This window comes from Lycium ferocissimum, chromosome 8 (assembly GCF_029784015.1).
Source record: "Lycium ferocissimum isolate CSIRO_LF1 chromosome 8, AGI_CSIRO_Lferr_CH_V1, whole genome shotgun sequence".
Taxonomy (NCBI): domain Eukaryota; kingdom Viridiplantae; phylum Streptophyta; class Magnoliopsida; order Solanales; family Solanaceae; genus Lycium; species Lycium ferocissimum.
This window is the reverse complement of record NC_081349.1, coordinates 37,719,623-37,779,080: the sequence shown is the minus strand read 5'-3', so window position 1 is coordinate 37,779,080 and position 59,458 is coordinate 37,719,623. Positions and strand designations below refer to the sequence as shown.

The 59,458-nt window shown below is 34.1% G+C and overlaps 4 protein-coding genes and 1 non-coding gene across 5 annotated transcripts; 4 read left to right on the top strand and 1 right to left on the bottom strand.

Annotated features, from left to right (window-relative positions):
* The first annotated feature begins 5,990 nt into the window (after window positions 1-5,990).
* Window positions 5,991-10,127, top strand: LOC132068331 (uncharacterized). Its single transcript, XM_059461904.1, has 3 exons — window positions 5,991-6,588; window positions 7,512-7,883; window positions 9,285-10,127. Exons 1-3 carry the CDS (start codon window positions 6,298-6,300, stop codon window positions 9,921-9,923), a joined length of 1,302 nt encoding a protein of 433 aa, XP_059317887.1. The 5' UTR covers window positions 5,991-6,297; the 3' UTR covers window positions 9,924-10,127.
* Window positions 10,128-13,466: 3,339 nt separating this feature from the next.
* Window positions 13,467-17,420, top strand: LOC132068330 (7-deoxyloganetic acid glucosyl transferase-like). The gene is made up of 3 exons (XM_059461903.1): window positions 13,467-13,736; window positions 13,850-14,260; window positions 16,150-17,420. The coding sequence occupies exons 1-3, from the start codon at window positions 13,631-13,633 to the stop codon at window positions 17,073-17,075; spliced, it is 1,443 nt and encodes a 480-aa protein (XP_059317886.1). The 5' UTR covers window positions 13,467-13,630; the 3' UTR covers window positions 17,076-17,420.
* Window positions 17,421-18,205: 785 nt separating this feature from the next.
* On the top strand, window positions 18,206-18,277 carry TRNAD-GUC (transfer RNA aspartic acid (anticodon GUC)). Its single transcript has one exon. It is a non-coding gene; the product is annotated as a tRNA-Asp (tRNA).
* Window positions 18,278-30,306: 12,029 nt separating this feature from the next.
* On the top strand, window positions 30,307-34,255 carry LOC132068329 (7-deoxyloganetic acid glucosyl transferase-like). Its single transcript, XM_059461902.1, has 3 exons — window positions 30,307-30,635; window positions 30,749-31,159; window positions 32,979-34,255. Exons 1-3 carry the CDS (start codon window positions 30,530-30,532, stop codon window positions 33,902-33,904), a joined length of 1,443 nt encoding a protein of 480 aa, XP_059317885.1. The 5' UTR covers window positions 30,307-30,529; the 3' UTR covers window positions 33,905-34,255.
* A 3,224-nt stretch (window positions 34,256-37,479) lies between these two features.
* LOC132066900 (uncharacterized) lies at window positions 37,480-40,049 on the bottom strand. Its single transcript, XM_059460095.1, has 5 exons — window positions 39,608-40,049; window positions 38,677-38,764; window positions 38,213-38,367; window positions 37,855-37,930; window positions 37,480-37,751 (listed from the first exon to the last, which is right to left on the bottom strand). The coding sequence occupies exons 1-5, from the start codon at window positions 39,731-39,733 to the stop codon at window positions 37,735-37,737; spliced, it is 462 nt and encodes a 153-aa protein (XP_059316078.1). The 5' UTR covers window positions 39,734-40,049; the 3' UTR covers window positions 37,480-37,734.
* Between the last annotated feature and the right edge of the window lie 19,409 nt (window positions 40,050-59,458).

Sequence of the window (59,458 nt, the reverse complement as noted above, 5' to 3'; positions counted from 1 at the left end):
GGAACACGGGGGGCCGACATTTGAAGGGGGAGGATTTAAAATAATGTAAAGAAACGAAGGAAATGGTATTGGAGAGCAACCTGGAGCGAAAAGGTTGGCGAGAATGATTTTACGTAGAAAGGATGAAGATAGAACGCGAGAGGAGAAAAATGAAAAAGACGGATCGTAAAAGTGAAAAAATGAGGGGATAAGAGGCTTTATATAGGGCGCGAGGGGAACGGTTATCGAGGGACGCCAATCACGGATCGCCACGTGTCCCATCATTAATGCGAAGCGACCCGAAAATGACGCGTAAGGGCGGTTGGCGGGGAGCGGACCATCCCAGAAGCGGACACGGGCCGCAGAGGGGAAGACGTGACGCAACTATTCCCGCCAAAAATAAGGAGATAAGGATAGGCTATCCGGCGGTCGGTTGTATGCTTTCGTCCACTTCCCGTTACTCCGGTGATCATCGTCCCGTGAAGTTGGGGCTATCCGTATGCAAAAATCGAACAAAGTCAATTCGAGAAGGTATGGATCGGATGAAGAGAAGGGGCCGGGAATTCACACGGCTGGCGTCGCACCTTTCCGGATAAGCGCTTTAATCGAAGCCCTACAGAGGCGCCATTGGCCCGGTCTCTCGTGCCACCGATGGTTCGATAACTCTTTCCGAGGGTTCGTTTGTCCGTGTATCCGTTGGTCCGTTATGACCGTTGCTGAAGCGTGTCGGTGGTGTCACATCATGGCTTGGCTACCAACTACGCGTGTCGAGAGGCGCCGCCGTCCGGGCCTAATCCCGTCAAATCCCGTCTGTACGTCCTTTTATTGCTATTTTATTAATTCATGTTGTATGAGGCCCATGGGCCAGCTACTATAAATAGGGGTATCCTCCCCCTGCGCGGGGTTTTTTTTTCTTTTCGCTCATCTTCACTTTTCAAGAATATTTGTAACACAAAAGACACATACATACAAATCTTGTCATTTACCTTATACTTCTCCATCTACTCGTTATATGCGTGTTTATCCTGTGTATTCGCACTCCGTCATTAGTCTATAAACAAGACCATATCACCTTTCCGCGATTCATATTTAGACTCAAGTACATATCCTATACCCACATATAAATTCAATTGGTTACCAAATCCGGGGTAAACAGGTTCAAGTATATCTTCAATTTTAACTTTTTAAGTTTTCTTTTTCAAACTTCAATCAAATCATGACCGACCGCTTATAAGCTTGAATACAAAATATTCAAGGTTTATAATGGAACAATTACAACTGTATATCATAAATAATTAAGAGTACAAGAATCAATTTTCAACGAATTTTTTCTTTATTTTTTTTTTTCAATTTCAAGTATTTTGTCATAGCTTTTTCACTTCCATTATTATTTTTTCCGACCTATTTTGAAATGTTTTTGCTTGAGCCGAAGATTCATTGGAAACAAACTTTCTCCCTCTCATAATAGCGGTAAGATCTATGTATATCCTATCTCCATACTTCACTTAATTATAAGATTACACTGATTATATTGTTGTTATAAGTATCCCCGAGCAATTAATGAAGAACTTGGAACGTGGGATTACTTTTTTCACCTTAAAAATTACGTAGAAAGAAAAAAATTACAATTCATGAAAATAGGCAGATTGCCGGCCATTGATGACTCCATCAAGTCGAACCTATTTATTCTTACTTTTTTCTGACGTTAATTTAAATACTTCTTCGTTCACTTTCAATCAAGTGTACTGCCTTCTGTTCAAAATAAGTGTCCATTTAATTTTTCTTGCACTCCTTAAGAAGACACTAATTTGTATACGAAAACATTAACTTCTAGAAAAAATAAGTTTTTTAATTAAATTGCCTTAATTAATAAGACTGTTGCCAATTTATTGTCTTGAGTAAATATGAGCAAATCTGAAAAATAAAGTTAATTCTTTATTGATTATATAAGTTATACTAATTTTGAACCAAAATAAAAAGGCTAAGTGAGCACTTATTTGAACGAAAATAAAAAAACTAAATGATCACTTATTTTGAACCAAATGAAATACGATTTATCTTCTTTATCTTTATTAAAGATACACAAGTACCTAAAAAATTAAGTAACAAGAAAGTTCATTTGTCCTAGAAAATTGTACAAACTTATCCAATATGAATGGATATTCATGATAAATTAATGGATAAAGATGCTCGCTGTATTCCTAGATAATCTTCTTTTTCTTTTCCCCCCCTTCAACTCAAGTAAATTTACTAAACAATATTTGTTTTCTGTCCTTTTCCCATTGCAAGTCTCGGGGCATAGCTTCAAGGGTAGTTTCTTTGAATTCCACTCCTATGGTGGCATTGCTTTTAAGCAAACAAATTCACCTTTTCTTTTTTCTTTATCTCAAATATCCTTCTAATAGCTTGAGAATGCTAATTAAACGCTCAACTACACTTTCATTCAACATAAATATGATTTTTGTTTCTGTAATAGATTAAAGAAAAACTTTATGTATTTATTTATTTATTTGATTATTTGATTTCGGACCATTCAATTGAATTTTGTTAAACATTTCTCCTCTTGGAAAGGTCTTTTATTTTTGTTGCTTAGGTTGGAAACCAAGGAAGAGAACAAGGGGAAAGTATAAATATTCCTGTCCCTTGTAAATTTTTGAAAAAATGATCTTTTATGTTTAGGTTAAATTTAAATAGTCCCTTTAATATAACGCTGACCGAGTTTGTTATTTAAATTTTTTCAAAAGTGTTTGATCTCCATCAATTATTTAACATTTTTTGGTTGTTGAATGAGAATTGTGAAAAGTACAAAAGATTTAACAGAACTCACATTTAAAGGTACACATTTTGTGATTTCTATTTTTTTTTAATCAATTTTTGTGTCTGTGCAATTTTTTAGGTGAAGTTTCTCGTATGTTTTTGTTTATTTTTGGTGTAAGCTGTAATTTGCAATTTCTAGTTTAATTCATCGCGACATTCACCAAGTCTAAGAAAGGGCCGGTCATCCAACGAGAAGGGGTTTGTGATTTCTATTTTTTTTAATCAATTTTTGAAGAATGGGACCTCATACAATGCATTACAATGATTTTTCAACCGGTTATTAAGTTTCTTCCGCCTCGTAGTTTCCTCCGTATACCGAGTTTTTGTTTATTTTTGGTGTAAGCTGTGTGGAATCACCATCATTACACATTCATTCTTGGTCTGGCGTCGTCGGGTCTAGCGAGCATGACTTATAGAAGTCGTTTTACATTTAAAAAATTTTTTCTTGATATTTTCGGTTATATCTTTCTGTTTGAAAATTTTGATTAAATCTAACAATCATAATTTTGTTAAATATTTAACGACACAAAAAATGCTCATTTTTATAAATTTTAAAAACTAAAACTACTTAGGAGAATACTTAATGGAATATTTTAAATGCCCAAACATAAGGCACCATTTTTGTCATTTTGATTCTTAATTATTTATTTTTGTTCCCTTTGATTTTCTCCTTCCTTTCTTACCTTTTCATCCAAGCATGGGATTTACATTGTGTCTTTCATTTTAGGTAGGAAAGTGAAACTACACCCATAGTAGACGAAAAGGGACTCATGTCACTTCATGTTATGGTAAGATATCAAATAACTTTGGATATACTTAGTTTTCTTTGCAAGTGGAGTACAAAAATTGAGTACATTAAAGTGAACTTGGTAAACACTTTTTGCTAGTTAAAGAAACTACTGGAACAAGAAAATTCAGTTCATCTTAGGTTGTCCAAGATTCTGTGATACTTTTTTTTTTTTTTAATCTATTTGACTTGTTTTATTATTGCCTTATTCTGAGTCGAGAGTTTATCGGAAATAGCATTGCTACCTCCGAGATAGGAATAATATCTGCACAGACACTTTATTCTCTCCAAACCCACTCGTGAATGATACTGGGTATGTTGTTGTTGTTAGGTTGTCCAAGAATTTATTTGGATGACAAAAACTGGTCCGCCAAATAAGGATACAAATCCCCCATATGCCGATATCCAATTCTGCCTTATGATAATATTTTCTCAAAGCGATTTATTACTGTCAGAATTTGTTGACTGGGTATAGACTGGACTAAATATGGTGAGGAAAATAATTGTAATAAAATGTTACTCAAATCCTATATGGATTGGATTCATGTGTGAACGTGCATGACATGATTGAGGTCTTTTTCTAAGCCATCAATTGTGGCATAATTGCAGACACATCGCCAATTAAAGAGCACAACCAAATGCTAACTATGATCATAGACATAGTCCATTAATTAGATGATCAGTGAAGTCAAGGGTAAAGACAAATAAATAGAACAAGCCAAATCTATGCCTGCTTAACTGTAAACCATCAACATTAGTAGAAAGGAAAAACAAATACCCTTGTGTGACGACTTCATAAGTCAGTCATGTGTAAGTGTAATTAGTGATTGGAAAAACAAAAAGCGAAGACATATTTTAATTAAAAGACGACTGTTAGAAGTGTTTAACAGACAAGTTTGCTTTAAAAATTAATCTTCAATTGAATTACACATCTAATCAGATTCTGATTAATAGTCTCTGCATACCAATCAACAAACAATGATAACTTAAATTCTTGAAGTATATAGATTATTCTATAATAAAAACTATCAGTTTTTTTTTCTTTTTTCTTTTTTTCTCATAGATATTTTACACACATCATGTACTTAGCTATTTAAGATGGTCGGCCGCACGCTATGGTTGCCTCTATGAAATGAAAATAAACTAATTTATGTTCAACTCGAACTCTACTAAGATGTACAAAGTGAAATAGGAGATTGCCACTTCAATGCCTTTCACGAAACAATAGCAAGTCAAAGGATAAAGATAAAATTCACAAATAGTCACTTTTCTATCTGTAATTGAAAAATAATTATCATTATAAAATATCAAAAGTCAAAAGTTAAGTTTCAAAATATTGTCATGGAGTTTATCAATGACATTTGAAAGTCCATAACAGTAACTATTTTCTAAAGACATGGCCAAAATAATAATGAGTACATTTTTTTTCGACCAAATCAAATTAGATCATTGAGTTTCCACATCTAGTACTTCATGCCCCTTGGTAGCTAGAATTTTCACTAAGGAAGTCAAAATACAGTCAAACCTCCCTATAATGGCAGTGTTTGTCCGAAAATTTCATGGCTGCTATAGTGTGGTGCTGTTATGTATGTGTATTGACATTTGATGTTTGCATCTCATTTTAGGTGTTCTAAACAAAAGTGAGCAATTTTTTTTTTTTGTACTTTTTATGTTAAATGAAAACAAAAAACTTGTTAATTTTCAAATCTCAATTGATTTTCATATTTCATTAATTGAAAATTAAAGTGACTAATAAATTCATAACTAGTTGTATCATATTGATAAGAATTAAAATCTAAGGAGCATATTAAATATTTCAAGTCTGACATAAGAATTTTACAATTGTAAATTGTTTTGTAAATTCCAGTCTCTTAATGAATAATATAGCGTTTGAATTGATGAAGACTTTTGTCCAAACTATAACCATAACTATTTTAATATTTTATTTTTATACATAATATATTTCTTACAAAATATTATTATAGAATATTTGAGTATGACTGTTATAGAGAGGTAATTTTACAAAGAGTGCACCGTTATAATAAATATCACTGCTGTTATAGGTAGAATGTTGTTATAGAGAAGTAAAATATAACATGAAAAATCAGTTTCGGAGAAAATCAGGCCATTATAGTGAAATGCTGTTATAACGAATGACAATTATTGAAAGATTTGACTGTATAAATAATAAAACATACAACGAAATAAAAAATAATTCAACATAATTATATATACATAATTCTTTTAATATATTTATACGATATAATTAACGCCTTGATTCATGGTAGCTCCGCCATTAGTCATCACATAAGATCACAATAGTCATGAATTTTACTTTTCCTTTATCCTATGGTCTCCTAATGTATATTATTCCAACCACCTGTCAAAATATACAAAAAGAACATAACAAGGAAAAGAAGAAAAAAACCTCCAAACAGAGAAACAGAGAAATTTCGTGCTGTCACGACAACATTAGACAACGAAGTGCACGTTGTGGTTGGTTCTCTGTATATTCAGTCCCCTTAGCTTCAAATAATAGTAACAAACTCTCCCTTGGAATATAATCCAATAGAGACTTGTATTATTAATCTCCTTCTTAATACTCCACTTCTCTCCTCTTTTTTCTCTTCCATATTCCATACTAATTCTCTTTTGTTCATTGAAAACACAATCTTCTTAATCTTGTTTGCATTGTTATTATCATTATTATACAGATGAGGACGTTGTGCCCAAATTTGGATAATGAAGATGGGCTTGAAACTGTTCTTGAAGTTCCTATTCCAGAAGAAATGTTTGTGAATGCTCATAAGCATAAGTCATGGCAAAACATGAAATCTTGGATCAAAAATCATAGTCCTCATGATAAATCAATTATTCATGCTGATTCAGTTATTGGTGGAAGAAATGCTGAGATTCAACTATTGCTTGGTGTTGTTGCAACTCCTTTGATTCCTCATCCTATTCAATGCAACCACTCTGTCCAAACGATTAATGACCATCCCATTGTAAGTTTTTTTTTTTTTTTTTTTTTTTTTTTGGCCTTAGTAATCCTCAAGTATTTTAGTGTTAGTATGACATAATCAAGGGACCCTCATATATACTTTGTGTTCTTGGAAAAAATTACCATTATTCTCTTCATCCCAATTTATGTGATATAATTTGATGGACTCCGGAGTTTAAGAAAGAAATAAAAACTTTTGAAACTTATGGTATAAATCATCACCCGCAAAGGTGGCTCAGTTGGTTGAGTATGAGCTTTTATAATGGAGGTCTCAGGTTTGAAACCTACTGCCTGTGATAGCAGGGATTTACATTTTGGGTCGAGCTACTTGCACGGGTATTGCTTAGTGCGGATTATCTCTCCTATGTGGTTTATGGTATTGCGCGGGAAATAGTTTATTCCGCGCACGCAAAAGATAGCGACTCAGAATCCTTTGTCATCGGTATATTTTTGTGGTCATATTCTTCTTCGTGTGGGGCTACTAGTTCTTGACTAGCCAATTAGATAAAACTTTTTTTCAGTGTTTGGTGAGCCTGCATATGCCTGAACTAGTTTATTAAGTATTTGTTACCTTCTACCAACTCTAGCGACAATCAAGGCTGAACTTAAGTCTTAAACAAGTGGAAGTAAATTTACAATGAAATTTATGAAAATTGACCTACTACCTTATACTGGACAAAGAAATCCAGTCTAATCACTAATTCGTGTCAATATACTGGAATATTGCAAAAATATTTCCATAAGGATCCCTCAAGTAACAGCGCTTGACCAAAAAGAAAATATCATATGAATATTACGTCCAACATGAAACTTGTGATTGCTATTATATAAAACATCAATGGACTTGATGAGACCTAATTCTATCTTCACAAAGTTTACTAGATACTTTTTCTGTTCAATTAATCATGGTTAGTTCAAATTGTACAGGAGGCTTCAATGGCTAAATACATAGTGCAACAATACATAGCAGCCGCGGGAGGAGAACATGCTCTGAATTCAATTAATAGTATGTACGCGATGGGGAAGGTGAAGATGTTGGCGTCTGAATTTATTGAAGGAGATGGTCTCGGAGTGAACAATGGCAAAGTTATGAAGATCAAGAGCGCGAAAAATGGCGCTGGAGAAATGGGAGGATTCGTGTTGTGGCAGAAACGACCTGATCTTTGGAGCATAGAGATAGTGGTTTCAGGATGTAAAATCAGTGCTGGAAGTGATGGTAAGGTGTCTTGGAAGCAAACTCCGTGGCATCACTCTCATGCATCTCGTGGCCCTGCTAGGCCTCTTCGTCGTTCCTTACAGGTACTTTTTCAATTTAAAGTGACGGGGATAGTGAGAATTGAAATCACCTATATCACGACCAGTAGACTAAAAGTTATAATCCTTCTATCACTACTCATTATTCCCGCTTGTAGTGCTTTTAATCCTATAAATGATGGTTATTTTTCCATATCCTATCAAGTGCACCATTAAGTTTGTCCTTAAGTCGAGGAAAATGTAAAAGATTTTAACTTATATAAACTGATAGTGTGAAGAATTTCTAAACTATAATAATGAACTTTTACTTATTAAAGCAAGTCATTCACTTTATTTTTCTTTTAGACAGTTACCTAATGTTGTTGCCTCTAGGTAACTTTAACTGTAAAAGAAAAAATTAATATTGTCGATGCACAGGAGTTAAACTCATAGGCAAATGCCTGAATAGTGAGTAAAATTGTTGCCATTGGTGTTCATCCAGTATTGGGTGGGTAGACAAATACATTTTGGCAATTGTCACAGACAAGACAACATGAAAGTGCAAAACTATCCATCAAGCTTAACAGACCGAAATTCTTTCTAGAGGGCCTACTCACAACAAATTGTCATGTCAATTTGTGGTTATTATGTCTCTGTCTCATCTTCCCATGTGGACCTGTGATGTCATTTTACCTAATCAATAAATTAATAAAGCTAAGTGATCCAGTTGACAATTTTGTGAATGTACACACTTCTTTGCCTTCATAAAAAAACTCTATCAAGAAGTCAACATTTGATGTTGTTTGGAATCCTTCCTTTTTCTCAAGTCTTATTTATTAAGAGGCCACTCAAAATCTCATTCACTTGACCCCTTTAAGCAGAGGTGGAGCCAAGATTTAAACCTTATGGGTTTTGTATTCTAGGACACGGCCTAGAGTAATAGCTACTGGGTCCAATTGACAATTTTGTGAATGCACACACTTCTTAGCCTTAAATAAAAAATAGATCAAGAAGTCAGCATTAATGTTGCTTCCTTTTTCTCAATGTCTTATTTGTTAAGATGACAAGTTGTGTATGGCTCAAATAAAACTTGAAATCTCATTCACAACTTCACCCCTTCAAATTTTTCTATAGGGCAAGTTGAAGCGAAAACTAGCACTAACAGAAAAAGAAGTCAACACAAGTGAAAATGACACATTTCCTCGACTAAGATCCTCTAAATTGAAACAGAAAATGAAGAAAATATTTGTTGAATTAATATGGTTGTGTTTATGTGGTTACTGATTTGACATTAATCATGATAACAGAGTTCTGATTCCATGTGCACTGCTGATTTGTTCTCCAATTCTTTTTTGATTCTGTCTGCTCGGATATCATTACTAGAAAGAACACACTCTTATTACTTAATAATGTCTTCGACATCTGATTATGATGATACTAATTGGTTGATCTTGATCATATTAACAGGGTCTTGATCCAAGGTCTACTGCTGATATGTTCTCCAATTCAACTTGCATTGGCGAAAAAAATATAAATTCTGAAGACTGCTTTGTACTAAAGTTTGAAGCAGAGCCCTCAACTCTAAAGGCAAGAAGCAGTAGCAATGTTGAAATTATGAGGCATACTATTTGGGGCTATTTCAGCCAAAGAACAGGACTTTTAGTCCAACTTGAAGACACACATCTTCTAAGACTAAAATCCCCAAAAAACGACGTCTTTTGGGAAACAACAATGGAATCATCAATCCAAGATTATCGAACAATCGATGGTGTTAACATTGCACATGCTGGAAAAACATGTGTTTCTTTATTCAGATTCGGCGAAAACTCGGAAGGACACACCAGGACTAGGATGGAAGAGGTTTGGACAATTGAAGAATTTGATTTTAACATAAAGGGACTATCTATGGACTGTTTTTTACCACCTAGTGACTTGAAGAAAGAAGATGATCAAGCTTGTGGGGGTGTTATAAATCATGATATAACCAAGAATTCAAGGTTTGTTTCCAAGATTCTTGCCAATAGTCCTAAATCAATAACTGCTATGAAAGGAGCAGCCAAAATTGTGGCTATTGATGAAGATTCAGAAGACTTGTCAATTTTATAGTAATACAAATATTCTGTGATCATTTTTGTACATAGAGAATCACAGGATATATGTTGTGTATAAAGTTTTCATATATACATACATACACATCTCAGTAACTCTGTTGAAGGTTTGGTTTGACAGTGAATTACCAGGGTCGCATAATTGTTTAATATCCTTTGATAATGTAAAGAATTTTTATGCTATAATGCTATTTTACTTGCACTAGCAGGTTACTTGCTTTATTTCTTAGTTACAAATTCCACTATTATAGATCCTTGACTTTAGTATAAAAATTCGTATGCATTGTCAATATATAGAAGTTGAACTCTATTCCGTATATTTGGTAAAATTCCTTTTCTGTGCCCCCCTTTTTCATGCTGTGTTAGAGTTTTACATTTAAAAGTTTTGAGTCTCGGAATTTTTCCGTGATTTAGTTAGGGTATTTTTGTTCAGATTTTATTTTAGCACTAAAAAGTCAATTTTTGTTCAGATTTTATTTTAGCACTAAAAAGTCATCAAACTTTGAATCTTTAAAAGCTGGCTAAAACTTGATTAGTTGTCCAAAAAGTGGGTAGTTGATCATTTTGTCCAAATTTTCCACATAGGCACTCTGTCCACATTCAGATCCTGTTGGTCAATTCGCAGTAATGCCCTTATTTTGGGGGTGGTCTTTAATTTTTGCCCATCAAAATGAAAGCATTTAATTTTTGCCCTTCGCCTAAAACCTCAGGATTCCGGATTCGAACCCCTGCTCAAGCGAGAATTAAAAAAAAAAAATTGCTAGGCAGAGGTTGCCTACAAACTTTGCCCCATACTACAAAACTCCACCTTAAGGCAGAGTTTGCATGCAAATTATGCCTGATGGGGTAGAGTTGCCTGCAAAACTCTCCCTTAAGGCAGAGTTTGCAGGCAAATTAAGCCTGATGGAGCAGAGTTTGCTTGCAAATTATGCCTCAAGGTAGAGTCTTGCAGCAAACTATGCCTTAGCAAACATTGCCTTAAGGTAGAGTTTTGGGAGAATTCTGCCTTGTGAATACAAGTTCTAGCTAGCGAAATTTTTTAAAATTTTTGACTAAGCGGGGGTTCGAACCCGGAACCTAAGAGTTTTAGGTGAAGGACAAAAATTAAAGACTAGCAATTTGAGGGCCAAAAATTAAAGACCAGTGCATTTGAAGGACACTCCGCACAAAAAAATGGATCGAGTTTCCAATTGAACCCATAGACCTCCAGAACAACCTGATGAGATATTGAATCTTTTTTTTTTTGAGCGGATTGTCCTTCATTTGGGGTGGTCTTTAATTTTTGTCCTTCAAATTGGTGGTCTTTAAGTTTTGCCCTTCGCCTAATACCCCGAGGTTGTGGATTCGAACTCCAACTCAATAAAGAAAAAAAAATTGCAAGACAGAGTTTCACAAGGCAGAAGTTGCAAAATTCTGCCTTAAGGCAGAATTTGAGCTAAAGGACAAAGGTTAAAAACCACCATTTTGAGGGACAAAAATTAAAGACCACCCCAGCGAAGGGCAATCCTGCAAATTGGCCATATTGGATTGTTTTAAGTTTTGACATTTCTCTATTTTCTATTCTTAGCCCATTACCTGTAAGCGCGTTCTCATTGTTCATGAAGATTACTTTCTCCGTCCTAATTTATGTGCTACCTTTCGCTTTCCAACAGTCAAATTTATTAATCTTTGAACATAAATTGTATTAGATTAACTTAATATTTTAAAATTAAAATTTAAATATTCAAAAAATATACAAAAAGTACTATAAGTTGTAATTTTTCTCATGTCAGTATGATTAAAAATACATTATAAAATGTTGGTCCAAAATTTACATGATCTTAATCTCGAGAAACGAAAAGTGTCATATAAATTGAAAAAAACTTCACCTTCAATTCTAAGAGTAATGCATAGTGTCACAACATTTCGGCAAAGCGCAAAAAAAGAATCTATTTTTTTCTTTTTACAAATTTTACCTAGTATAATTACTATATAATCAGTGTGTCTACTACATAATCAGTGTGTATACTGATTACACATTTATACACTGAGTACACAATTACAATGATTACACTTGGCGGGTTTTTAGCCTGCAGACTAAAGATGTTAAGATCCCTGTGAATAATCTATCTCAGGTTTCAAACAATACTTGCACATTCTTCACTCATCGATAATTATAAATGTTATGTATAATTTTAAATATCGGATAACCTCAGAACACTACAAGTCAATAGTTTTTCCAGAGTAGATGTTTTCCTTTAATCAGGAATACATTAACTAAAATACTAATTATTGAGCAACTAATTAATTAGTGGACCCTATATATCATTTTGCAATAATAATTCAGGAAAATCAGATGGAGGGACGCTCAACTGTTTTAAAATCGCAGATTTATTTTCGTACCAAAGTTTAAAGAATTAAATATGTCGTCCATATTACCATATTAATCATGGTTAGAACACTACTTAACGTAAATGAAACAAGTGTCACACATCCAAATAAAAAAATTGAAGAAATAAAAAGAAAAGGAGATTTGAGAGGATCTCGATGCCAAGATTTATAGCAGCACAACTTTTTAAGTAATATTCTATTTGTGTTGCAGATTCTGCATATTCATGTCTGCATATAGACAAGACAAACATTAAAGGGAATAACATTTTTCTGTTGTTGAATAATAAATAATTTCTCAGTGAAAGCATTTAGACAACCTATTCAACCCAACCAATGTTTTGGACAAGGAATGCTTCGGCCACGGGAATAAACAACGACCAAATAAGAAGATGAGGTGTCTTCGGCCCCATTTAGAAAGAACGATCGAAGGTTTGGGCCTATAGCATTTCCCGTCCCTCCTTCATCGGGCGATGCTTGTGTGGCGAGCGCAACACTAGAAATCAGGCTTGAAACACTCACCTTACTAACAAGCCGAGAGCTAATGGTTGTTGGTCATTATTACCGTCAAAAAGCTCCTATGAAAATGCACATTTTACATGGAATAATGTGTGCATTCTTTATGTTGGGTGATCTTCTGTTGTGCGACCCGATGGCTTATGTACACCCGTGGCCCACTGTTCCTATTTATATAGAGTGGGCTCTGTGAACTCTAATTTGATCCACATATTTAATCCCACAGATAAAATGCTTAGTTGACTCTTATCCTTAATAAAAAGATGACTTATTCAATAATTCGTACTTAAGGGTAAAGCTTTTGAATGAACTAAGACCCCCTTTGGTCATAAGAATTATTCACTTTATTCCTAATTTTTTTTCACTTTTTCCGTCAGCGTGACTCTTAATACAACTTAATACCAAAAACTCAAAAAACTTGTTTTAAAAAAAAAATCACTTTTTCCACTTTTTTACAACTACATATCACCAAAAACTACAATTTCAAAAAATATGGCCAAACACAACCCCAACTCTAAAATTCTAAAAAAAATGATTTTTTTTTATATCTATAGATAAACGGGCCTAAGTCTTTGCTGCCCTTTACAAAAAAACTTCTGCCACTGCCCACTCAGCTGCCCAATGAAAAAAGAAAAGCACTAATTCATTTGTCATAGATCACAATGCAGAACAGTAACCTCATATTATTATATTCACAATACAGAGATAATGTTTCTAAATTAACTTGACAAATATATGAAAGACTCACAAAACTCTATGCAGTCAATAAGAAAAGCATCAATATTCTAAGGTCCAAAAATTCCACAAACCAAACAGACCACCATGGATGAACAACAACCATTTCCTCCTCATGTACTCATCTTCCCCTTACCTTTACAAGGCCCGGTAAACTCCATGGTCAAACTTGCTCAACTCATATGTTTTTCAGGTTAAGCTTCCAAAATTTGTTTATTCTAAAAAGTATTTTTTATCCGAAGTAATTTTTGAAACAATATCTTAGAGAATAGCAGTTTGTGTTTGACTGATCAATCTGTTTTTCAGGCCTGCACGTCACTCTGCTCCTCACTGAAAACATCCACAGTCGACTCGTTCTTCACACAAATATAAGTTCAAGATTTGATCAATTTCCTGGTTTTCAAATCAAGACGATTTCGGATGGACTTCCAGAAGATCACCCTCGTGAGGGAAGCAAGTTTTTGGAGGTCTTTGACTCTTTGAAGTTAAAAACAAAGCCACTGTTTAAAGATATGTTGACTTCTGGTTTCTTCTGTTCTGATGGGAAAAGAAGGCCAGTTAGTTGTATTATCGCTGATGGAGTTTTGGGATTTACTTGTGATGTTGCTGATGAAATTGGTTTGCCGATTTTCTGTGTTCGAACTATTAGTCCGTGTTGTCTTTGGATCTTCTTTTGCCTTCCTAAGCTCATTGAATCTGGAGAATATCCGTTCAAAGGTCAGTAAATCTTTCGCAACTATTAACAGAGGCGGATGCAAAATTTAAACTTGATGAATTTAGATGCAAACTTGCTCAAAGCCGAGTCAGTGTTGGGATTGGGTTGTTTGATCTGTTGAAAAATGATTTTTATCCCGTTCGTCGGGTGTGTATGTACCCATGCTCCTGTTTAGTACTATTATTTTCTAGAATTCCAGGAACTATGTTTTCTGGCCATTCCCTGCTCTCTGGCATTGTCTTTGAGTTTGTCAACTAACGTGGTATGTTCAGATCCAGGCGTCTCGACGATGGAGGAAAAAATGTATTAAGTGCGAACCAATACCTATTCCTCTAAGTAAATAACTCAATATTTAATCAAGTGCATCATTCAACCTTTTTGGAGCATTGATGACAGCAGATAATATTTTATCGATTCTAGAAAAATATGGCGATAATTACCTAGTTTTGCAGAAAGACCATGGGCTCATGTGCACCATAATTTACTCAATCCGCTCCTGATTAATGGAACCATTGTTTCGCGTGCCGTAGCTTAGGATTCGTGCTATTGCTTTTTTGTAGGGACGTCTGTGTGAAGTTCTTGATATTGAACCCAATAACCCGATATCAACAAACCAATAACATTTTTTCAGTACGGTTTATCGGTTAAATCGGATTTTGCACACCCCTAATCAGTAGGTTCCTTTTTAGACAAAATCAAACAACTAAAAGCACAATCTTTTTCATTGACTATTCTTTCTTTTGCCTTCCTAAACTCATTGAACCTGAAGTATATCCCTTCAATGGTTCGTATTGATCTTTCAAAATTCTGTAACTGCTTGTGTCAAGTCTCGTATCATAAGCTTCCCTTTTTACTGGTTAAGTCAATTGAAATGTGTTGAACTCGTGAAATTTTGAGACTGAAACTTGATGAGTTAAACCTTTAAACAGTTGAATTGGTTGAGCTTATATTTTTGCATATTAGAATTTATTGTACTTTTGAAATAATGAGTTCAGAATTTAATACATTTTCAAATTTTAGTAATCTTTTACGAGAAAAGGCCATAAATAGTCCCTGAACTATGGGAGTAGGTCTAAAATGGTCGAATCCCCTATACGCATCGGTTTTAGTCCTTCACTATTCAAAAACTTATCAAATTTGGTCTCCGTCTATTTTTTTATACAAACAAATACAAACTCATAAACCATCGTGAGATTAATCGTTAAACCATTCCCTCGGATATTTCTCTCTCTCTACACACTCTAACCTCAACTTTTTTCCTCAAGATCTCTCTCGCGTTTTGTAACGAGTTAGGGGGGAAAACCGACCTAGTAGGTCGGTTTTGTTAAAAAAAAAAAAAAAAAAAAAATTGACGGTCTCATTTTAAAAAAGCTCTCATAAACTCACGAAGGTTTATGAGTTTGTTCGTTTGTATAAAAAAATAGACGGAGACTAAATTTGATAAGTTTTTGAATAGTTAAAGGACTAAAACAAATGTATAGTTCGGGACCATTTTAGACCTACTCCCATAGTTCGGGGGATCCTTTTCTCAATCTTTTACACACACAGGGGGAGTTAGGGGGTGCAAGGGTTTCATCAGAACTCCCTTTGTCGTAAAATTACACTATATATATAATGTTAAAATTATTTTTTATTTATATATATAGTATATGTAGATTTTCCTTGACTTTTTCGTGTGTTTATTGCTTTATATGATGATGTACCACCAATTAGACACATACATGTTTGTCGGAAGTATTGTATTCAATTGACCAATTGAAAATACGTAACTCTAATGTTCCATGCAGAAGTATAATGTTTTCCGTTGACAATTAATCCTTCTTCTATGATTATACTTATTTCTACTTCACAGTTTTACACTATCTTCTAATTCTTCTTCAAACATTTCCAGATAATGACTTGGATGAACCAATCAAGAGCGTACCCGGAACTGAAACTTTTCTCCGTCGACGTGATCTACCGGGCTTTTGCCGCTCTGGCAATCTGACAGACTCAAATATCCAACTCTACAAAACAGAAGGTCAAGAAAACTCACGTGCTTATGGCCTAATACTCAATACATTCGAAGAACTAGATGGACAAATTCTCAATCAAATGAGAACTATTTGTCCAAATATCTACCCTATTGGACCCCTCCATGCAAATCTGAAGAACAAACTATCTGAACAAAAAACTTCATTTGGTCAATCTTCAAACAGTTTATGGAAAGAAGACAGAAGCTGCATTGATTGGCTAAACAATCAGCTATCGAAATCAGTAATCTATGTGAGCTTTGGGAGTATTGCAACTTTGACGAATGATCAATTAATGGAGTTCTGGTACGGATTGGTTAACAGTGGGCAAAGATTTTTGTGGGTGATTCGGCCGGATTCTGTCGCCGGAGATGACTGGAAAAACAAGATTCCGGCGGACTTAGCAGAGGGTACGAAAGAAAGGGGATATATTGTGGGGTGGGCCCCACAAGAGGAAGTACTGAGTCATCCTGCTGTGGCCGGGTTTTGGACTCACTGTGGATGGAATTCGACTCTTGAAAGTGTATATGAAGGAAAACCTATGATTTGTTGGCCTTATTTTATGGACCAACAAGTGAATAGTAGGTTTGTGGAAGCAGTTTGGGGACTTGGGCTTGATATGAAGGATACATGTGATAGGGAAATTGTAGAGAAAATGGTGAAGGATTTGATGGTAGTGAGAAAAGATGAGTTCTTTGAAAGAGCAAATCATATGTCTAAATTAGCTAAGGATTGCTTGAGGGAAGGTGGATCATCTTATTCTAATTTTAAACGTCTTGTGAAGGATATTAAGACTTTTAAGTGATAAGGTTTAATCATCATCGAAATAATAATTCGTCGTTCTTCAAAGAGATAAAATTATGTATCCCTTCAAGATAGAGACTTCAGCTGTTGTTAGAATCGTGAGGTGAGCCAATAACAAAAGAGGAAGCTTATTCTCTTTTGTTACTGACCTGCTCCCCTTGACTAGTAATTTAGGTCCAACATGACTCTTTTAATCTTGCTTTAAAGGCCAGAATGCTTTAGAAGTTGTGTTTATATGCACATTCGACACAACCATAGTTTGTGATCTAGATGATATTTGGTTTGTGATTTGCGTTTGACGCATTGTGTGCCAATTATATATTTTTCTACACAAGTTTAAACTTTATCCTCCTTAAAATTGAAAAATACTTATACAATTAGGTCAATTAATTGCTAACTGCATATAACTGTTACACTACTACTGGGACTTGATAACATAAAAACGAATGTATGTAACCAATAAGCGATCAAATTACATTGAACATGTACTCTTTTCTTACGTCTACGTACAAAGCTTAAATTCTTTAAACATGTTTATGTGCTTAACCAGGGGCGGATCTAGCCTATTAAGTGGGGGTTCAATTGAACCCGTAATTGCATTGAATAAATTTATGTAAAAAATTATTAAAATCTATACGTCTAACGTAAAATATAAGCTTAAGATTCTTTAACATGTTTAAATCTTGGATCCGCCTCTGTTCTTAACCTCCCCTTGAGTAAAAGAGAACTGCAGAATAGCTAGGCTCATCCCAATATCTACTTTAATGAAGATGAAATGGATTTTGCCTTTCAAAAATGTGAAACGAAAGGAACAGATTTTACCTTTCGGCCCTTGTTAATACTACTATAACCGACGCATGGAAACTGCTATTCTATTAATATGAACTGCTACTATTATCCATAATATGGTAAAAGGCAAGGATTTAAGTAACATAAGTTGATTGTGCAATGTAATTTAACATGTTATAGTATATAAAAATTATTTAGCTGCATAAAATTTAAACTCATTAGCTAATGGGATATATAGCCTGTTCTACTATTTCAACCCAATGCAGATGTGATAAGAGTTAATTGCTAAACGAAATCCTTCATATAGATTTTTATGCAGTAGAAGGTTTTCTAAAACAAGAAGTCGTTGTAGTATAGTGGTAAGTATTCCCGCCTGTCACGCGGGTGACCCGGGTTCGATCCCCGGCAACGGCGTTAATAATTCTTTTTTTGCCAAGCAATACTTACTCGGGGCATTTAATTATTAGTCACTCTTTAGTTTTTATTTTAAGATAGGCGACTCAAGTTTTTAATTATTAGGTAGAGGTGATAATTTTATTAGTATTATGGGGTTTTGAAGTTCCAAAAGTTTTTATTTTGACACTTTAACCTCAACTTTATTTTTAACACTTTGCACTTAAGTTTATTTTTAACACTTTCACCCACCCTCGCCCCCACCCCGCCCCCCCCGATCCCATGCCCCCCCCCTCCCCTTCCCCCGCCCCCCCACCCCTACCCATTTTTTTTTTCTTTTTTTATTTTTTTTCACCCCCTCCCTCCTCCCAACCCCCTAACCCCCCCACCCCCCCCCCCCCCCCCCCCCCTATTTTTTTTTTTAAATTTTCTTTATTTGTTTTTTCACCCCCTCCCTCCCTCCTCCTCGCAACCCTCCCCCCACCCCACCTCCTCCCCCCGCCCCCCGCCCCGCCCCCCCACCCCGCCCAATTTGTTTTTCTTTATTTTTGTTTCACCCCCCCTCCTCTTCCCAACCGCCTAACCCCCACCCCCCCAAAAAAAATAATTAATTTTTTTTAATTTTCTTTATTTGTTTTTCACCCCCCTCCCTCCTCCTCCTCGCAACCCCCCCCCACCCCCACCCCTCCAAAAAAAAATTAATTTTTTTTTGATTTTCTTTATTTATTTTTTCACCCCCTCCTCCTCCTCCTCGCAACTCTCCCCCTCACCCCCCACCACCCCCCAAAAAAAAAATTTAAAAAAAAAGTTTTAATTTTTTTATCTTTCCCATCCCTCCCCCCCCCCCCCCCCCCCCCCCCCCCCCCCAAAACTATTAAAAAATTTGATATTTTTTTATTTTTTCACTCAAATTTCCCTCCTCCTACCACCCCTCACTACCCCCCCCCCCCCCCCCCCCAAAATTGCTTTTTTAAAAAAAGTTTTGAATTTTTTTTTTTTTTTTTCGCACTACCCCCCTCCCCACTCAAAAAGAATATCAAAAATAAGTTTTGATTTTTCTTTTTTGGGTTTAGAAAAGTTTGGATAAAATTCAAATGTTGTTGTAGTGTATTTGTAGTGAAATAGATGGTTTTTTGTTGTTGTCCCGGGTATGGTTTAGGGTTTAGGAAAAGATATCCAATAGATGTTTTTTTATCTGTTCTTGTCTGGTATTTATCCGGTTATGTTTATAGATATCCAACAGATTTATAGTTGTTGCAACAAGTTCTACACTCGTGGCAACAAGTAGATGACTGCTACAACAACTACAAATCCGTTGGATATAGCTTCAGCTATTTGGTTCTCGTTTGTAAAAAATATCCAAAATAGATTTGTAGTTGTTGTCCAAGCCGAAATGCTCCATAGTTGTTAATTGCACCGTGTTGTAATAACGGTTATTTGTTGGAACTTTATGACATTTTAATGTTATTCTTTTAGAATGTTAATTTGTTCTTGGTGCTTGTGAACTTGGTTTATATGATATGTTGATCGTGTTCAAATCACAAATGTGTGTGTGTTAATAAATTCTTTGAACGAGCTTTTCGGCAAATAGTTAATTAATTGCAATATTTCAGAATTTGTTTGGTTTTATCCAATAAGCAAGGACTTGCTGCGACAACTAGTAACTTGTGTTTTATCCAACTCAAAAGATTTCTAGCAATAAGCAATACGGTTGCAACAAGCATGTGCCTTGTTGCAACAACTAGAACATGTCAGTTTTTCCAACAAGTGGAGTGACATTTGCGAAAAGTCAGTAACTTATTGTGTTTTATCCAACAAGAGTAAGGACTTGTTCAACAACTATGTCTTTTGTCAGCAACGGATATACAGCTTGTTCAACAGATACTATAATTTAGCAAAACGGTAAATTACCATTTGTTGCAAACGGATACTACTTGATTCACCCATATTTAGTGATCAACAAAGGGAATCAATGACATTTAGTGATAAACAAAGAAAATCAATGATAAGTAGTGATCAATATATAATACTTAATCAATTTGGTGGTAATTTACTGAAAATATACGCACTAAATCAATGATCATTAGAGTGAATTGATGTGAACTACTTGATTCACCCATATTTAGTGATAAGCAAATGAAATCAACGATATTTAGTGATTAATATATAATACTTAATCAATTTGATAGTATTTTGGAGTGAAAGATGATCTACTAAGTCAGTATGCACTAAATCGAGTGATTATTATAGTGAATTGATGTGAACTACTTGATTCACTCATATTTAGTGATAAACAAATGAAATCAACGATATTTAGTAATCAATATATAATACTTAATCAATTTGATAGTATTTTGAGTCGGAAAGATGATCTACTAAGTCGGTATGCGCACTAAAACGAGTGATTATTGTGAGTGATGTGAACTACTGATTCACCCATATCTAGTGTTAAACAAATGAAATCAACGATATTTAGTGATGAATATATATATATATATATATATATATCTACTAACATCCTTAATGGATTAGATAGTAATTTCATGGATTAGATAAGTATTCTAAGCGTATTCTGTAACGGATATTACGATTCTTTAAATATATACTATAAATACAAAGGCCACTACGGTTGTTCAATGAGATACTACGGTTGTTCCAACGTATACTACACTCGTCGCAACAATGTATAATACACTTGTTCTATCGTATACTTACTGTTCACCCATATTTAGTGATCAATAAAATGAATCGGCATATTTAGTGATAAATAATGGAATCAACCATATTTAGTGATAAACAATGGAAATCAACTATATTTATTGATCAATATATATACTTAAGCAATTTGATGGTGTTTTAAATGGGATAGATGATCAACTAAGTCCAAGACGCACTAAACTAGTGATCGTAGGAGTGAATTGATGGAACTACTTGATTCACCCATATTTAGTGATAAACGAAATGGAAATCAACCATATTTATTGATCAATATATATACTTAAGCAATTTGATGGTGTTTTTGGGTCGGGATAGATGATCAACTAAGTCCAATACGCACTAAACGGAGTGATCGGGGAGTGAATTGATAGAACTTCACTTGATTCACCCATATTTAGTGATAAACAATGAAATCAACCATATTTATTGATCAATATATATACTTAAGCAATTTGATGGTGTTTTGGGTCGGGATATAATCAACTAAGTCCAATACGCATTAAGCGAAGTGATCTTGGGAGTAATTGATATGAACTACTTGATTCACCCATATTTAGTGATAAACAATAAATCAACCATATTTATTGATCAATATATATACTTAAGTAATTTACATGGACTAGGTCGGGATGTATGATCAACTAAGTCCAATACGCACTAAATGGAGTGATCATTTGGGTGAATTGGTGTAACCACTTGATTCACCCATATTTAGTGATAACAATGGAAATCAATCATATTTAGTGATCAATATATATATCTACCAAAATCATTAGTAATTTGTTAAATTCTTCACAAGCTTGTATGATCTGTTACATTAGTAACTTGTTTAAACGGATTAGTTGCTGTTGGAACTGAGCTTAGTAACTTGTTGAAGCAGTTAGTAATTTGTTAAGTAACTTCTTCCACAATCGCATTATTCCTGTTGCAACAGATTAATAACTTGTTTTAAGCATTTTCAGTTACTTGTTGGAGCAGTTAACTTGTTGAAATGATAGTAATTGTCGCAACTTCTTGAACAATCAGTATGATCTGTTCAATCATTTAGGCAATTTGTTTAAAGAGATTAGTAACTTATTTAAATAAGATTAGTAATATCGTGAATATGTTGCAATAATGGAGGAGTTGTTGCAACATATAAGATCCTCATTGCAACATACGAGTAAGTCAGTTGCAACATATGAGATCCTATTGAATATACATGTAAGTTGTTACGTAATTCAAACAAGGTGATTAATGTTTGTTGCAACAATTAGTCACTTGTTTAAACAACTGATCCATCCGTTGAAACAAATTAGTACTTGTTGTAACTCTTCAACAAGTGTAATATCTGTTATAAATAATTAACTCATACGTGCGACATATTTTTAGTTTTACAATAATTTAAGCAATTTTGATTTTTTCCAACAAGGCCAGTAATTTGTTGTAACAACTAAGCAACTAAGCAACCAAGCAATTCTACTATATGCATCTATTGCAACAATTAGTAAGCAAAATAAATAAGTTCATAAGCGAGAATTGTTCAACAGCCACCTTGGCTCCAAATACCACAACTAATCAAAATAAATAAGTTCATAAACATCATTCACAAATAACATAAAGGACAAAATATTTATAATTATTTATGAAAAACTACTATTATACATATAAATAATTATAAAATTTATGTATATAATTTATTAGTTTAGTTCGGTTATTTATTCCTGCTATTTTTTTAATAGAACCATAGCAAACTAAATATACATCGGTTTTTAAAATTTAAAACCAAACCAAACCAAATGTCCGTTTTTTTATTTGGTTTAGTTAAATTTTCCGGTTTTGGTTTGGTTTTTAACCAAACCGTGAACAACCCTAGTTGCAAATAACTAAAAATACGTTGGATATTTTTCTACAAAAACCAAATAATCATAAGCTATGTCAACGATTTTGTGATTGTTTACCTGATTGTCTACTTGTTGTAACAAGTGTAGAACTTGTTGCAACACCTACAAATCATTGGATATCTTCTACAAACGAGAACCAAATAGCGAAGCTATGTCAATAGATTTGTGGTTGTTTACCTGATTGCCTACACATTTGCAACAAGTGTAGAGCTTGTTACAACAACTTCAAAATGCTATTGGATATCTTCATGAGGAAACAAACTAGCGGAAAGTATTTATGTCCAACATATTTGTAGTACAAATATTGTCACTTGTTACCCAAGTGTAGAACTTCACTTTGCAACAACTATAAATAGTTGGATATCTTCTATAGACATGAATCGGTCATAAATACGGGACAAGAAAAAAAATCATATGTTGGATACCTTTTCCTAAACCCCGAACCATACCAGGACAACAACGAAAACTTTCTATTTCTACAAACACACAACAACAACAACACAGATTTTATCCAAATTTTTCCTAAACCCAAAACAAAAAAATTCAAAACTTCCTTTCAAGATTTTTTTTTGGAGTGGGGGGGGGGTGGACGGATTTTTTTTAAAAAAAAACAAAATTAATTTTTCGGATGGGTGGGGGAAGTAAGAAACCAAAAAAAAAATTAAAACTTCTTTTCCGAAAAATCATTTATTTTTAGGGAGGAGGGGGAGATTGGTGCAAAAAAAAATTTTTTTTTTGAAAAATTTCCTTTTTGGAAGGGTGGGGTGCAAAAAAACAAAAAGAAAACTTTTCAAAAATTTTTTTTTGGGGGGGGGGGGAGGGGTGGGCGGGGGTTGGCGGAGGAGAAAAGGGGGTGAAAAAATAAATAAAGAAAATCAAAAAACAAAATTTAAAAATTTGGTGGGGGAGGGTGAAATTTTGGTAAAAAAAAAATCAAATTTATTTTTTAATTTTTTTTGGGGGGGGGGTGAAAAACAAATAAAGAAAATCAAAATTAAAAAAAAAATCGGGGCGGGGGTGGGGGTGGGGGTGGGGGCGGGGAGGAGGGAGGTGGGGGTGAAAAAGCAATAAAAAAATTAAAACTTTTTTAAAAAAAAAAATTTTTTGGGGGGAAGGGGGGGGGCGGGCGAGGGGGGGGGGTAAATGGAAAAGCAACAAAAAATTAAAACTTAAAAAAAAAAATTGGGGGGGGGGAGGGGTGGGAGGAGGAGGGGGGTAGTGAAAAAGCAAATAAAAAATATCAAAACTTTTTTAAAAAAAAAAATCGGGGGGTGGGGTGTGGGGCGGGGGAGGGTGGCGGGGAGGGGTGGACCGGTGACAAAACAAATAAAAAATATCAAAACTTTTAAAAAAAAAAAAAAAAAATAGGGGGGGGTGGGGTGTGGGGCTGGGAGGGAGGGGGTGGGAGGACGAGAAGGGGGGCTAGGGGTTTTTGGATTAAGTTGATCTTTTTGTATTTTATAAAGATTAAGTTTTAAAAAATACACTTTGAACCTAAATTATCTTAATCCCATATTTAAATGGGTTTTGAGATGAACTGGTCCCCACAAGTGCACTATACTAATTTCATAACTAAAAAGTCACCTTTAGTTAATTCTTCCTACTTACTCTATGAGGTCGTTTGGTACGCTCTCAAACTTAATCCGATAATTTAGTCCACCAACCAACGAATTTGTATTGATTTAGGGACTTTGGAATGTGGAAGAATGCGTATCTATGAAACTATAATTCCCTCTTGTAGTTTTAATGCCATAGGCTTCCTGATTTATGTTGGATATTGCATATTAAAATTGGAATCTTAGATTTTTGAATAATTTTTTGGCATCAATCATCTTGTTGTTTAAACATGTATTTTATTGATATAGAGCATTAAACTGCGCTTAAACCTGGTTTTGTCAAAGTTTTGAGACAAAATTCTGCAATTTTTAATTGATATTTTGCATGTGAAGTTTGTTCAAGTATTATGATTACTACACACAGAGATGTAGTGCACAGTTTTAATGTAGAAAGTGTATATGTCTTCACCGACCTAGATACTAACTTTATGAGTTCAAAGCATCAACTGAATTGCTTTAGGTTCAATGTGTCAAAAGAGTGGTGACTTAATGCAAGAAACAACAATGACAAACTCAAAATTTAAACGTTGTGAATTCGTGTCAAAGATTAAATTTGAAATGCATATCTATATTTATTTTTCAAGTGTATATATAATATAGGATTCAACTATAAAATACTAGGTTCTGTGAAAGTACACGAACCCGTGGTTGAATCCGCCACCAAAAAATGTAACACTCTTGATAAGAAATTCTTATAACAGGTATATAATTTAGTATATAGGAGACAAATTTCTTTAATGGTCACTTAACCATCACTTTCCATCCACATAACTATCACTTTTCCACTATGTTTTCTAACACAAAAGTCATAAAACTTTTATCTTATAACTATCAAAACTTTTTTTCCACACAAAAATTAAACTTTCAAAGGTAATTTTTTTATTTTTATTTTTATTTTTTTATTTTAAATCTAACAAACAATTAAAATTGAATCTTTTAAGTAATAATCTTGTTTGATAATTTTTTTTTTCTCAAATTTATAATATCTGAATATGAGTTTTGGATTGGGTCAGGTCTTTTTTATTGAGTTTGTATCTATTAGATAAAAAATAAAAATAAAATAAAAAATATTACCCATCGAAAGTTGAATTTTTCAGTAGATGTGATTTTTGTGCTAGTACGCTAAAAGTTTTGTGATTTTTGTGTTAGAAAACATAGTTAAGTGACGTTGGTGAAAAAAGTGATAGTTATGTGACTTTTGTGTTAGAAAACATAGTTAAGTGACTTTAGTGAAAAAAAGTGATACTTATGTGACTTTTGTGTTAGAAAACATAGTTAAGTGACTTTGGTGAAAAAAGTGATAGTTAAGTGACCATTCATGAAATTTACCCATAGTATATGTACTTTAATTTAATTCTAAACCTTTTCTCTTCCCCGGTCGTCATAAATAAAATCATATATGCATTCTTAAACAATTAGTAGCTAGGCAGACTTTAAACATCGAATGCAGGTAAGTTCTTAGTTCCTTCGTTCAATTTATGTGATATAGTTTGAATCAATATTAGATCTAAGAAAGAAATACTCCTATATTTTATTTTTAAAACTTGTGGTCCTAAACATAACAAACCATTTGTATGGCTATAAAACTTTGAAACTTGTGCTCTTATGTACGCATGTCATAATATTTGTGCGATTATAAAAGCTTCTTATTAAGGGTAAAATAGTAAATATAAAGTTAGTTGTTTCTAAATTTAAAAATATGTCATTTTGTTTTTAACAGGCTAATATGAAAGTGCGTCACATAAATTAAAAAGGACGGAGTACTTATATATCGATATCTAGGGTTATGAATGTCAAAGCAAGAATCCCGTAGAGTTATTGATTATAAAAAGACCATTCTATTCTCCACACATAGTCCCAGACACAGGGGAGATTAAAACAAGGTGGCTAACTGGCTATTGATAAGTGTTAAAATTAGTGGGACAAACCCATGTACAAAATTGGCTTAAGGTATTGCCAATTATCATAAAAACTAACCAAGAAAGTTACTACTTGTGTTTATTTATTTTTTTGTTATGCTTCAAATCCATGTACAAAATTGGCTTAAGGTATTGCCAATTATCATAAAAACAAACCAAGAAAATTACTACTTGTGTTTTTCTTGGTTATGCTTCAAATAGTACAGCCTATAGATTTTTTAGTCTTGAAGATAATATAATAATAGAATTAAGTGATGCTATTTTTCATGAAAATAAATTTTCATTTGATTCTAAAAATAGTGGGGGTCATAGGACTAACGAAAATATTTTGTCACTGCCTAGTTCTTCTATTTCTGTTTTGAAAAATAAAGAAAATAATGATTTTGAGTTACGAAGAAGTAAAAGAGCTAGAGTAGAAAGACTTTGGTCCTGATTTTTATATTTTTAATGTTGGAGATGACCCTCTCACTTTACAAGAAACTTTAGCTTCACATGATGCTATTTTTTAGAAAGAGGGTGTAAATGATGAAATGGAATCTCTTATTTTCAATAAAACTTGAAAGTTAGTTGATTTACCACCGCATTGTAAAATAGTGGGGTGTAAATGGGTCCTAAGAAAAAAGTTAAAACCGGATGGTTCTGTTGATAAATACAAGGCTAGACTAGTTGCTAAAGGTTTTAAACAACTAGAAGGCCTAGAATTTTTTGATACCTTTTCTCCGGTAACTAGAATTACATCCATAAGACTTTTGATTGCTATAGCTGCAATTTTTTATTTGCATATTCTTCAAATGGATGTAAAAACTGCTTTTTAAAATGGGGACCTAAATGAGGAAATTTATATGGAACAACCCGAAGGTTTTGTTGAAGCAGACCAAGAAAGCAAAGTGTGTAAACTTACTAAATCCCTTTATCGCTTGAAACAGGCACCAAAGCAATGGCATGAGAAATTTGATTCCTGCATGATTGAAAACAGTTTTAAAACAAACGATGTGATAAGTGAATCTATCATAAGTCTTGGAATAATTCACATGTAATTGTTTGCCTCTATGTTGATGATTTATTGATCTTTGGCTCTAACATGAATGTAATTGGTGAAACTAAAAATATTCTTAGAAGCCATTTTGACATGAAAGATCTTGGTGAGGCAAATTTTATTCTTGGAATAAAAATTACTAAAACATGTGATGGAATTTTCCTTGACCACACATTATGTTGAGAAAATTTTGAAAAAATATAACTTTCTTGATTGCAAGCATGTTGTAACTCCTTTTGATTCAAGTGTTCACTTGTTTCCTGTACAAAGTGAAAATGATGTGATAAATCAAAAGGAATATGCTAGCTTAATTGGAAGTTTGAGATATGTAACTGATTGCACTCGGCCTGATATTGCGTATGCAGTTGGAGTACTTAGCACGTTTACAAGCAATCTAGGTAATGAACATTGGCATACCATAAGGAGAGTTATGAAATATTTAATTGGGACAAAAACTTATGGCTTGTTTTATAAAAAATATCCCGCCGTACTTGAAGGCATTTCTAATGCATTGGAGCACTTTCTCCGGTGATTCCTGTTTTACCACTGGCTATATTTTTACTTTGGGAGGTGATGCTATTTGTTAGAAATCAAAAAACAAACTATAACTGCTAACTCTACCATGGAGGCTGAATTATTTACTTTAGCTTCAGCTAGTGAAGAAGCAAATTGGTTAAGAGATTTATTATTTCAAATACCTTATTTTGAAAAGCCGATTCCTCCTATTTTAATTCATTGTGATAGCATCGCTGCAATTGGTAGAGTTCAAAACCGTTATTACAGCAGTAAATCCAGACATATAAGGAGAAAACACAGTACTGTGAGATCATATTTGACAAGTGGTACCGTTAACGTTGATTATGTCAAATCTTGTGATAATCTTGCAGATCCACTAACTAAGGCCTTAGCAAGAGAAAGGGTCTGGAGGACATCGAGGGGGATGGGATTGAAGCCCATAAACTCATGAGTCATATATGAGGAAACCCAACCTGGGGACTAGAGATCCTATAACCAGGTTCAATGGGAAAAACGAATCATATGATGACTTCTTGTGAAAATGCACTATTTTATTTATTCCCTCCCTATAGTGTGAGTGCATTATTCTGTAACGATTTATGGAGGCTGAGTTTATAAACTCTTAATGAAAATCTGTAGCTCGTATGAGTGGGGTGTTAAAGTTACAGAAGCACCCTTGATAGATTTCACCTATATAAGTGTGGAAGTAGGCTGCTTCCTATGAGAATTGGGCTCGTTCTCAGAAGCACTCACGAAAATCGGGATAGCACAAAGCCGTAATGTGCTGGCTATCAAAGCTCATGTCAACACCTTGATTATTATGTGTAAGCAGCAGTTATTTATTTCCCTTAAGCTACATAGTTCAAATCTGAGACCACTACGGCTCTGAAGGAAAGATGACTGTTTTACTAAGTGAAGGTTCAATGCAAAGCACACCTTCATTATGCATAATAATCTTCAGCTAATAAACTCTCTTATATTAATATTAAAATAAGTGGGGGATTGAAGGACATTTTGACCATTTTAATATTATTATAATTATATTAAAGTGGCTATTCAAGAGCATTTACCATCATACGTTTGTGGCCATTAAATAAGATTGAATGTGGTCTTGATTTTCTTTGTAACTTACCTCACCATTATCATATTAATTCATCCACATTCTTCCTCTTTATTTCTTGTAACTCATGTCATAATTCTTCTATTATTTACCTACAATACTACCCCACTCTCCCACTATTCATGCAATTGGATTGGGCTTCCATTTGAAGGATTAGAGACACATGGCATGGGGTTAGAATTAATGACTAAGATTTAATTGACTAAAACAAAGCCCTAACCATAGTTTATATAATTAATAAATTATCCATAAATATATTAAAATACTTTCTCTCTCTTCCTATTTAATATTCCATCTTTTTTTTCAATCATTATAACTCTTTAATGGTGATATTTTTCATAATATAGACAACTCTTTCAGAAATATACAATTACCAATTGAATAATGGGGTCTATATTATGTGAATTAGTAAGCATCATAATTGAAAAAATGAAAAATATCACCAATTGAATAATGGGTCTATTAGGGGGGAAAAATTAAGTGGCAAAAAATAATCGGGTAAATTAGAAAATATATTTTACTGGGTAGGAAAAATAAATAGGAAGAGAGAGAAAAATATTCTAATATATTTATGGATAGTTGAGTATTAATTATTTAATCATGGTTAGGGCCTTGTTTTAGTCAATTAAATCTTAGCCATTAATTATAATGCATGCCATGTGTCTCTAATCCAAGATAGAACTTGGGGAAAATGGAGAGAAGGGAAATGGAGAGGAGCTCAATCCCATGCAATTCATTTGAAGGAAGAATCTCTTTACCTATAAATAGAAGTGATTTTTTTTGTGGAGCTTTGGACTCAACATCTTGTCCAGAATTAGTTGAGTTGTACGATGAGGTCGGGATGTTGTATCCTGGAAGGGATAAGTCAAGAAGATTACTGCTAGACCGGTAAAAATTTGCTGCAGTGGACTTGAATCTTCTTAAAGAGAGCGAAATATCCGCGCCTCAGCCTGAAGATAGTTTATTTTCTTCATATTATTTTTTAATTGTAATTATAATCTCATTATATTTTCGCCAAGATAGTGTGTGCATTCTTTATGTTGGGTGATCTTCTGTTGTGCGACCCGACGGCTTATGTACACCCGTGGCCCACTCTTCCTATTTATTTAGAGCGGGCGGCGTGAAATCTAATTTGATCCGCATATTGAATCCCACCTATAAAATGCTTAGTTCTCTTAACCTTAACAAAAAGAAAACTTTTGAATGAACTAAGTCTTTGCTGCCCTTTACAAAAAAAACTTCTGCCACTGCCCACTCAGCTGCCCAAAGAAAAAGGAAAAGCACTAATTCATTTGTCATAGATCACAATGCAGAACAGTAACCTCATATTATTATATTCACAATACAGGCTTCTAAATTCAACCAACTTGACAAATATATGAACGCCACACATAACTCTATGCAGTCAATAGGAAAAGCATCAATACTCTAAGGTCCAAAAATTCCACAAACCAAACAGACCACCATGGATGAACAACAACCTCTTCCTCCTCATGTACTCATCTTCCCCTTACCTTTACAAGGCCCTGTAAACTCCATGTTCAAACTTGCTCAACTCCTTTGTTTCTCAGGTAAGCTTCCAAAATTTGTTTATTTTAAAACGTATTTTTAATCAGAAATAATTTTTGAAAAAATATTTTGGAGAATAGCAGTTTGCGTTTGACTAAACCAAGATGTTTTTCAGGTCTGCACGTCACTCTTCTCCTCACTGAAAACATCCACAATCGCCTCGTTCTTCACACGAATATAAGTTCAAGATTTGACCAATTTCCTGGTTTTCAAATCAAGACTATTTCTGATGGACTTCCAGAAGATCACCCTCGTGAAAGAAGCAAGTTTTTGGAGCTCTTTGACTCTTTAAAGCTTAAAACAAAGCCTTTGTTTAAAGATATGTTGACTTCTGGTTTGTTCTGTTCTGATGGAAAAAGAAGGCCGGTTAGTTGTATTATTGCTGATGGAGTTTTGGGATTTACTTGTGATGTTGCTGATGAAATTGGTTTGCCGATTTTCTGTGTTCGAACTATTAGTCCGTGTTGTCTTTGGATCTTCTTTTGCCTTCCTAAGCTCATTGAATCTGGAGAATATCCGTTCAAAGGTTAGTAAATCTTTCGCAACTATTAACAAAGGCGGATGCAAAATTTAAACTTGATGAATTTAGATGCAAACTTGCTCAAAGCTGAGTCAGTGTTGGGATTGGGTTGGTTGATCTGTTGAAAAAATGATTTTTATCCCGTTCGTCGTGTGTGTATGTACCCATGCTCCTGTTTAGTACTATTATTTTCTTGAATCCCAGGAACTATGCTTTCCGGCCGTTCCCTCCTCTCTGGCTTTGTCATTGAGTTTATCAACTAACCTGCTATGTTCTGATCCAGGTGCCTCGACGATGGAGGAAAAAATGTATTAAGTGCTAACCGATCCCTATTCCTCTAAGTAAATAACTCAACATTCAATCAAGTGCATCATTCAACCTTCTTGGAGCATTGATGGCAACAGAAAATATTATATCAATTCTAGAAAAATATGTCGATAACTACCTAGTTTTGGAAAAAGACCATGGGTTCATGTGCACCACATATAATTTACCCAATCCGCTCCTGATTCATGGAACCATTGTTTCGCGTGCCGTAGCTTAGGATTCATGCTATTGCTATTTTTAGGGGCGTCTGTGTAAAGTTCTTGATATTGAACCCAATAACCCGATACCAATAAACCAATAGCATTTTTTCGGTTCGGTTTATTGGTTAAATCGGTTTTTGCACGCCCCTGATCAATAGGTTCTTTTTTAGGCACATTCAAATAGCTAAAAGCACAATGTTTTTCATTGACTATTCTTTCTTTTGCCTTCCTAAACTCATTGAACCTGAAGTATATCCCTTCAATGGTTCGTATTGATCTTTCAAAATTCTGTAACTTCTAGTGTCAAGTCTCGAATCATAAGCTTCCCTTTTTACTGGTTAAGTCAACTGAAATGTGTTGGAACTTGTGAAATTTTGAGAGTGAAACTTGATGAGTTAAACCTTTAAAGTTCTTACAATGAATTGATAAGAGGCGGATCCAGGATCAAATTGACGGTTCAATCTTCACGGTATAGCCACTGTAACCTTCGCAATATATGAATTCAAAACTTAAGATTTGCTGAAATTTTAGTGATTTTTACACAAACACATACATGCTCCGTTTAGAATACCACATTCAGTTAAATCTGTTGAGCCCGTTTAAAGAATATTGCATTCACTTGAATTGGTTGAGCCTGTACATTTGTTCATCTTGAAATTTGTTGTACTTTTGAAATTATGTGTTTAGAATTTACTCCTTCCGTCTCAATTTGTTTGACACTTTTCGCTTTTCGAGAGTCAAACTTTTTAATTTTGATCGTGTGTTTGAACATAGAATCTTTAAAAATTTTGAAATAAAACTTACATATTTGGAAACAACATAAAAGGTATAATAAGTCACCATCATTTATAATTCAAAAAATTGAAAAGACATGAAAAAATTACAGTCAAAGAACAACTCGTTTAACTCTCAAAAAAGCGAAAAGTGTCAAACAAATTGGGACGGAGGGAGTAACATATTTTCAAATTTTAGTAACTTTTTACACACAAGGGCGAAGTTAAGGGCGATCCGTCTTTGTCGTAAAATTACACTATATATACAATGTTAAAATTATTCTTTAGGTTATATAGTAGATGTTGAATTTGTCGACTTTTTTATATATAATTATGTCTTTATATTTCGAAATACTCTTTGTGAAAAATCATGCGAGCTGACCAATTGAACATAGGTGGCTCCATTCCTGCATGCAGACGCTTAATCTTATTCATTGGCGATTAATCGTTAGTCTTCTATGATTACACTTATTTTTTAGCTCATATTATTTCACTATCTTCTAATTCTACTTCAAACATTTCCAGATGATGACTTGGATGAACCAATCAAGAGTGTGCCCGGAGCTGAAACATTTCTCCGGCGACGTGATCTACCGTCATATTGCCGATCAGGCAATCTGACAGACTCAAGTATCCAACTCTACAAAACAGAAGGTCAAGAAAATTCACGTGCTTATGGCCTAATACTCAACACATTCGAAGAACTAGATGGACCAATTCTCAATCAAATGCGAACTATTTGTCCAAATCTCTACCCCATTGGACCCCTCCATGCGAATCTGAAGAACAAACTATCTGAACAAAAAACTGCATTTGGTCAATCTTCAAACAGTTTATGGCCAGAAGACAGAAGTTGCATTAATTGGCTAAGCAATCAGCTACCGAAATCAGTGATTTACGTGAGCTTTGGGAGTATCGCAACAATGACGAATGAACAAATGATGGAGTTTTGGTACGGTTTGGTTAATAGTGGGCAAAGATTTTTGTGGGTGATTCGGCCGGATTCCGTCGCCGGTGATGACTGGAAAAACAAGATCCCGGCGGACTTAGCGGAGGGTACCAAAGAAAGAGGATATATTGTGGGGTGGGCCCCACAAGAGGAAGTATTGGCCCATCCTGCTGTGGGCGGGTTCTGGACTCACTGTGGATGGAATTCGATTGTGGAAAGTGTGTATGAAGGTAAGCCTATGGTTTGTTGGCCTTATTTTATGGACCAACAAGTGAATAGTAGGTTTGTGGAAGCAGTTTGGCGACTTGGGCTTGATATGAAGGATACATGTGATAGGGAAATTGTAGAGAAAATGGTGAAGGATTTGATGGTAGTGAGAAAAGATGAGTTCTTGGAAAGAGCAAATCATATGTCTAAATTAGCTAAGGATTGCTTGAGGGAAGGTGGATCATCTTATTCTAATTTTGGACGTCTTGTGAAGGACATTAAATCTTTTAAGTGACAAGGTTTAATCATCGCTGAGATGACAGTCCGTCCTTCTTCAAAGAAATAAAAGTCACACAACCCATCATGATAGAGATAAAAGTCACACGACTCTTGAAGATAGAGACTTCAGTTATTGTTAGCTAGAATCGCTAGGCGAGCCAAATTACAAAAGAGGAAACTTATTCTCTTTTGTTACTGATCTTCTTCCCTTGATTGATATTTTAGGTCCAAGAGGACTCTTTTAATCTTGCTTTAAAGGACCGAATGCTTTTGAAGTTGTGTTTTCTCCACTTAGGATATACATATATGCACATTCGACACAACCATAGTTTGTGATCTAGACGATATTTTGTTTGTGGTTTGCGTTTGACGCATTGTATGCCGATTATATATTTTTCAACACAATTTTAAACTATATCCTCCGTAAAACTGAAAAATATTTATACAATTCGAATCATTTAATTGCTAACTGCATGTACTTGTTACACTAATTTTACTGCGACTTGGTAACTAAAAACGAATGTATCCACTATTAAAGCGATCAAATTATATTGAGCATGTACTTTTTTCTTACGTCTACGTACAAAGCTTAAATTCTTTAAACATGTTGATGTTCTTAACCTCCCCTTGATTAAAGGAGAACTGCAGACTAGCTAGACTCATCCCAGTATCTACTTTAATTAAGATGAATGGATTTAGCCTTTCAAGATGTCAAAAAAAAAAAAAAAAAAAGGAACAGAGTTAACCTTTCGGCCCTAGTTAATACTATTAGGGCAATTCGCTTTTGGGGTGGTCTTTAACTTTTGGCCCTCAAATTGGTGGTCTTTAATTTTTGTCCTTCGCCTAAAATTTATGGGTTTCGGGTTCGAACCCCGCTCAGTCAAAAATTAAAAAAAATTCGCAAGGCAGAATTTGAATTTCGCTCTGCCCCCTCTGACAGACTTTGCCTTGAGGCATATATTTTTATTTTTTTTTACTTTTCAAGGCAAACTTTTAGTTATGCCTTAAGAAAAAGTTCCGTCTTATGGGGCATACATTTAGTTATGCCTTAACTAAAAGTGTGTCCCATAAGACATAATTAAAAGTATGTTCCATAAGGCGAAACTTTTCCTCAAGGCATAACTAAAAGTTTGCCTTAAGGAAAAGTTCTGCCTTATGGGGCATACTTTTGATTATGCCTTAACTAAAAGTCTGCCCCACAAGGCATAACTAAACTATGCCTTAAGGAAAAGCTCTGTCTTATGGGGCATACTTTTAGTTATCTTGGGATCCGGCATAACTTTAGTTTTTCCTTAAGGCATGTATGCCGGATTCGGCATACACGCTCCCCAGCCCTGCCTTCCGAAATTATTTTTTTATTTTATGCCTTCCGAAAAATTAACTAATGGGATATATAGCCTGTTCTACTATTTCAACGCAATGCAGATGTGGCAAACGAAATCCTTCATATAGATTTTTATTCAGTAGAAGGTATGCTAAAACAAAAAGTCGTTGTAGAATAGTGGTAAGTATTGCCGCCTGTCACCCGGGTGACCCGGGTTCGATCCCGGCAGCGGCGTTAATATTATTTTTTGCCAAGCAATACTCTATGGGGTCGTTTGGTACCCTCTCAAACTTAATCCAATTATTTAGTCTGCTAACCAAACGAATTTGCATTGATTAAGGGACTTTGGACAGTGGAAGAATGCATAGCTATGAAACTGTAATTCCTTCTTGTGGTTTTAAATGCCAAAGGCTTTCTGATTTCTGTTGGATATTCCATATTAAACTTGGATTTTTGAATAATTATTTGTCATCAAACTTCTTGTTAATTAAATTACATGTATGTTATTGACATAGAGCATTAAACTGCGCTTAAACCCTGGTTTTGTCAAAGTTTTGAGACAAAATTCTGAAATTTTTAATTGATATTTTGCATGTGAAGTTTGTTCAAGTACTATGATCACTACACACAAGATGTCCGTGCATGGTTTTAATGTAGAAAGTGTATATATATGTTCTCACTGGCCTAGTTACTAACTTTATGAGTTCAAAGCATCAAATGAATTGCTTAGGTTCAATGTATCAAAAGAGTAGTGACTTATGTAAGAAACAACAATGACAAACTCAAAATTTAAGCGTTGTGAATTTCAGGTTGAAAGATTAAATTTTGAAATGTATATCTATATTTATTTTTCAAGTTTATAAATAATATAGGATTCGACTATAAAATTCTAGGTTCTGTGAAAGTACACGAAACCCGTGGTTGAATCCGCCACCAAAAAATGTATCTCTCTTGATAAGAAATTCTTATAACATGTATTATAATCTAGTATATGGGGTAAATTTCATGAATGATCACTTAACTATCACTTTTTTCACCAACGTCACTTAACTATGTTTTCTAACACAAAAGTCACAAAACGTTTAGCTTACTAGCACAAAAATCACACCAAATGTCACAAAACGTTTATCTTACTAGCACAAAAATGACACCTACTGAAAAATTCAACTTTCGATGGTTAATATTTTTATATTATTTTTTATTTTTAATCTAATGGATACAAACTCAATTAAAAAGAACTGACCCAATCCAAAACTCATATACAGATATTATAAATTTGAAAAAAAAAAAATCAAACAAGATTATTACTTCCGTTTCAATATCTGCATCTGATTCAATATTTTAATATCTGCATATGAGTTTTGGATCGGGTCGGTTGTTTAATTGAGTTTGTAGATTAAAAATAAAAAAATAAAAATATTACCCATTGAAAGTTGAATTTTTTTGTAGGTGTGATTTTTGAGTTAGTAAGCTTAAAGTTTTGTGACTTTTGTGTTAGTAAGTTAAAAGTTTTATGACTTTTGTGTTAGAAAACATAGTTAAGTGACTTTGGTGAAAAAATTGATAGTTATGTGACTTTTGTGTTAGAAAACATAGTTAAGTGACTTTGGTGAAAAAAAGTGTTAGTTATGTGACTTTTGTGTTAGAAAATATAGTTAAGTGACTTTGGTGAAAAAAATGATACTTATATGACTTTTGTATTTGAAAATATAGTTAAGTGACTTTGATGGGAAAAAAAAGATAGTTAAGTGACCATTAATGAAATTTACCTCTAGTATATGTACTTTAATTTAATTATAAACCTTTTCTCTTTCCCAGTCGTCATAAATAAATATGCATTCTTAAACAATTAGTAGCTAGGTAGACTGCAAACACTGAATGCAAACACCGAATGCAGGTAAGTTCTTAGTTCCTTCATTCAAGTTATGTGATACAGTTTGAATCAACATTAGATCTAAGAAAGAAATACTCCTATATATATATATATATATATATATATATTTTTTTTTTTTTTTGAAACTTGTGGTCGTAAACATAACAAACCATTTGTATGGCTATTAAACTTTTCAAACTTGTGCTCTTATGTACACATGTCATAAGATTTTTTGTACGATTATAAAAGCTTCTCATTAAGGGTAAAATAGTAAATATAAAGTTAGTTATTTCAAAATTTTAAAATATGTCATTCTTTTTTTAACAGACTAATACGAAAGTGCGTCACATAAATTGAGAAGAACGGAGTACTTATATAACTAGGGTTATGAATGTCAAAGCAAGAATCCCGCAGAATTACTGATTATAAATAGACCATTATATTCTCCACACATAGTCCCAGACAGAGAGGGGAGATTAAAACAAGGTGGCTACTGATAAGCGTTAAAATTAGTGGGACAAACCCATGTACAAAATTGGCTTAAGGTATTGCCAATTACCATAAAAACAGACCAAGAAAACAAAAAAGAAACGAAGGGGGCTGAACTGCTGTATGATCTACCACTCCTTGCAGGTGCTGATATATTACCTTAATAGTACAGTGATCCTGCATAACAAGAAGAAATATATGTTGAGTTTATGACATTGCTAAAAGAGATAAAAAGTGGTATTATTCTTTTCTATATATAATTCCAAATTTAATTTCATACCCTGCCACCAATTTCCTCTTGAAGCACAGTTTGAATTGTTCCCATTTTGGTCATCATCTTCTCCATCTTTCTTGAACTGATCAATTCAGCAGAAAAGAAGAGTTTAGAGATTTAAAAACAGCTATTCTCTTCTATTACACATAATGACATGCTCTTATAATCACAAAAATACCGTGTTACATCTAAGACCACAAGTTTTGAGGATAGTACTCTTCTTAAACTTTGTGTCCAGTCAAATACCGGACATATAAAATAAATTGATATAGTATATTATTTATTCACAAATACTGATGACAACTTCCTACTTAGGTTCACTGGTTTGTGAATTGCGAAATAATAGGCATTTTTATATACTTACAGTATTGGGGGAGGCAGTAGGTGGATAATAAACATCTTGGCCACCATAGTATATAGATGAGCTCAAATGGCATGGCTCTGTTGTTTCATTCTGATACAATGTGGAATTCTTGTCCTTATTGCTGATGTCTCCCCTGCTTCTTTGAGACCCGTTTTCTGTAACATCAAAGAACAACTAAGAGAGATATTTGAAGCTTACTCAGGCAGATACTCCCCTCCATTACATTTTATGTGACACAATATTCTTATTAGTCTGTTTCAAAGAGAATGATGCCTTTATATATATATAAAAAGAATATAACTTTAAACTTTTCAGTTTGTCCTAAATGACTATGTTTTATACTCTCAAAAATCTCATAGCATGTTTTAGACAACAAGTTCTTAAATTCCGTCAAGTCAAATTACTATATAAATTGAAACAGCTGGAGTGGTTGTTGAATAAGTGAGGAAAGTATTTTGAGAAACCTGAAGTTCCATATTTTGCATGGTTCCCTGGATCTTGGATTCTTGGTGAACCTCTAGCTGCGGAGTGAGTGGAATCCCTTCCAAGTCCCTATAGTAAAAGAACAAGAAAAAAGAAGAAGAAATTAGGAAATGAAAACAAAATCTAAAGAACATGAACCAAAAATAAAATCTAAGCAAAAAGGAACCGGCTAGCTAAAGCAAGTGGCTCACTGGAGAATTATTTCATCACATATTCTCTGGATTTTAGTTATTCATTTATTCTAGTCAATGCACAAGTCTGTCGAAACAAAAGTAGATCGGTATAATAAAGCCATCTAATGAGTCCCTATTAATTCCCCCCAACCGAACATTCTATCTTACTCCCCACCCCCACGCCCCACCTTCCACCTCATTCCACCCCCAATTTACCCTCACCCCTCCAACCTCCACCTCATCTCCACTCCAATAATATTTGTCTAGATGATATATAGATGCGCTTGGGTCAATATTTTCTGTTTACTTACTAAATATATACTAGCAAATAAGTAAAAATATCACTTATTTTTCGAGAAAGTTACTTTTTGGTACCAGACACACCCGAAAAGAATGATCATTTTCTTGATCTAAACCATGGAGAAAAATGAAAAACTTCATGAGATTAGGAAGAAAGAAGAGAATAGCATAACATGCATATAAGGAATATATTTATATTAATTATGTTTCTCGACAGTGCCCTACTATTAATATAATAGTATGTTCTTGCTCTATTTTTTCATATTACCATGAAAAATTACATATCGTCGTAAATAACACTAAAAGCTTTGTATATTTTCTTTGTATATTTTCATTGCAGATAACTTAAAACTCATAAGAATACATAAAGGAATAGATGCATCATGCATGCAATCAAGTAGAGTAATTGTAACTTATAAAGGAAACTGCAAATGAGTACCGTGGACTGTGGGCCAAAAACGGAACCAAAAAGCGACGTTTTTGAGGGCTCTTTTGGACCAAACAGATCGTTTGTAAAGGACGATGAAGATGAAGATGAACCAAACACTTGCTTTCCCTTCTCCATAATTTTGCAAATTAAAAGTAAAGTTACCAAAACTCTTTAATTCTGCTTTCTGTTTTCTCTGTCTATTAACTAACTAACTAACAAACTACCTTGGAAAAGTAAGTTATAAATATAACGTCGAGGTAGCAATATAATGGCCTAACCGACTACACAGTTTCCCAGAAAACAGAAACAGATAAGGGCTTTAATGTTTTTTTTGCAGAGAGACCACTTAATTGCAGACAACTGAACAAAAGCAGAGCGAAATAGTAGTTGGGGGATGTAAGATAAGAGAAGAAAGAGAGCACGTGAAGTATTCAGTGCAGTTTGTGAGTAGAAACAATGAACGGTGACTCTTATTTATAGGCCACTCAAAGACAAAAAAACATTCACCCCATGTCACCAGTCACTAGCCAGAGACTATTTGACCATGCCGGTTCAGTTTTTTATTTCGAGTATCTAATATTCATGATTCTCGTTAAGGAGATTCAAAATATATATAAAAAAAAATGTATAAAAAAAGTAAACGCATGAAAAGTTAATGGCGGTAATCAAGATTCCATTATCTAATATTTACATAGATGTATAAATTATTATTTTCACTTTGTATATATAGTGTAAATTTCCGGCAAAGGGGATTTAGATGAATCCCTTTTGCGCGCCCTAGCTCTGCCTTTGTCATTGACATAAATGCTGTTGAAGAATGAAAAAGTACCACATCGGTGCTTAATGAGATGGGTGGTCTCCTTATATGGACTTGGGCAATCTTCCCCTCATGAGTTAGCTTTTGGGGTTGAGTTAGGCCCAAGATTCATTTTCTTACATGATATCAGAGTAAAGCTCATCTAACCTGATGTTGGGGTCCCAAATTAAATTGCCCACGCTCCAGATGTCCAGTCCTGGGCGTGAGGTGGGGTGTTGAAGAATATTAATGAGATGAGTGATCTCCTTATCTAACCTGATGTTGGGGTCCCAAATTAAATTGCCCACGCTCCAGATGTCCAGTCCTGGGCGTGAGGTGGGGTGTTGACGAATATTAATGAGATGAGTGGTCTCCTTATATGGACTTTGCCAATCCTCTCTCCATGAGCTAGCTTTTGGGGTTGAGTTAGGCCCAAGATCCATTTCTTTAAAAATGCAAATTCAAATTCGATGGGTTTAACCTTTAAAAGGCAGTTAAATTGAACTTTTGTACTTTTAAACTTACAGGTTTACACAAGAGCGGATTTAGGGTATTGGGTGGGTGTTCCCGGAAACTCATTAACTTTTTATCGGATCATGTATTTGTATTGAGAAATCTAATAAATATATAAGAATTACGAATTGGTAACCCATACATCGTTTGCTGTTTGGTCCATGGCAGAAAAGGAACTTGTTAAGCTTTGATGCCCTCTTAGTCGAGGGTTTGAATCTCCTTGGTCACCATGTTGGCCTTTGTTTTGTTCACTTTTTATTTCTTAATTTGAGATGGGTGGCAATAGGGCTGGCTCAATAAGATTGGGGGCCTAAAGCCAAACTTCATAGAGAGCCCTAATTTTTTTTTTTTTAAAAAAAAAAAAGAAAAAGAAAGATCGTCATATATATAATCTACTTTTTTAGCTTGTTTAGATGCAAAGTCATTAATTAGTGTTTTATAATCGTTTTGTTCTAACAATTCTTTTTCAATTGATAATATAGCTAATCCAAAATAACTAGTTCTTCAATTTTCTCTTTTTTTTCTTTGTTTGCATAACTAGATTCATATTTTCTAGTTGACATATTTAAATTGAATGAATTCCAATAATATATAAAACAAGAATATATGCTTATGAAGTAAGAATATCATAAAAAAAAATTGTATTCAAAGTGTCAGCTATACTTCTATGATAAATGGTGAAATGACTGATATATGAAAGCAAAGAGGGGATTGAGACAGGGGGATTCAATGTCCCTTTACATCTTTGTGCTGCTGATGGAGTATTTAAATAGATGCTTGAATGGACTGAATAGGGAGCCTGATTTTAACTACCATCCTAGATGCCAGAAACTGTGGATTACACATCTATGCTTTGCAGATGACCTCCTCCTATTTGCAAGAGGGGATTTGCAGTCTGTTAAGCTACTTAAGGATAGATTCTCTTTGTTTTACAAGCATCAGGACTGAGAGCAAATCTAAGCAAGAGCCAGGTATATTTTGAGGGAGTGGATGGACTACTAGAGCTGATATACTAGAACCGTTGGGGTATGAAGAGGGTGAACTACCTTTTAAATATTTAGGAGTGCCACTTTCAACTAAACCTTTAGCGGACAAGATTACTGCAAAGATATAACTAGTTGGATGGCTAAATGCCTATCCTATGCTGGGATACTGCAATTGATCAAGACTGTGTTATTTGGAGCCCAAACTTATCGGACTGATTATTTTTTATGCCAAATAAAGTAATTAAGTTGATTGAAGCAATGTATAGAAGCTATTTGTGGTCTGGGGAGGCTACAACTACAAAGAATGCTATGATGGCTTGGGACAAGGTCTGTCTGCCTAAGAAAGCAAAGGGTCTGAACATTCTTAATTTGAGATTGTGGAATCAAGTGGCAAGCTGCAAATTATTATGGGCATTAAGTCAAAAAAGGGATAAAATGTGGATCTCATGGATACATACTTACTATATCAAGAATTAGAACATTCAAGCTATACAGGTTCCAAAACAGGCAGCTTGGATTATCAGGAAAATTATACCAGCTAGGAAGTACAGGCCAGATTTAGGTGATGTAAATACCTTGATTATTGGGGGCAAGTTTCACCTAGCTAGTGCTTACAAAAGAATGAGAGGTGAGATCATAGAGGTTCCTTGGAGCAAACTGCTCTATCAGAACATTGCTGAGCCAAGGCAAAATTTCATACTTTGGCTGAACTTACATCGGGTTGAAATGGGGCATGAATGTGGATGCAGATTGTGTTTTGTGTAGCACTGCACCAGAAACTAGAAAGCATCTTTTCTCTGAGTGCCAATTTACTCAGGAATTATGGCAAAAACTACTCAGATGGCAGAAATGGGATAGAAGGATCCAGGAATGAGAGTTAGAACTTTAGAAGGATCAAGAGGTAAACAACCAAAGAGAGTACTACTAAAAGCTAGTTTAGCTACTATGGTATATGGGGTTTGGATTGAGAGGAATATGCGACTGTTTCAACATAAGACTTCCACAAAAGACATTATGTTGCACCAGATGAAGCTCAAACTGTGTATTAGAGTCAGACACAACATGAAGTTGCTTAACTATATCAGCTCCTTGGGAGCTTAGGAATTTTTGGTAGTTTAATTTTCTTTTGCTGGTATAGATGTTTCATGCTGAGAGGGGATAGGATTGGTTAATCCACCCCTGGTTTGTAAATAACTACTTGGTGATTAATAAAATGTTCCTTTAATTGCCAAAAAAAAAAATCACAAATTTTCATTGAAAAATATAATATAAAGTTAGAATAATAAAATCTAGCTCAAGAATTTGATAAGTTGATATAATGATTTCGAAATGGTATATATTGCGCTACTTCAATATAATGATTGCTTGTTGCAATGCTTGAAATTTTAAAGAAGACACCAAAAGACGAATTTTGATCTGTTGTAAGCAAACACAATTAGTTTTGCAGCCGTTTGAGAATTGGAAGACTTCAGAATATTGAGAATAAGAATAGTGAAAGTGAGAATGAAAAAGGTAAATATAAGAATAATAATGCGGGTTCATGTTAGTTGTTAGGATATAAATGAGGCACTAAAACGTAAGAAAGGATACCATAATTACCTTGAAATTATTCCATTCCCAAATTAGTGCGATGATAAAAAATTATTGTACTTTCTCCCAAAAAATTTCTCTTGAATTTTAACAGAAACAGTACACACAATTTTTTTAAAAAAATATACATTTAAGAAAAATGGGGCCCCAACACCCAAGCCATTGCTTTTTCTGCGTTATGGTTTAGCCAAATTCTGAGTGGGAACCCACAAACTTCAAGTTCTGAATTCGTCTCTGGATTCACATTTGATATTTTTGAAATTTTGTATGTTTTCACATATATACTTATAACCTGGTCTGAAAATACTGAACTGGGGTGAACAATTTGCTTAAGAATTACATTCTCCCTTGATTTGACATTCGAACTTCGTTGCTCTAACTAATTTAGATTCTTACGGGTAGACTTAACAAAGTTCTTCCTATCAAAAAATTATTTTTCAATCAAGACCTCAAATTCATATTAATAATAGAGAACGTCAACTATACTATCACACATTTCCATGATCCCTGCCTGCAATTTTCGTTCAACCACAATACACATCCTTTTTAAAGGTCAACTGTTCTGTCAGCAAGATAGTTTTGTGCTATGGACCATTTTTTCTTATTCCTTCCCCCATAATTTGAACATTAATGGAAGGTCAAATATTGTTGACAGGTGCATGGACATGTTGTTGCCCCTTGCAATTACGTGTCATTCTAAGGTGTAGGTCAGTTCTATAGGTATCAGTAACTGATTCAATCTCAAAAGGTTAGTAAAATTCGAATTATTTGCATGTCTTGAGTTTGGATCCAATAAGTCGCTATTAATTATAGTTCATTTATGTAAAACTCACGAATTATCACTCTTCATTAATCTCTATAACTGAAAAATAGCCAATGTTACAGAAATTCAATTTTAGAGGTAAAACTCTTAGTCATTATTATAGAGTTTTGACGCGGCAGAATTTGAAACTTCATGATAATAATTATTTTTCAAAAATAGGCCGTAAAGTAGTCAGTCAATTTTATTTCTACTTCAACATACTATGTTGAAAACCTAAAATATACTTGCACATATAGTTTAACTAATTGTAAGATTGCAACAAAATTACTATTTTATATATATAACTGAAATACATTGTTTTTAAGTTTTCACTCCATGCTTATTATAGGCAGAGTTATGTATAGTACTTGACTTTTAAAATTGAGCACAGAATATTTTGATTTTGTTGAGAAGGACAGATAGCCACGTGATCCAAATATCAAAACTTTCTTCATTTCAACGCATAATTCTTCTTTGGAGAATTATTCCTTTAAAGGGAATATATAGGTCGATTTAGTTACTCTTGGACTTAAAGAAGATATCTATATCCAAATTGCTTGGTCTCTACTCGTACTCTCTAGTGTAGTCTAGTCCTATCGAGATGCAATTCCTCTTTAATGTATTGAATATTTCTGTTCTATTTTCTTGTTTATTCTATGCTCAATCTTATTGGATTTCGATCTTTTCTACTGTTTCAATCCAATGTAGTCTTTGTGGAAAGTAAAGTAAACAAATACAGGTGGTACATTCCAAAATCAGGGTGGCTTCGCTGATGGAGAACTGTCGGGTCGATAATCTTTAATTCGAAATTTGTTTTTAACCAAAAAAAAAAAAAAAATAGTTGGATTCCCCCTCCCCCCCCCCCTCTTTTTAGACGGCGTGCTATATTTAGCATTTCAATTTTTTTATTAAAATGACCACACAATTTAATATAACATAAAAACAGACGTTCTGACTTCAAGTCTCACTAACTTATTTTGAAGGAAATTTTTTAGATGAGAAGGTTACTCGATTATGTTGCATCCATGCTTATCATAAAGTCATATCAAAGATAACTTGGGCGTAGTCTTAGATGCTGAAAACTTCACATCATCAAAAAATGCGAACTTTAATACTAGCTAGTATATCGTTATTCTCAACTATGTTAATCTTTATATACGAGAAATCTCAATTATTCTAAGTAATTTAAATTGTTTAATATATGAAACACTAAGTAAAAATGATTGAAATTCTAAAGTTGGCAAGACTAGGAGATCACTAGGAGTTTGTATATGTCATCATTGGTACACTTATTCAAGGTAGTATATAATGATAGGGTTAGTGGGGCTAACAATAATTAATGGCTACTAAAACAGTTAAAGCATTAAGATAATTATGACTATATAATAACAAACAAAGTTTAGTGGATGATGTTCTTCCGTTCTTATGATTATCCATTTTGACATATCCTTTAGGACAATCAGATAATGAAAGAAAGCAAAAGATACTATTAATATTTTTTCAGAAACATTCCTTTTTGGGTTTACTAATAACATTTCAATTCCTCCTGGTTATTATTGGATGTTATAGTATATATAAGATAACAAAAGGAAATCTAATGATATCAAGGAGAATAATACGAGGTCCATTGATTATTTAGCATGTCCAGCCAAGATTTTGATATACATTATCTTTCAAATATAACAATCTCTAACGTGATCCTCATCCATTCACCAAAATTTTTGCCAAAGGTGATGTATTACATTTAAGAAGATAAAGGGAAAAAGGGAAAAAAAAGAAAGAAACATGGTCCTATATTAACATATTGTTGGGTATGCGAATAAAGTACCACATTGATAGCTGGAAAAAAAAAAGTTACTTGTAAGGTGTTAGATACTCTTAATGATGTGAGGCCTTTTGAAAACTGTATGGGCCACCCAAAGTTATAATATCATATCATGTTACAAGTATCTTCGGGCCATTTTAGCCCAACAACTGGTATCAGAGCCAATGATTTGGTGGGACGAGTATGAAGATGGCGGAGTGTGACGTGGGGCCTGGCTTAGTGCCTTTGCCCGTCTATGGGCCGGTTTACAACCTTTACCCGTAGCTTTGAAGACGCATACACAGCCTTTGGGCTTCGGTGACCGTAAATATTCTGACGATGTGGGTGACACATTAACACGTTAAATCTCTGACCCGTAATGAGTCATGTGGAACTTAGTTCGAGGGGAGATTGTTGGGTGTGCGAACAAAGTACCATATTGGTAGCTGAAAAGAAAAAAGAGCTACTTATAAGGTATTGGATACTCTTAATAATGTGAGGCCTTTTGGGGAAAATCGTGCGGGCTTGGCCCAAAGCGGACAATATCACATCATGTTAAGAATATCTTTGGGCCATTAGCCCAACACATATAATGATATGATTTTCTTATAGGCTTAATGCATATGCGGCCCCTTAAACTTGTCCCTTTTTTCCATTTTGGCATCTTAACTAAGTGTTGTTCCTATTGAATCCTGAACTCGTCCTCAAGTATGTCTATCAAACCCCCTAAATCTGATTTTTATTAGAAGCAGAAATTAAATTGGGGAATAAAGGTGGAGTAATATTTTAGACATGTGGTAAGCTATTCTTTAGGTCATGGATGTGTCGGTTTCTGTTAGTTCTGCTCTTCCACAGCTAGCTTAATTAAGAGCTACTCTTTATTTCCCTCTCAATTGCTACTAATCTTAGCTAAAAGATGGCATAGTTAAATTAGAATATATATATATATATATATATATATATATATATATATATATATATATATATATATATATATATATATATGAGCATATTGCTACATTGAAGATGGAATACTATGTAAGTCGGATTGTGTTTGATAGACATACTTGAGGACGAGTTAGAGATTCAATAGAAAAAACACTTAGTTGAGGTGCCAAAATGAAAAAATGAGCAAGTTTAGGGGGGCGCATATACATTAAGCCTTTCTTATAATAGTACCATAGTGGTATCTAAGTCAATTTGTATGCATCTAAATTATTTGTTGGTATAAGTTATTTTCCGTCAGCGCATGTATTTCAAAGAATCTTCGTCCAACAAAATATAGACAAATGAGACAATCCTTACCTCATGAGTTTGCTTTTGGAGTTATTTTCAACTCCCTTTTTTTAATCATATCTCAAATATTTCTACCTAGCAAAATTCAGACAACTAAAAACACCTAACCTTCCTATAATTTTCTTTTGTTTACTGCTTAATCTCTTGCTTTATTGAAAATTTTTACTGTGGTGGAGCCAAGATGGCATCATGTAATCATTGGATTTGTGGAAGCTAGTAGTAGCTTAATAGTTGTTTTGCACGAAATAATGTGGAATCATACGTCTAGATGCCTTCATGATTGGCTATATCAGTGTTTTTTAATGTAGTCTAGTGCTCTAAATACTTTCCTAATCGACATAAGTTTGGCATTATTTCTCTTGGTAAGAGATGACTGGTACACTGGACACAAGTTTTTTGTTTGTTTTGAGTTTAAATCTTTTGTTCTCTTTTCATCGAAAAAAAAAAATTGTTCTCTTTTCATTTTTTGGGTTATAATCCTTCCGGTGCTTGAAATTCATTGATCCAATTAATTTGAATTCATGCCGTAGAAAACTAAGGAATCTTCCTAAATCTCTACCAAAAAATTTTCAGGATTTGAATCTAAAACATCTAGTTAAGGATAGATTAACATTTATCGTTTTATACAGTTGATCGAGTATATAATTAAGTAATTAAAAATGTATTCTCTCTAACAGATTAAACTTTTAGATAAGATGATCACACACTTCAACATGATATCAGAGTAGACAGAAGTTCTAGGATCCAAATCTCAACACCACCTATTATTAGTTTTTTGTACATACTTGGTCCATGAAAAATACAATGGAAAAGGCTCAAATATACCATCGAACTATCGGAAATGGTTCATTTATGTCACTCGTTAATAGTTTGGCTAATTCTTGCCATCACCGTTACAAAAATGGCTCATCCATGCCATTTTTCATTTACAGTGATTTTCAAATAATAGATATAACACGTGGCAAAAAATTATTGGTCCACGTCATTTAACAGAAAACCAACTCAAAATAAATCCTAATTTAAACCAAACCCGACCCGTTGACCCGACCCACCCATCCTACCTATTTCCCTTCCCCTCTTTCATTATAACGATTAAAAGGCCCTAAACATAAGTAATCAAAGAACATATATTTGATCTTGATATCAGCAACGAATTGTCTTTGTAAGAACATTTTGATCTTGATATTTCTAGAATTTTTTGGTTATTTTCTCTCTTTCAATTTGTAATGGTACCGAGAATTACATGTTAAGCTGCAAAGTGGACAAACATTGCACTGGTGACTAGTTTCATTAGAATCAGTTTTAAGAAGAGGTGAGGAGATGGGTTAGATTAGGGCTTTTTAATCGTTATAATGAAAGAGGGGCAGGGAACTGGCAATGGGATGGGTGGGTCGGGTCAACGGGCCGGGTTTGGTTTAAATTAGGATTTATTTTGAGCTGGTTTTCTATTAAATGACGTGGATCAATATTTTTTTGCCACGTGTCATATCTGGTATTTTAAAATCACTGTTAATGAAAAATGGCATGGATGAACCATTTTGGTAACGGCGATGGCATAAATGAGTCATTTCCGATAGTTCGAAGGCATATTTGAGCCTTTTCCGAAAAAACAATTGGGCGCTCCCGTGAGGGGCGTGTTAAAAATAGGCTGGACACCAAAAAGAGAGTGCTTGGCATTTTGCACCCCTAACGTGTACTTTTTTTTTTTGTGATTTGCACCCTATTCTATTTTATTTTTTTTAATTATTTGCACCCTAATCTCTTTATTTCCTTGCAAAACAATTAAAACTCTCTTTTTTTTTTAATTATCCATGAGGGTAATATAGGAAAAATACAATTAACAAATTCCTAAAGTTTTTGCTTATGTGAAGAGAGCTGGGTAAAATCTTTCCTGTCATCTACCGTTACCGTTGTTCTCTGGAGAAATCAAATTTAAACTACTTAAGTAGTAAACTTAACCAAAATGGAAACATAAGATTAAGGAGAAACCTAACTGAAAGGTAAAATGAAGAACGAAAAAATTGAAGGTTAATATCACTTGTGCAAATATCAGATTCTATTTGGATGATTTTTAGTTCGTTAATTGGTTTTAAAGTTTTGAAATTTATTTTTTTCTTTTGTTTGACAGTAATGGTGTTTAATCGTTGTAATACTAATTAAAAATAATAATACTTAAAAGTTATTGTGATCTGCCTACATGTGTAAAACCATGACAGGAAAGAATAATTCTTCTTACCATGAGGGGAAAGAAAAATTCTTCTTTCTCCTACTCTCTCACAAGTTACAGTGTGCTCTACTCTAATTGTAACGCTGGTGAAATACAGATACAAATATATGCTTTTCTTAAGATGTAAACAAAGCACCATTTCAAAAAAAAAAAAAAAAAAAAAAAAAAAAAAGAATTAAACACAACAAACCGCAAATGTCTTAAATTGAACAAATTATTCCTATTGATGGGGCGGCTTCGAGGGAAAAGGGGCAAGATATCTTTTAAGAAAAAACTTGAGTTCTTTATAACTATACATCATATCTTTTTTTGTTCTCATTTGTATTTTCCTATCTTGTCCTCATGGATAACTAAAAATAGAGAGTTTTTATTGTTTTGCAAGGAAATAAAGAGATTAGGATGCATATTACAAAAAAAAAAAAAAAAAAAAAATAGGATAGGATGCAAATCACAAAAAAGATAACAGAGAAAAGACAAAACGAGATAAGGTTTTTTCGATTTTCGGTTCGCTTTTATTGTTTTGCAAGGAAATAAATATAATATTAGAGATTCCATTGACACTGCATATTCTCAAAAGCAAAAAAAAAAAAAAAAATCCAAATCAAACAAACAGGATACACAAGAGTAAAACTATAATCATGACATAGATTACTAGGTGTTATATACATAAAAAGAAAAACACATAAAGGACATACATTAATCCTAAAGAGACATCCTAGTTACCTTTATTTGTTAAGGATATTTGATTTTTTCAATTGAAGTGGAAAATTAGGGATACAAATGCAAAAGAGGACTTATTACAATTGAGTTTTTTTTGCTTTAAACTTAATGGGCCAAAAGAATGTATTAAATTTCGGTGCGCGTTCGGTTTTTGGTTCGGTTTTACCAAACTTGAGATACACAAACACCGTAGTTCAAGTTTCGCAGGTTCGGTTCGGTTTTTTTCGGTTTTCGGTATTATGCCTACTAGTTTCAAGAACTGAACTACGAGAGAATGATGACCACAAATTGAGATAAAACAAGATAAACAGATATTCTTTCAAAGCATCTAATGGATTAGATTAGGATTATAAGGATAATTCAAGGAAACACCAAAATTAGCAAATTTTATAAGGGACGATACCATTCTTTTAGATCCTATAAAAGGAAAAGTAACATTAAGGAATATCTGCTACTATACATTATCCCATGTGCTATTTATTGTACAAAATTTAATTTTTTATATCATGTGTTAGTTATCACTTATTCTAAATTGGATTTCGGGTATTCAATCAATTAATCCATAAGTCGGGAGGTCTATTCTATAGAGGTACTAAAATTTTGTAATAGTTGCTTGCTTGATTTTTAAGCCTTACTATCTCTTTGCCACTTCCACATAAAGAAGTCAAGTGACTCACCGAGCTGATCGCTTGAGTCTATAGAGACTACCTTTTCTATTCGCTTTTCTATCGGGTCTACTTTCATTTTTGTGCTTGTTTAAGGACTTTTTTATCGGTTAGTCAGAGAACGAACAATTAATTAACTTCCTCTCTTTACTCTTCTATTCAAGTGGGAGGAAAAAGACTTTTATGCTTTATATGGTTTAAATTCAACGGATCCCAAATCATTCAATTCTGAGCTCGCAAAATTCTTTTTAAAACCACTAGTACATAGAATTCAAACTCATGTTTTAGCTCAACTTGAGTTTAGGATTAGGATATTAAAATAATATAATTTGGATATCCCTCTTTCACATTCTTATCGTTAGCTTAAAAGAATTTCAGAAGTCGATTATTCCACAAAGAGTAATTCTTGGAACTTTTGACAAAGCCTAATACAAGAAATTTTGGAGGAAAAAAAATCCTCAAAAGCTAGCTGATAATGATAACTTTTAATTATATCTTCATATCTTCTGATTCCGCACTTTATATCTTAATTTATTTAATTTATCTTTTGGTCTTGAATTTGGTTGAAGTCATCTATAAGAACCGGCGCAAAGTGTTAATCTCATTTTTTCAAGAAACAAGGGTCAAGTTCATTATTAAAGTTAAAGTGATGGGCGGCATTTCTATCAAAGTAAAAGAAAGATTGAACCAAACTAAAAAAATTGTTTCTAGTGGATAAATTAATAAGATTATAACTGAGTATTTCATATGTTACTAGGCTTAGAGGGTGAGTCTACAAGCTTTTGAGTTAATCAAATTATTTTGTAAGTACTTTTTTATTTTATTATGTACGCGTTAGATGAATATAAAAATGTGCCAAGTGCTTATGTGGCATATCCCAAAATAGCCGAATATTTTCGTCACCCCCAACTTAATATTTCCTTAACTTATAAGCATTTTTAATTTGACCAAACTTTTGTATTATTTTATCGAATTTTATTTTTAATCAAGGAAATATCTTCTCAAAACAAGATCTCTTATCCTTTCCATTTCATTTTTGTTATTCGTTATTTTTCGTGTACAAGTACTTTTTTATTTGTGTAAATAGTTTCAAAGACATTTAAGTCATCTTTAGCAGAAAAGTACTTATCAAACTCATTATTAATCTTTGTTTTTCTTTTGTTTTTCATTTTCAGCCTGATCCGATCTGGTTTTGGGCTTTGACAATACTTATTGGGTTTTCATCCAAAAGTACTAAAACCCGCTCTAATCTGCAGTTATCCAACAAGGAAGGAGCTTAGGAAAATAACGATCATAATTTATGTAAACTTTGAAGAAAAGAATTTTTATTTTCAAATAATATTCTTCAATTTTCCATGTATAAAGAAAATGACAAACATTACAGGTTTTTATTCGAAAACCAAAAGAGTGAACAAATAAATAATCGAATACGACGAGCGTGCTCATTTTAGACTTGATTGTGCCTTTTGGCTGATCAGGCTCATGCAATGCCAACGTCAATAAAATAAAAATAAAAAAAAAGAACTACGACAAGCTGAACCAGCCTGCTTTAACATAAAGTTACTTTATTATACATCAAGAATTCAAAGGGTCAATTCTCAATTGTACCATATATCACGTGAGAATTGTGATATATCATGTAGATAACAGATTATGGCCTTCAATCTTTACGATTATATTATTCCACAATTATATTTGTAGGGTTCGGAATCTTGATGCTGTAAGAGCCTATGAGAACATGCAACAAAGATGCTTTAACGTACCTTTGATTATATATTAGCCCACTGACTTTAACATGGAACATTTATTCTGCCTTGATTATCTGAATGTATGTACAAAGACTAGGTTCTACACTTCTATCAGAAGGCCAGTCCCACAAGACCAACGATATGAGCTACGTGTAATATTGAAATTAATAAAGCAGGAATATAATGGTTAATGTAGGGTTATTTTTTGGGCAAAGGTGCATATATACCTCAATTAATAAAGCTATAGGAATATAATGTTTATTTTTTAATGTTATTATGTAGGGTTTTTGCTACCACACACCTTTTGTTTGGTCTATCACCCCCTAAACTATTTAAAACCGTAATATTTTACCCCTAAATGCCGATGCGGAGAGTATATAGAAACATAAAAAAACGGAAAACTTTTTTTTTAAAAATTTGCTTAAAATATGAATATAAATATAGTTTTTCACATTTTAAAAAAATAATTAATTTTTTCAAAATTTTATAAAAAATCAGTTTTTTTTCAAATTTTGACAAGAAAAACACTTTTTCCGGATTTTATTTGAAAAATAAAAGTGTCCTAAGAAAATGAAATCATGAAAATCAAGATCTTTTAAGACATTTTTAAAAAAAAAAATCAAGCTTTCCATATTATTAACAAATCCATTTTTCCATATTTTAAAGAAAAATCAGTTTTTAATTCGCATTTTCAGTTTTTTTTATTTTAAAAATGAATTTTTTAAAAGAAAAATCAGTTTTTTAATTCGACTTTTCAGTTTTTTTTTTTTTAAAACGAATTTAAAAATAAATTTTTTAAAAGAAAAATCAGTTTTTAATTCGCGTTTTAAAAACAGGTTTTTTTTTTTAATTAAAAAAAAAAAAAAAACGGGTTTTAAAAATAAATTTTGTAAAAGAAAAATCAGTTTTTATTTTTTTATTCTTAAAAATTGACCCATAGCCGAATATTAAAAAAAATAAAAATAAATGCATGTAGCAAGGAGAGTGTATGTCACTCTCCCATATGAAGTGGGCATCATCGTTTAGGGTAAAATATAATGCGGTTTTAAATAGTTTAGGGGTGATAGGACCAAATATTCAAAAAAAGCCTACTCATTTGTTTTGAGTAGACATATTTGTCTTGTTCATTAAATTGTATAAGGGCTTGGAAAAGGTTTTGAGGTAATTTTGTTCCATTTTGAATGCTATATCCATGTAAATCATGGTATTGCTTACACCACATTGGTCTAGGTACTAATTATATTCGAAGTGAAATTAGTACACCGAACATTGGATAAGCAATTCATATATTTTAGAGACTTTAACGTTATAGGACCCTCAATTAAGTACATATTTATTGGCACTTTCAAATGATTATCCAACAGTTAGTATAACAATAATTTTTAAGACATACACTTAAGAGAATAAGCAATCCTTGATTTTAGGCTCCGATTTTTGTAAATTTTATCCCTGCCCATTTTCCCCCTTTTCTATGTCCCTCTCACATCCAGTGGCAGAGCCACATGTATTCAAGAAGTGTCAACTGACACCCCTTCACTGAAAAATTACACTGTCTAAATAGGTAAATAATTCTTTTTATGTATATATATTATGTCCATAACCCTCTCTGTGGGATTACATTGCGTATGTTGTATATATGTTATGTGTTGAATCCCCTTAATTTTTTTCGTACGTCTACTTTTTTATATTTTAACACCTCTTAATAAAATTCTAGTTTGCCACTGTTCATTCACATCTATTAATGGTATATACTCCGTTAATTGACTGGTTAGACTCGCTGCAATGAAGACTTCCCGCATCGAAATTCAAAAGTTCCGTCAAACCAATATAATTGAAGTTTGGTTCAGCCATATGTTTCTGAGCATTCTTCGTCCGATAAAATGGCAAGGGTCTATTATTGTCAAAAACCAAAAAAAAAAAAAAAAAAAAAAAAAAAAAAAAAAAAAAAAAAAAAAAAAAAAGACAAATCTTTAAGGTTTGGATTGAAATTAAATCTAAAACGATATAACCAATCTACTTATTAAAAGTAGAGTTATTTGAATCCAGTGCATAGTAGGTAAAAGGGTCTACTTAGCCTTTTTATTTTGATTTAAATAAATGTCAACTTACATAATCAAGGAGGAGTTAGTTATTTTATCCCAAATTTACCCTATTTAGATAACTGAGTTTTTATGTAATCAATAAGCTATACTAATTAGTTAGTACATTCAAACCTCTCTAGCTATAACAACATCGTTGGGTCCGGAGTTTTTTTGGTTGTTATAGAGAATGGTTGTTATACGCCTATAACAGCATTGACATTTAAATAATATTTAGCTGTTATAGGCAAAAGAAATGCATAAAATTTAATTTTTCATTTTAAATTGCCAAATTCTAAGCTTAACCACATTAAAAAAATCTTTTAATGATGAAAATATATTTATTCAGATGATATTCATTGCCATAAATAGTGTATTAAAGGTTCAAATATTTGGTCAAATATCTACACTTATTATTGGTAATCATCGATATTCTATTTTTATAAAAATGGTTAATTATTATATTACAAAAAAAAAAAAAAAAAAAAGATAGCTGTTATATGGGGGGTAATTTAACAAAGAGAGTACTGTTATAAAGTTGGTTGTTGCCATTATAGGTAAAATGTTGTTATAGAAAAGTAAAATATAACATAAAAAATCGATTTTGAAAAAAACTTGGCTATTATAGAGAGGTGCTGTTATATGCGAATGCTGTTATAGAGAGGTCTGACTGTATTTAATTGAGGATGGTTCAATCAAAGTACCTATTTATTTTTAGGAATTAGCATTTTCTTAAGAAATGTGCAAAAGGCTTAGTGAATACTTATTTTGAACAGGAGTGAGTAATTTTTACTTTCTTTACCATTGTGGACTTCCGAAGCTTCTAGCCGTCTAGGTTTGCTCCCAGATCTGAAATATGCTATTTGAGAGATTGGTCGAATTCTTCTTCTTCTTTCTTTGCACTATTATGATAGAATGAGATATGGTTACGGTGGTTTCTTGTTGTGGAATGACTATATGTCGTGTGTATATGTTGTATGTATGTCGCGTGCATATGTCAAATGTATATAAAACTGTGTGTCAAGTATTTTTCCTACGACAATAGTGATATACATATGACATACAATGATATACGTATGGTGAAATATAAGTATAGTGACATACATCCGACATATAAATGTATGGTGAAATATATATCCTACGTATATAGTGACATACATCCGACATATAAATGTATAGTGATATATTGTGCATGTCACACGTGTATGTTAGGTATAGTGAAACACACATACTATGCAATGATATACAGTGACATACAACTATACAAGTGTACATGAAGTGAGGAAGCCATAGGGGAGAACTCCGGTAGAACTTCGACAAAGAAGCAACAACAAGGAACATCACCGAAACTCCGTGGAAGAAGCACCAACAACGTATAGAAAGCAGCAACGTAATCTAGCAGATAGCGCCAAAATTAACAGGCAAAACTCTGACAACGGTGAACGGGGTTGCGATAGGGACAACGACGAGTAGGGTTTGCGGAAAGAGAAAATACGAATAATGAGAAGAAAGGAAGATCTCCATTTTGGTTGTTTGAGGTTATATGTGTTTTGTAAAGATTTTGTTGTTATATTTTGAAAGCTGATACTCCCTTTCGTCCATTTTATTTGTAATGATTACTAAAAATAATTAGTCAAAAATAGTCAAGTCTAATAAATGTGGAGAGAGATTAATTTAGTGAAAGGAATATTGTATACGGTAAAAACCGGATATATCCAAGACCGGTGAGACCGGGGGCCGAGGGTAGGACCAAATGAGTATGATCAGTCTTTTCTTCAGACCGGGGGGGATTGCACAAGATGTGGCTGATCCGAGAAAAGAGAAGTAAATCTGTTGGTCCGATGTCTCGGACCAAACTCAGCGTTGCCGTTAGTCCGGTTTCCCCAAATCAAGTTCTCGTGGCCGTTAGTCTGATTTCTCCATGTCTGAACTGATCGTGGCCGTTGGTCCGGTTAACCAGTTGCGGATTTTGTACTGACAACCGTACGGTGTCAGACCGTACGGTCCTACCTTATCCTTTTAGGGTTTCTTTATTCTAAAAGGCTTTATATTGTATGTAAGGCCCATGAGGCAAAACTATAAATAGAGGACATTTCCCTACTTTTAGGGGTTGACTTTTTGAGATCTAGAACATTGTAATACGTAAATATATTAAAGCTTTCTCTCCCTCTCATTTTAGTCCGGATTTGAAGTATATTTTGGCTTGTTCATCCACTCAATGCAATATATTGCCATATATATATATATTTAGCTCAATCACCAATATCGATATATCTATTCTAGGCGAAAACTCACATATCTACATATATTATTACAAATAAGTCTATATCAATTTCATATCAACCAAATAATAGATTAAAAATTATCCACATATCCTATACCTCACTTACAAATTCAATTAATACCGAAATTCGAGATAAACAGTTTGGCGCCCACAGTGGGGCAAGGATAATAGTGGTTTTTAAATCTTTGCTTCTTCCTTCTTTCACCGTTGATTGAGGAATCTGCTAGTCTCCTCAAAAAACGGACAAAATGGCAAACAACAGACAATGCGTCATGTCAACAACAATGAAATTGTGGCTGACAACGAAAACAACAGTGGGTTACGAAACCCACCTGCGGATCCAGCCGACCCCAATGCTGTGGACTCGAAAGAGGGCCTCGATCGGCAGAATACTGTCAACCAGGAGAATGCCGCCCTTCCGGCCACCGATCCCCTGAATACTCATAACTCAATTACTTTGTCCCGGGCTCAAGGCCGGAAAACACTGGATACTCCTGATGAGATTAACTTACGTTTAATATTTGAAATGTTGCAGGAACAAGGGACTGCCATAGCCGAACAGGGATTGCAATAGCTCAGCTGCAGAGCAAAAACGACAAGGCAACCCCGGTAAGGTCAAAAGGAGTCACTGAACCAAGGAGGGATGAAACACGAATAGTCGAGAGTAACGGATCCGGAGCCGGATCGTCCACCGAAGTTCTGAAGATGCTCGAAACCTTGGCAAAGCGGGTAGATTCAACAGAGAAGAGGGTGGAAACGTATAACTCTCGGGTGGATCAAATCCCGGGGGCTCCGCCTATTCTAAAAGGGCCGGATTCAAAAAGGTACATTCAAAGGCCTTTCCCTCCAAGTGCGGCTCCGAAGTTGATCCCGAAGAGGTTTAAAGTGCCGGATATCCAGAAATATGACGGCACAACGGACCCACAGGAGCACGTGACTTCGTACACCTGTGCCATTAAAGGCAATGACGTCGAAAAGGATGAAATTGAGTCCGTGTTGTTGAAAAAGTTTGGGGAAACTCTATCGAAAGGAGCATTGACCTGGTACGACCATCTACCCGAGCATTCAATCACTTCTTTTGAGATGCTCACGGATGCATTCATAAAAGCCCATGCCGGAGCCAAAAAGGTGCAGGCCCGGAAGGCGGACATCTTCCGTATAGCCCAAAGGGATGATGAGTTGTTACGAGAATTTGTGAACCGTTTCCAAAGGGAACGGATGGAGCTCCCTCCGGTTCCGAAGGAATGGGCTGCGCAAGCTTTTACCAAAGGGCTTAATCCTCGGAGCTCGACGGCCTCATTCAAACTGAAAGAAAATTTGTTAGAATATGAGGCTGTAACCTGGGCGGATGTTCATAACAGGTACGAATCAAAGATTCGGGTAGAGAACAACCAACTCGAACTTCCCCCGGGACCTATAAATATGAGCAAAAGCTCTGAGAGGTCGAGGAAAATTACGAGCCGGAGACGCGACCATCGAGAGAAAGGTATCGGCCATACTCTCATTCGGAAAAGCCGAGCTTCGGGTCAAAAAAATCAAGGGTTGGTCCCAGTCACTTCTCGGGTAGGAGCAATAAACGGGCAGAACGCTCGTCAAGCAGTCGGGGCCTCTCATTTAGGAGCGATGCCGGAAGCTTGGCTAGCAACAAAGACTTGTCGAGGATATCAGAGTACAACTTCAATATCAACACCTCGGACCTCGTCTCGGCTATCGGCCGTATCACAGAGGCCAGATGGCCGAGGCCATTGAGGTCAGACCCGGGTCAACGGGACCCGAGCATGATGTGTGAGTATCATGAGACTCATGGGCACAGAACCGAAGACTGTCGACAGTTAAGGGAAGAGGTGGCTCGTTTATTGAAGAATGGCCACCTTCGAGAATTTCTGAGTGAACGAGCCAAAAACCACTACAAAGAAAGGGAGAATCAAAAGCGTGCTGATCCGGTGGAACCTCAACATGTAATCAATATGATAATTGGGGGAACGGATGCCCCACGAGGACCGATGATGAAACGAACAAAGGTTTCCATTGTACGAGAGAAGCGCAGCCGGGACTATTTACCCGAGGGTTCCATCTCCTTTAGCAACGAGGATGCAGAAGGCATCATTCAACCGCACAATGATGCATTGGTAATTTCTATTCTTATTTTTAAATCACAAGTTAAACGTATTTTGATTGACCCAGGTAGCTCGGCCAACATCATCTGGTGGAGAGTAGTAGAGTAGCTAAGGCTACTCAACCAAATTGTGCAGATAGCTCGAGTACTCAATAGGTTCAATATGGCAAGTGAAACCACGAAGGGAGAGATTTCTTTACCGGTCAACATTGACGGCACCATACAACAGACGATA

Bases quoted from the DNA above. Each gene is read 5' to 3' on its own strand.
- LOC132068331 (XM_059461904.1), top strand. From the start codon at position 6,298: ATGAGGACGTTGTGCCCAAATTTGGATAATGAAGATGGGCTTGAAACT. The intron at 6,589-7,511 runs GTAAGTTTTTTT...CAAATTGTACAG, and splicing joins CGATTAATGACCATCCCATT to GAGGCTTCAATGGCTAAATA. The intron at 7,884-9,284 runs GTACTTTTTCAA...TCATATTAACAG, and splicing joins CTCTTCGTCGTTCCTTACAG to GGTCTTGATCCAAGGTCTAC.
- LOC132068330 (XM_059461903.1), top strand. From the start codon at position 13,631: ATGGATGAACAACAACCATTTCCTCCTCATGTACTCATCTTCCCCTTA. The intron at 13,737-13,849 runs GTTAAGCTTCCA...TCTGTTTTTCAG, and splicing joins TCAACTCATATGTTTTTCAG to GCCTGCACGTCACTCTGCTC. The intron at 14,261-16,149 runs GTCAGTAAATCT...AAACATTTCCAG, and splicing joins TGGAGAATATCCGTTCAAAG to ATAATGACTTGGATGAACCA.
- LOC132068329 (XM_059461902.1), top strand. From the start codon at position 30,530: ATGGATGAACAACAACCTCTTCCTCCTCATGTACTCATCTTCCCCTTA. The intron at 30,636-30,748 runs GTAAGCTTCCAA...GATGTTTTTCAG, and splicing joins TCAACTCCTTTGTTTCTCAG to GTCTGCACGTCACTCTTCTC. The intron at 31,160-32,978 runs GTTAGTAAATCT...AAACATTTCCAG, and splicing joins TGGAGAATATCCGTTCAAAG to ATGATGACTTGGATGAACCA.
- LOC132066900 (XM_059460095.1), bottom strand. From the start codon at position 39,733: ATGGAGAAGGGAAAGCAAGTGTTTGGTTCATCTTCATCTTCATCGTCC. The intron at 38,368-38,676 runs GTTTCTCAAAAT...TTGATGTTACAG, and splicing joins TGCAAAATATGGAACTTCAG to AAAACGGGTCTCAAAGAAGC. The intron at 37,931-38,212 runs GTAAGTATATAA...TGAATTGATCAG, and splicing joins CTACTGCCTCCCCCAATACT to TTCAAGAAAGATGGAGAAGA.